The sequence below is a fragment of the Pinus tabuliformis genome, chromosome 2_2, assembly GCF_031772625.1.
Source record: "Pinus tabuliformis cultivar Carrire ecotype Pingquan chromosome 2_2, CPIR1, whole genome shotgun sequence".
Taxonomy (NCBI): domain Eukaryota; kingdom Viridiplantae; phylum Streptophyta; class Pinopsida; order Pinales; family Pinaceae; genus Pinus; species Pinus tabuliformis.
In genome coordinates, this window is record NC_142300.1 from 232,069,288 (window position 1) to 232,141,376 (window position 72,089).

Here is a 72,089-nt window from a genome sequence, read left to right on the forward strand (position 1 = left end):
TGGTAGAAGGTATGAGTAATAGCTCTTTGGATTTTTATTTATGTGAAAATTGTGTATATGGGAAGTAGAATCGGGTGAGTTTCCCCTCTGGTAGTAAGAGGGTGAAATAGATATTAGAACTTGTGCACAGTGATGTGATTGGACCTGTGAAGGTTCCATCACTGGGTAAGTATGTGTAGTATGTATCAATTATAGAAGACTTTTCAAGGAATACATGGATATATTTCATTAAGAAGAAATCTAAAGCCTTTGACAGGTTTAAAGAATTTAAGGCTTTCGTGGAAAATCAGATAGAGAAGAAGATAAAGGTGCTGAGGACAGATAATGGTGGAGGGTTTTGCAGCAAGGAATTTGAAGAATTTTGTAAGAAGTGTGGTATAGCACGACAGAAGACTACTCCATATACACCTCAGCAAAATGGAGTTGCAGAAAGAATGAATAAGACGTTGATGGAAAGGGCAAGAAGCATGCTCAACGGTGCCAGGTTAGGATAGGAATTTTGGGTAGAGGCAGTGGATACTGCATGTTACCTGGTAAATAGGTCACCTTCATCAGCGTTGGAGGATAAGACTCCACAAGAGGTATGGACTGGTAAGAAACCTTCTCTTTCACATCTGAGGGTATTTGGATGTGATGCATATGTACATGTTCCAAAGGAGAAAAGAACCAAGTTGGATAGTAAATTTGAAAAGTGCATCTTTATTGGGTATAAGGATGGTTTAAAGGGTTATAAGCTTTGGAACCCAATAACAAGGAAGGTTGTGTATAGCCGAGATGTGGTGTTCAGAGAGTTGAAAGATGTTATTAAACATGAAGTCCAACCAAAGGAACCTGAGAAGATAGAGCTTGAGCTAAAGGAGGAAGAATCAGACTCTACAGTAGAGGAGGAATCAAAATATGAAGAGCCACAAACTCTAGCTGTGAGAAAATCAGTTCGAGAAAGAAGGCAGCCAGAAAGGTATAGTGCATCTGCTTTCCATTCAAATTTTGATTTTTCTGTTACTAATGATGATCCTAGAACTGTGAAGGAAGCAGTGGATTTAGAGGATGGAAAACTTTGGAAAGAGGCCATGGTTGATGAAATGGCATCTTTGCATAAAAATGAGGCTTGGGATCTGGTGGAGTTGCTAGCTAGAAGGAAACCCATTGGCAGCAAATGGGTGTTCAAAAAGAAGACAAATGCAGAAAGAAAAGGGGAGAAATACAAAGCTTGGTTGGTAGCAAAAGGCTATTCCCAGGTGTCGGGAATTGATTTTGGTGATATTTTTTCTCGTGTTGCCAAGTCAACTTCTATTAGATTACTTTTATCTGTTGTTGTTGCTTTTGATTTTGAGGTTGAACAGATGGATGTGAAGACAAAATTTCTTCATGGGGATCTGAAAGAGGAGATCTACATGAAGCAACCTGGAGGTTTTGCAGTGAAGGGTAATAAAGAACTGGTATGTAAGTTAAAGAAGTCTCTATATGGGTTAAAACAGTCACCAAGGATGTGGTATCAGAAATTTGATACATTTATACAGGGACTTGGCTTCACCAGAAGCAAAGCAGATCACTATGTATATTTTAAATTAATTGGTGACCATGTTATTTATCTAGTCTTGTATGTGGATGATATGTTGTTGGTTGGAAATGACAAAGAAGTTATCCAGGATTTGAAGACCCAATTGTCCTCCAAATTTGACATGAAAGATCTTGGTGCTGCAAACTATATTTTGGGCATGGAAATTAAAAGAGATCGAGCAAAGAGGAATCTCTGGTTAAACCAGAGGAAGTATGCCAAGACAATATTGCAGAGGTTTAATATGCAGGATAGTAAACCATTGAAGGTTCCTATTCCTATAGGTGTGAGGTTATCTGTTGAACAGTGTCCCAAGACACAAGAAGAGGAAGAGGACATGTCCCGTGTTCCATATGCAAGTGCAGTCGGTAGCCTGTTGTATGCAATGGTTTGTACTAGACTAGACATTGCACATGCAGTGGGAGTATTGAGCACGTTTATGTCAAAACCAAGGAAGGAGCACTGGACAGTAGTGAAGCAGGTTTTCAGGTATTTACGTGGCACTAGTGATTATGGTTTGTGCTACCAAGGAAGGCCACGATTCAACAGAGTGTTGGATATTCATGGCTTTGTTGATGTAGACTAGGCTGGAGATATGGATCAAAGAAGATCTACAAGTGGGTATGTGTTTAACCTATTTGGAGGTGCAGTCAGTTGGATGAGTAACAAACAATATGTAGTGGCACTGTCAACTACAAAGGAAAAATGCATGGTAGCCACTCATGCAAGCAAGGAAGTAGTTTGGTTGTAGAGATTGTGTTCAAGTATGGGGTTAGTGCAGGAAGCTATAAGGATAGACTGTGATAGCCAAAGTGCAATTTTCTTGGCAAAGAACCCCGCATATCATTCAAGGACAAAGCACATTGATGTTCGGTATCACTTTGTGAGGGATATCATAGAAGACGAAATGGTGTTGTTGGTAAAGGTGGACACTTTGAAGAATATTGCAGATGCATTGACAAAATCTGTGAGCTCTGAGAAGTTCTCTTGGTGTAGAGAGATAGTGGGCATTTCAGAGCTAGAAAAATGACTAAGCTCTCTTGTGGACCCCTGTGGAAAGAAAACAACAAGTGGGAGAATGTTGGTTTGTGTTATATTCTTTCCACGTAGTTAATAGGGGGTTTGAGGGGCACCCGTAACCCCACTTTATGGGGTCCAGGGCAGCACCTTGGAAAATTTTGGTTCTGGACCCTATGTTAGGTTGGGCGAACCCACCTATGGTTTTGTGCATGATTTTCACACATGTTTTTTGGACGCGATGGTTTTTGTTCCATGGTATTAGATACTTCGGCATGTATAAATATGTATTGTAACATTGAAAGGAACATAATGAAAGTTCAAGCTAGTAGTCTCGGTTTTCGGATCCAGGGTAAAATCTCTGTATATGTGTGTTTTATGTGTTCTTCTCTCGCATTATTTATTTTCTGTGTTTTAGAATTCGTATGTAGAATTTGTATGCAGGTAATTTCTGTACGGGGTTAAAACCTACATTGACATGTACCCAAATATGAGAGACTAGCTGCTTTGACTAACATGAGATCAGGAATTGTTGAAGAAGAGTGTGGTGTTGCAACTTAGTGATTGTATGGAACCAGATTTCAATATAGTTGTGATGCCCATGGTTCACTTACTTATTTAAATCGTCCTGTATGACTTATTCATCCATGAAATTCATATCTTCTTCTTTTTTATGATTATTCTCTTGAACACATAGAGGATATGATAGTAATAATAATGGAACTTCCTTAATATTTGATTCTAATGTCTACTCTCCATCAAATGCAATCCATGATTCTTTGGTCCCCTCATTTCAATGTTGTCCTTCAGTGACATCAAGAGAATCTCTTTTTCGTGATATTCTTCCTATCATAATATGAATACCATTCAAGGCACGAGTATTTGTTTGGAAGTATTGTACATCAACATTGTAAGTGGGTTGAGCTACTTCATTATTTGGGTTTGGAAATAGTGGTATAGGTAGTTGAGTGGGAGTGGATCTTTGAGATGGATGTGGTTGTGGTGGAGCTGGATGGTAGGGATAACATGGAGTTGGTTATGGAGGATATTGAGGAAAATATTAATGATATGATGGATTTCTCCCATAAGGTCCTTGCCAACCCTGTTTCCAAGATTGGTTTTGGGGTTGAGAGGGCCAAGGTTGCCAAGGAAAGGTTGTGTTCCAATTACTTTGAGATGGATGTGCACAACGTTAATATTTTTAATTAGGTTTTTACATCATACCAAATTTGCTAGCTTTCCATCGTCTTCTTGGAGTGACATAACAAATCTTCTTTGGTATTTGATTCACTCAACTACCCTCTTGGTAAACTTCCTTCAACCTTGGTAATGATGGGAAATATTTAGTAGCATGTAATTCTACACAGATAACACAAATTTAAGCATCCTCTTTGTGCTCATTTTTCATTCTTAACACATCTATTTGTTCACATATATTGCTAAGAATTTATGTTTTAAAGTTATAAAGCAAATTTTTCAGTTCATCTTGACTTATCAATCTCGATGTTGATTTACTTACTCTTTCCCTTCCTCTTGATATGTGCTTGCATATTTCACAAATTTCTTCAAACGATAATCGGTCTACATCACCTCTACTAATGATATCAAGGAGATCAGTCCACTCATCCCTAATTGTTCTAAGTAAGAGGGTTTTTAGCCTATCAAATCCTAAATGATGTAATTTTTCCCTCTTAACATTATATTAGAATCTCTCTATTAGATCCTCAAGGATCTCATCTTGTTTTTGAGTCATTCTAAATATTTCTTCCTTAAGATAAAGATCTTTATATTTTTCTAGAAATATATTTTTCATATAATTCCACGATCTTATTAAATTAGTCCTTAAACTCATGAACCATTTAAGAGCTTTATCCTTCAATGTTTTTGGAAACAATCTCAATTTTTGAGTGTTTAATAAGTAACCATAAGATCTACAAAGTATTTCAAATTCAAAGAGAAAGTTTTCTGGATCCTCTAACCTCATACCATGGAAGTTGGGAAGGAAAGATGGAGGGATGTTCTTCATATGAATACTAATATCAATATCTTGAATGGGAAATCCAAGAGGATCTTCCTCATTTTCATCATCTCCATCCATTTCTTCTACCTTCTTTGCCACCTCTTCTTCTTCTACCTGCAAAAGTGGATGGTGATGTAGTTCTTATTGCACCACATGATCAAATGGGTGGGTTTGGTGTTGGAGAAGTATTTGTTTTTGTTTTCATAAGAATATTTGAAAATGAATGCTAATGCAATGCAATATTCCTATTTTTTTTTTTTTTGCAGAATGTAAAAGAAATGAATCAACTAGGGAAGAAAACAATGCATACTTTGCCACCTCCCCGACAACGGTACCGAAAAGTGATGAGCCCAAATATTGCAACAAGAATGTTGTAAATCCCAAGGATACCAACTTAAATTATCAGCCTAGGGTTTTTATAAACTTAAGAGGTGTCAGCACTATATGTGCAGCATGCAATGTGTCCTTCCTTCATTGATCTGATGTAATGGAGTGAATGTCATGAAATCAAAACCTAAACTAACTGCAAAAATGAAAATGTCTCTATTTGCAAGAAATGGAAATGATGCTTGCTAAAATATAAATACTAATCCTAATTGCATAAATGTAAAGTTTATACTACTTGCAAAAATGTAAACATTAACCTACTTTCAAAATGTAAATGTTGCATTGAAAGGAAACCTAGTCTACTGAATGGAAATAATAGTGCTTGAAATAGAAACCCTAGCTTAAGAAAGAAAGTAAACTAGTCTAACTTTCATAAAGGAAATAAAATTAAATCAATCACTAAATTCCAAATAGGTTAGATCCATTGATAGAGTTCAATAGATGTGGCAATCAAGAAAATCATTATTCTACTATCCAATTCATAAATTTTTCCAACAACCATAACTACAGAGGTGGATTGCAATGGAGAAGAGGCAAGGCTTAAGAGGTATTTGGTCATACTCAATCATCGTTTTGGACCCTACGAGTCATTATTGAAGGCTAGGAGTCAAAACTAAATCTTCAAGGATAATTATGGTCAACATTGGAGGGATTTTACATTGTGCTATAAGATGTTACAAGATTGCTACAAGATTTCTATAGGATGCTACAAGATTGCCCTGTTTTGCTATAACATTGTATCCATGAGCATTCTAAGGGTGTAAATTTTGATCCAAAGGAAGAAAATGGTAGTGGAAGGTATGATAATTTTGGTTGTTACCCTTTCCAGGCTTGGTACCCTTTAGGAGCCCATCTTGCACAAGGAACAATGCATACGATGGCCTTCAACAAACCAAAAATGTGCTCTCGATGAACAGTGTTTTGGAGGCATTGTTGAGGTATAAATAAGGATATGGTGGTATAATAAATGAAAATTATAAGCATGAAAATAAATAGTATCTCCTACACACCACAAAAAGATTATGAATTTTATACTTGAAAATACTAAATACCTAATGTTCCAGCTAATATGTCCTCTGAGTTATCTCACCAACGACCAAGAAAATAGAATGAAAGTGATATGGGGTAAGAAAATTTATTAATTAGGATGTCCTAAGAATCCAATCCAAGTGAAATAACTCAAAAATACCCTTTTTAACATGTGCTAAAAAATAGTAGAAAATTACTACTCCAAAAACTACATATTCAAGAATTGGTGTGATAGTTAACCTACCAAATGCCTAACCTAATCAAGTGAAAATGATATGGGGTAAATTTTTGTATTAAATTTCATGTTTTTAGGACTTAATCCAAGTGTAATCAACTCAAAATATCCTTGTTAACATGTGCTAAAAAAATAGCAGAAAATTAATACTATTTCACTACAAGAGCCTTCCAGAAATTCTAGATTTGTGAACTAGTAAACCAATCCAAGTACCTCAGTGATGAATATGAATTTTCAAATTTGTTATAAGGATAAATCATATTAACCTTAAAAACAACTCACTTCAATCATTTAACCAATATGACGTACAAAAAAAGAAGCATGAATAGTAAACACAAAAATAAGAAATGCAAGTGAAAAAGACATTTAAATGAAATAAAGAAATTGTACAGTAGGGACTTGAGGCTCCTGGGATGGCCAAGCCCAAGGATAATCATAGTACTATGGAGTAAACCAATCTTTAGAAGCTAAAAATGGCACCAAACTTCATAATCAGAGTCAATCCAAGTACATCCCTGCTAGAAATGAAAGTGGAGCTGCTAAATATCAAGTTCTCCACAAGAAGACCAAGAAATGCATGCCTCTAGAGGAAAATTAGAATTTCTACTTATTAAAATTGATGGGGAAGCATCCTCCTTGAAAGGAGGCATATTTCCCCTCCAAAATCCCTCGAAAAGTGGATCTGGTTCCCAACACTAGGAATCTTCATTAAATGACAAGTAACACATTCCTAGATTTTCTCAATTACTAGAGCTACAAAATTTTTCAATAATTTCATGATATATTGTTCATTTATTATCTGACCTTGGCCCATCTTGTTAGATGGAGCAGTTCCCTATATTATCTTATTTAGAATTTACTCAATATTCTACAAAAAAAAATATTAGGCACGTAATATGCAATTATCTCTAAACCTTCCTAAGAACATATTAAAGCTTAAAAAACATTATTAAGTGTAGAAATAGAAATTTAATATAGCCTTTATGTGCCTAATAAAGGTTAGATGAGCCTTAATTTGTGTCTTATTTGGAGGCCCATTAGTTATATAAATTAAATGGTTGGTAAAAGCCAATAAATATTAAAGCAATTACCTTATGATACATCTCATATTGCCAAAAATAAAAAATAAAAATCATAAACATTAAATAAGTTATAAATTTATTTTAAATTGTTATTATTATAAAAGCGATTAATATATGACTTAAACATATATATACATTTTATAAAAACATGTAAAAATATTATTAACCATAGATATTCCCCCTACCTTATCATAGGGACTCTTACCATGGCTTACTAAAACCACATGCTCAAAAAACCATAACACATATTCATATGATACATGTTCATGTGACATTTTTTAATTAATCAATTTAATTAAAAATACAAAAATGGCATAACCACTTTAGATAATACTCAAAAGTCCGTGACTATTACCAATATTCTAAAATATTCCATGGAGGTTAAATCCCTACCATATAGGGATTCCATAATATTTTAACAATATTCTTAGTAATAGTAACAGGTCAAAGGTTGAGATTTATCTCAAAGCTATTTATGTCATTTCTACCCTTTTAATTAAATTGATTAATTAAAAAAATTGCGTATGATCATGTGTCATGTCAACATGGGTTATGGTTTGTTTGGGCATGTGGTATTACTAAGCCATTGTATTCGCCCATGATATTTTTTTAAATATATATACTTTGTATTTCATTTCAAAAAATTGAATGATAAATGAGACACAGAGGCTTGGACACAACCATATAGACACCTTATCTACTAGTTAACCAAACTCAAAATGACGACACCAACATATTACCAACAACATCCCTAGCATATGCAATGAAGTTTAGACTCTAAAGCATAAACACCATGATTCCAAACATGACTATATCTAACATTAGTCAATGCTCGAGATGAAAATTAAAAAGGGGTCATGCATAAAAGATGGGGCACATTTGTGGAGAAATTTAAACATTATTAAGTGTAGAAATAGGATAAAAGTAGTTACACATTTTCAATTGTAAGTTTAAAACTCAAATTCATAAGATCACACTAGCTATGAACTTTTGCTAGTTCTCTTTGGAACCTTTTAAAAAATACAAATGTTTGAACAAAATTTCCTAATATCTTGAAATTTGTTTATCTATTTAAGGACTAGGATGGGTCTTTCCAAACAATATAAATAATAAATGACATGTAAGAGAAGAAATTGCAGTTAGGAGTCAATATCATCCAAAAAGACTCTAAAATTAAAAGGTTGAATGATTACTAACTAAGAGTAAAAAACTGAAGGTATAAAAAGACCAAAATAGACACTATACTTATGATGTTGAAAAATGACTCTTTCTCTTTCATTTTCTAGATGAAGTCTCTATTAATTTTCGAATTTTTTGAAGAAAACCTAACCACTCCAACTTTCTTTAAACTATTCAAATAAGTTAGCATTTAATGTTTTTTCAGTATAACACTTTATAGCCAAGTGGTGATGAATTCTCATAATGGTAACATGGTTATTTCTTATTAGACTTTGAAATTGGAGTGTTCTTCTTCAATTTCAATTACTTCAACACTTTGCTTATGTGTCACATTTTCTTACGCATAATTCTTGTTTTTTTTTTTTCTCGATAAAGACTAATTCTATTAAGTGGAAAATATAGTACAATCAAGAGAAGCATGAGATCCGCAGACCGGAAATGATGAATCCATCAACCTCGGTCTCGGTGAAAAGATATAAACTTAAGGTGATAGCAGATAGCAAGAAATGACAGACAAATCAAATGATCTTTACCCCATAGGGGTAGAAGCTACAACGCATTGTTTTTTCCCTTTCTTTTTGTTGACTCTTGTCCAGCCATCCTGGGGAGGATGAGCTAGGACAACTTGAAGGCTGGGAAATTCTGACGTCTGAAATTCCTTTTCAGATTCTGAGGAGGTCTCATGGCTGCGCTTCAGGGCAATTGTTGCGTCCGGGGGCAGGTCCTCAGTGACCATGGGGGGATCCATCAGCTGAGGCCCCTGCTCTGGTTCTGAAGCACTGTCTTCATCCTTCGAATCTGGGGAGCTGGGGCTCCCAGTCGGCAGAGGAGGGCGGGGAGTCCAGCGCTTGGGCTTGGATTTTGCATTATAACCCTTTTTCGATCTTGCTGTCAGCGATGGGCAGGAATTCTGCAGGTGTCCTGTAAGGCGACAGTGGCGGCACCGAAAGGCAGTGTTCTCGTAGTCTAGAGGCTGAGTCCAGACATAGTCCTTGATCTTGAGATTGATTTGCTCTGGCAATCCCTTGCTTAAATCAAGCTCTACACAAATTCTGGCATATGTCAAAAGACCTTGTATTTCCCTATTGTAATCCCCCATTAAGAAGCAACCCAAAGTGTTGCCTATTTGCCTGTAAACCTCTACGCGCCACAGGTGAATTGGGAGATTTGGAAGTCTGATCCAGACAGGGGCTTTTGTAATAACTGCAGATGCTGGATCGAAGTCTGGGAACCATGGAGTTAAGAAGAGGCCTGCCGAACCCATGAACCAAGGGCCTTCTTCTAATGCCTCTTTGTAGTCCTCGAGATTGTCGAACAACACTATAAAATATCCTTTTGCACAGAAGTAAATCTTGCATCGATGAGTCCAGTTTTCCTTGATCCAGTCATATAGATCCTTTGAGCATGGCCAGAGACCATTGAATCTACAGATGATGGCCCTTTCTGCAAATTGTTGGGTGTCATCTGCTAAATCAGAGTAAGAGATCTCAACAGAGGGGACCTCTTCCAATTTGTCAACCAGAAAGGGCTTGGGAGGAGCCTGCGCTGGCGGATCTGTCTTTTCAGGCTTGTTAGCATGGACTGCATCTTTATAAGAAAATGCCTTTGCTGAGGAGGATTCTCCGGCAGCTCCTCCCCTCAAACGAAGGGTTAAAATAATGCATGCGTCTTTTTCAATGCCGAAAGAAGAAATGGGATATAAATCCTCGAGTTGTTTACCTTCATAGAGAAGCCGTTGAGCTGCAGAGGGGATTCCCAGTTTGATGCTCAGTGCATGCTTGAGATTCTGCACTAGATCCGTCCGGTTGACCCATTGTAGCATTGTTTTGCCAGTAATGAGCTTGATTTGTATCTGGAATGATACAAAGAAGTTCGAATGCCTCTTTCCATTGCAGATCTGTGCATTGAGGCAGCATGCGTGATTGATTTGCGAATCTTGGATTTGCCCCAAATGCCTAGGTTGCATACTGCCCTTCGACGCAGGCTTGTCTTTCCCCTTTTCCAAGATCAATGGAGACGCTTCGTGGGAATCCGTTGGAGCGCCCTTGGCTGCTGCGTTGACAGACTGAGGAGGCCTCCATGGGATTTTAGTGGAAGCGGGGAACTGTTGCCGTTCATCTCCAGGGTGTTTTGCAAAGTGTCCCGCACGAGCAGTCTCATTTGCTGCCGCAGCATTCATCCAGTGTGCAGCCTGTGCTTCTGCCTTGAGGGATAAATTCCTTGTTCTATGCTCACTGTGCTCGATTCCTCTTGCTGTAGGCGCGTTCTGAGATGCCATGGCGTCCTGAAGAAGGCCATAGAAGCGCGTTGGGGAAGCAGGGGGTCGAGGCCCTGCTGCCCTAGATTTCACGGCAAAGAGATCTTCATACGCCTTCGTTTCTGCGGCGCCAGCGATCATAGTGTGGCCCTTTTGTGAACCTGCATAGGGGAGAAAGCTCATTGACCCTCGCCTGTTACTTTCGAACCCATCCACTACAAGAACGCTCAGAGACCTGACGGCAGCCGAGGGCATGGATGCGGCAGAGCTAGGGTTCATCGTCGTGTTGTTTACGCATAATTCTTGTTAGCGTAGTTGACTAACCACTTTTGCATATCTTCTTTTCAAAAGTTCATGGTTGCTTCAAAAGTTTCAGCCCACAACATATACACATTTCATCCAAACTTTTCATTCTATTGTTTTTAATATGGAATCAACTTAGTAGAAGGATATTAGCTCAATTGATTCGATGAAAAATTTGTTTCCCCATATACATAGGTTCATGTGTCTAGAGACATGTTATAACTGGCTCGTTTGTGACATTTAAGAAATATATGTATATGGTGTAATAGTGGTAGCCAATCTTTCAAAGTTATCGATTCTCTAGAAATTTTTGTTCTATTAAAAAATAATATGGCATCAACCACCATATGTGAGCCATTTAATTACTTTCCCACATAAAAAATTCTAAAAAATACATCAATCCTTCTTATAGAAGCACCATCATAATTATTAATAAATTGTTTGAGAAACTTAATTCTCGTTTTAACAAGCCTTTAGGTGTTTGATTTGTTTATCTGAGGAAATTTTGGTTCCGTTATCTGCATTTCATTAATATTGGTGACCCTAGAAATGAAAAAAATTATATCATTTTTAATGAAACACTCATAAGACTCCATATCTTTTTGTATAATTTCCATATAAGAAGTAAATTCATAAGCAATAGTAAGTAAACTCTCTGCTATTTCCCATGACTATAGGACTACAACTAACCTTTTGTTAATGTTTTCAGCCACAAATTTTCTTATCTTTTCTAGTAGACTTGATGATCCTTTCATTTTTGTACTTGGTACAGAAACTTTTTCAGCGAGCCTTCAATGTACTTAATGGTTCAAAAAAGAGGGGTCTACGATATAGAAAAACTCCCAACTCTTTTATTTATTTTTTAAGGTAATAATTTATCTTTTTTTCTCAGTCGCTAAATAATCTAAAGCATCCCATGTAGCTTGGTACAACTTTAAAACTCGGGAATCTCTAATTTATGAAATATTAATAATATAGTGCAAGTGTCCCACCAATTTCTTATTTTCTACATTAAGATTTCCTATTTGTAGATATTTTTAATGATTATCAATTTAAGCATTATGTAATGTTAATGAACATTCTCCAAAAATAGTAGGGTCCTAAGTAGTGAGTTCTTTAACAAGCATTGTGTTTTCGAGTATTTGTTTTTTAGCCCAAGTAGGGACTTTAATGATAACATCATATTTTGAGGACCAATGCATTCCTCTTGGAATTCCTAGCTTTTCCTTTTTCTTTCCTTTTTTTTCAAAGCAATAAAAATAGTATGATATTATTCAATCAAATTTCTTAGAGGGTTTTCAACTCCTCCACCATTATTATTGTTATGTAGGCCCTAATTATGTTTTGACCCTTTAGACTCCTATATATACCAAGGAGGTTTTTCCATTTGAATCATCCAATAATTGTTCATTTATGTGATGTAAAGGGAGGTTTCCCCCTCAAAGTGGCTTATTATCTAGTCGTTGAACTATATTTTCTTATGTTTCTGTGTTATTTTTTATATGGTTACATAACATTTGGCATCATTCCAAGGTATTTGAGACTCCCAAAGTTATTCCACCTATTCGTGATCATGATCATGCTATTCACTTGATTCTAGGAATTGTTCCTCCAAACATCAAACCTTCCATATATCCCTATGCCCAAAAGAGTGAAATTAAACATATGGTTGCAAAAATTCTAGAGGAAGGTATGATTCATCATAGCCAAGGTTCTCTCTTCTATAATAGTACTGGTGCACAAGAAGGATGGATCATGGCATATGTGTCCATATTACAAAGAGATCAATAAACTCATTGTTAAAGATAAATTTCCCATTCCTATCATTAATGAAATGTTGGATGAATTAACTGGATTAATTTACTTCACCAAGTTGGATCTTTGTTCTGGATATCATCACATTAGAATGAAGACAAGAGAAATTCCAAAAAAAAACATTCTAAACTCATGAAGGTCATTATGAATTTTTGGGTCATATTGTATCTCGTGAGTGTGTTAAGCTAGACCCTAGCAGAATTAGAGCCATCAAGGAATGGAAAATCCACACAACCGTAAAGAATCTTGGAGGATTTCTCAAGTTGACAAGGTATTATCATAAGTTTTTTAATAATTATGGTAAAATAACAGCACCTCTAACAACATTACTAAAGAAAGATGCATTTCTTTGGACTTTGGAAGCAACTAATACCTTTGAACATCTTAAAGAGGAAATTTGTCGAGCTCTGGTCTTAGTTACATCATACTTCACAAAATCGTTTATTGTGGAATGTGATACCTTAGAAAATTACATTGGTGATGTTTTAATGCAAGAAGGAAGAACCATTTATTTTGAAAGTCATCTAATGAAGGGAAAGTATTTACACAAACCTATTATGAGAAGGAAATGTTGGTAATACTACATGCCCTGAAGCAATGGTGCCCTTACCTAATGGGAAGACACTTCAAGGTAAAAAGAGATCATGATAGTATTAAATACTTCTTGGAACAATGATTATCTTTATAAGAGTAACAAAAATTGGTCACAAAGGTGTTGGTTTATGACTTTGAAATCGTCTACAAAATACAAAAGAAAAATGTTGTTGCAAATGTACTCTCAACAAGGAATGAGGATGTGGGATCATTTTTCTGTGCCATTTATATCATCCAACCTAATTGGATAATTGAATTAATGGATGGATGGAAGAATGCAAAAGAGGAGTGGACACTCATTCAAAGTTGCAACAAGGTTCCAGTACATTTGATACATTTACCTGGAAAAATGATTCATTATGGTACAAAGATTTCTTATATATATGTAAGAACTCCCAACTCAAACAAAATATTATTTTGGAGTTGTGCACCTATATGATAGGAGGACACTTAGGATTTTTAAAAACTTACCATGGGGTCAAGAAGGATTTTTTTTGGGATGTCCTTAAATCTGATATTCTCTATGGCAGAACGTTTGGTTTGTGGACAAAATAAACTTGAGACAATTAAGACCCCATGTATTTTACAAACATTATCCATTCCAAGTCATAATTGGGAGGAGGTCCCAATGAATTTTATCGCAGGTTTACCCAAGTACAAAGGAAAGAGTTTCATAATGGTGATTAATTGATATACTTACCAAGTATGCACACTTGTGTGTATTATTCCATCCTTTCAAAGCTAGTAAAATCACTATTTCATTTGTGGTAAAATTTAAAAAGCTACATGGAAACCCAAAGACTATTATAAGTGACAGAGATCCCATTTTCACTAGAAATTTTTGGATAGAATTATTTTCTTTTCTTGGAACTCAATTATCTCATAGCTCATCTTATCATCCTCAATCTGACGGGAAAACTAAGATAGTGAACAAATATTTGGAAGGATATATTCATTTCTTTGTATCTGATAAACAAAAAAAAATGGTTCAAGTGGTTCCCTCTGGCAGAATGGTGGTATAACACTTTCATATTTATAGTTCTAAGTGGTATACCTCCTTGTTTCAATAATTTTGCTTTCAGTTTTTTTTTCCAACACGAATGCATTCTCTAATGACTTAGGTTCCCAAAGGCAAACCTCATGTTAGATGTCATCCTTTAAATTCCATATGAATACATAAATCAGGTGCTCCTCTGGAATATCAGTTACCTTGATACTCAAACTTTAGAATTCCTCGATGTGCTCCCCATCTTAACCCTTTTGTTTGAGATTTATCAGTTGAGTAAAGAAAGTATTTCTCTTTGTATCCTCATAATGCGTTATCAGTTCCTTCATAAACAAAAATTCAAGTAACAAGTGATTTACGAGAATAAATCCATAGATACCACACAAACTAATTGGGTTCTAAATATAAATATACAACATGTACCTTTTGTGTGTGTTTCACATCATGTAGATCAAAGAACTGTTCCATTTGTAAAATCCATGTTACTGGATCCTTGCCATTAAACTTCCTCATATCAATATTTAGACTATGGTGGGTCTTCAACCCAAGTTTAGAGTCTCTAAAATCATGGTTCACATTCATTCTGTTCTCATCGTGAGTTCCATGGAAAATATTATCACCATTAGGAAACATTTCCTCTAGCAACTTTATGAAACCTTCTTTCAAACCTTCAATTTTTGTTTTTAAACCATCCTTCAAACCTTTTGTGTTTTCTTTTAAACTATTTATGTCCCGTTTTATTTTGGCTTCTAAACCATCCATCTTAACATTCAATACTCCCAATTCGTTTTTGGTTCCTCTTTATGAGAGAAAAAAATTTTCCCTCAATTTTGATATATCATGTTGCATTTCTTCTTCTTCATGGGTCATAGTAGAGATTTTTGGGAGCTTAATGTGTATAGAATTATTATTTTTTGGAGGAATTTTGGGATCAATTTATGATAAATATGCTTCAATATGCCCTTTGAATCACTTCAAACTAATTTTCTAAACAAAATTTATGCAAAATTAAAAATACACACCTTTTAAGAGCTTGAATTTGAGGTTGTTGATAAGGATGACATTGAAACTATTGCATATCTATGATTTTAGCCTTCTGAGGTCTGAAATTGTGTCATGTGGTATCCCTCTATGTCTTATTTCCAACCCCACTAGTTAAACCAATAAAATTAGATTCTTCCAGATAAAATTATGCCAAATATCCCACGATGTCCTGATTATGGACTAGTTTAGTAGAGAAATCTTGTACAACATGACACATATCACTATTTTAATCCTTCGGCCCTGAAAATCATACCCATGAAATTAATGTCTGTGAAATTTCAGTCAATTTTTATGAAATTCAATTCCAATTCTTGAAGAGAAAGTTGTGGCTATTTTCCTCAGAAAGCATGTTTGAGACTAAATTCTGGAGCATGCAGAAACCCTTGCGTCCTTGGAACATATCTCCAAAAATATAGTGAACCAAGGCCTAAAATTGTAACTAGATGTGCAACATTATTTCACCTTTGTGTGCTATCAATTTCCCAATCTAAAGCTTCAAAGAAAAAAATTATTGTGAAAATTCCAATATGACCTGTTTGAAGCAACAAAACCCTTGAATCAAGAGCTCTGATACCAAATGTTATGTATCCAAATCAAAAATAGCACAGAAACATAAGAAAATATAAATCAACGACTAGATAATAAGTCACTTTGAGGGTGAAACCTCCATTTACATCACATAAATGAAAAATTCTTGGATGATTCAAATGACAAGACCTCATTGGTATATATATTAGTCTAAAGGGTCAAAATATAATTAGGGCCTACATAACAATAATAATGTAAGGACACAACAATAATAATATGGGTACACTAATATTATGGGGACCTAACATATATTTCCTTATTTTTTTACTTCTAGAGATTAAAGAGCTCTTATGAAAAATACTAGGGTAAATATGGTCAATACTAGTTCTAGGTTGTCCATGTTTTTTTCTTTCATTTTTACTAATCAAAGTATCATTAGGGAGAGGGTTTTCCTCATGTTCTTTTTCTCATGAGTTTTGATTGTCTCCAACTCCTATCTAAAGCTTAAAGCACACCCAATAGAAATCATAAATGCAAAGATTATTCCATGTGGGTCAAAATATTTTCAAGAGTGTAGTTGTTTCATTTTGAATATGTCAGAATATGAAGAAATTTCATCTAAATGGACAATACATGTCACTATCAAATCTCCAATTTTGAAGGAAGTAGGGGTGAACTATTTTTTCTCCTTTGATTAATGGAATGTGTCCAATACTTGTATTATTGGCATATTTCAATAGCAAATAATTAATCAAAAACATAATATCAAAGGAGCATAGACTTTCCTTCAAATCCATAGAGTCTAATGCAAGAAAAAATTTCTTTCCATTCAAAAATTCCCTTTCCTAAAAGAAAGGCTTGATCCTTGTTAGAAAGCTTTCTCGTGTTAGGGAAAATGACCATTTTCTTGAACATTGTAACAAAGGAATTCTAAACTTGATAGAAGTGAAAGGGATCCTTTAACATCCATAATACAGAAGACCAAAATTGAACAAAATTCTTATCTATATTTACATTTTGAACAACGAGCAGGTCTTTAAATATATTTACATAGACCAAAGCATAAATTAGATAAGAGAATCTGAATAGCATTTTGAACTCTCAATACCATCCTAGTCAAATATGACTCATTCATTAATTTAATTGTAGAGAATTCAAACTTATATATGAACATGTTTAGTAAAATTATGACCAACAATTATTACTAATATCCATGCAAACTCTTTATAGGGGTCAACTAACATAGTTACCTAAATTTTACTAGCTTCCATCGAGGCAAGAGAAAGTTATTTAGAAAAATTTATAAAATTTTGATACATCTCCCTTGTCCTTTGATAAATTCATTTACCTTAGAGACTTTAAAAAGTATATGTGGAGTAGACAATCATAACATTTTTCTGATTAATACCCCTTGTCAAAATCTTCATCCTATTGATCCATCTTTTTAGAATTTTCAAAGTGTCACTTTTGAAGAAGAATAGTGGACTTCCCACCATACTATGAAGAAAATGATCACTCTATAGGTTTTATTGACATTTTCTACATCACATCTAATTGGAATAAGAATATTTATTACTTTGAGGGTGACGCAATTTAAGATACTAATATTCAAGGAAAATATAAATTTGATGAACTTGGATTTAATTAATAATTTAACTTAGAATATTTTTCTGATCTAGGTATTGAAGAATACAGAATAAGTTTCCCCACTCTTATATAAAGGATAAATGGTGAGGACATTGTCCTGAATATTGAATATCCCATTTAATTATGTTCCTGAAGTTGTACTCTTGATGTATAAGTGTCCTCATCTTAATTTCTTGTCCCTGACTTACTCATGTTCAATCCATTTCAATTATAACAACATTGGAAGTCAACATATTGCATTAATTCCCAATTGCAACTTCCTTCTAAGTTTCCTAACCATGATTGTGAAATCATCCATTCCAACAATTATATCAGCTTAATTCACCTTTGGATGGATGAAATTTGTACAAACTATCACCACTCTTGGTCTAATGTAGGCCTTATACTTTATGATCATAATCTTACCTTGGCCCCAAACTCAATAATGACCAAAATTCTCCCTCAAATCCACATAGTTTTCAATTTGGTTTATAACAAACATAAGGAAACATCTTATATTGTTGATGAATTTGTTAAGTGGTTGTATTGGATTTTTTACTTCGGCTAGTAGCCACATCTTTAGTTAGTACATTTGGAAAGAATAAGCTCCTTTGAGCATGTAGCGTATTATTTATCCGTTTTCGTTTCTTGATGCTATTATGCTTTTGTTTAGTTTTGTTTTATTTGTTAGTATAGTTGTGCATATATATGTGTGTGTGTGTGATTTCATTTTGTTTCAGCATGATACTAATTGTAATTTTCCAAGGAACTAGGATTTCTTTGGTTTCACATGCCTCCCTAAGCTAGATGTTCCTTGCCAACAATTCTTCCTCATCCATCTAGATTACCCAATGTGTGAGATCAACCATGATAAATAAAATGATTTCCTAACTTTTATATGGTAGGTGCAATCATACTCCCATGAAAATCATTGATAATGTACACATATGAATTGGATCGTGTTGTAACTTTAGGTGGTTGTTAACAATGACATTTACTAAAGTAGGACTTACCAACATTTCATAATGTATAATTTCTTGGTTTATATTATTTTAATATGATTGGACATATTTTTGTTTAGAAGTGTGTCATATCCCATGGTCATGGTGTACTACTAGCCAACTTATGAAGGTAGTGTTTTATATCAACTTCATAGATAACACTTTCCACACTATTCCTTTCACCTCCATTCCATCCATAAAAAATGGATTTGTCCCACTCCCTGATTAGATCTTCAAGATCATCATTCAAAAGGAATATGTGAGAATTAATATTGAAAGATAAAAAGCCTATTAAAATAAAAAATAAATAGCCATATATTCCATGGATATTAAATCTCCACCATCCACCTAATAGTTTTTGATTTTTCACCTAAAATTCTAGAAGGCCTATTCTAAAATAGACGTTCCTAGAGAATTCAGAGGATAAATTATATATTTTTGTAAATAGATATTTCTTTGAGAACTCATGAGCCACGAGGGTTAGCTCAATTAGTCAAGTCCCCATAGTTAAGCCTCTCATGTATTGAGAGATCACAGTTTCAAATTATTTTGACACTCTCCAGGTTAGGCTCTATGTTTGATCTAGCAAGAAGTGATCCCTTTAGGTGGATCTTCCTAGAACAATATTACATGGACTTAGCAAGTTACAAATATTTGGGGACTGTGAGCTACATAGGAAAAACAAATTGGTTTGAAATCCCATGGTATGAAGGTCCATGATTTTTTATTTTTTAGTAGAACATTGTATTGACTTGTAATTTTAAGGCTCCTCTTCTCTCATAAAAGAGGATTCCCTAGCCTAATTTTATTCATTGTTGTAATGCACCCACTTTTAAGGGAATTTCTAAAAAACTCCATTATAAATTAATTTATGGTAGAGAATTCTAAAGATGAATTATTATTTTTTGTAAACAACTAGTGGTTTGAGAGCCCATGGTATGAAGATCAGTGGTTTTTTACTAGCACATTGTATTGTATATTGGTTTTGAGGCTCCTCTTCTTGCATAAAATAGACCATTTTTACTCATTAGAGAAGATAATCTAGTCTACTATTCATGTTTGGTATTTTATTTCCATTGTTCAAATCCTTCATAGTTTTTAATGGAGATTGAATCGTTAATATTGTCTTGAAGTAGTATATATGTTTGGAAAATTTTAGAGGTTCCCAAAGGGTGAGATATATTTTTTCATATCTTTTGGAATCTCTAAATCAAAATTAAATAAAAACATAATTATATTTAAGAGGAATGTCTATTAGCATAATGATCACATTGAGGGGCGGGTGAATCAATGTAGCGACCAGTTATACCAAATTAAACAATTTTCCAATTTTTTCATAACAAAAAACATGACAGAGAATCAATAAAAATCATTATCACATAAACACATGAAAACACCACATGTACATGCAAACCCTGGCGAGAGAAAACCATATATATGTCTATATGTATTTTATTACATCAGTTTGCAGGAACCAACCTGCTAGAGGCACCAACCCCCAAAATAGATTTGTAGCGATCAACCTAGTAGAGGCACCATCCCCCAAAATATATTTGTAGGCACCAACCTACTAGAGGTACCAACCCACAAAATAGATTCGTAGGCACCAACCTATTGTATGCTACAACATGATTACGACACCAACCTAGAAAATATGAAGGAATTAACTTCCAATATGATCCAACTTGATTGAGGAACCGAAGTTTATGGAGGCACCCACCTCCTCCTTCAACTGTAGTGGATCATTTTTCACAATCTTTCAAAATGGACCCTCAAGCATTAAGAACAATACCCTATCTCAAATATGTTCATATCAATGTAATCACGATATATTCATTAATCTGCAACCATGACATCTTCTTCAATTCTTGTTCAAACCATTAATACAAGTTCATAAGCGCCATAACACAAAAAAAAAGAGAAACATGGCTTCTTGACCTGAAAAAATGTCCTCATGACTCTTCACGTCACATTGTTAAATCACAAAAATATTCTGGCCATTTTTCCTTTCTCGTAAATTAATTTTGACTTCAAAAACAACCCAAAAACATAATAAAATTAAATATTCAACAAAATGTAATTTTCAGGGTGCATTCAACAGAATGTCGATGTAATGGTTCTATAGAATGCATTTTCACGGGCTTGACAAAATGCACCTTCCATCATGCTAATGTCGCAATATATATATATATATATATATATATATATATATATATATATATATATATATATATATATATATATATATATATATATATATATATATATATTTGGTAAGTCCAAAAGGACTCGACCTCATGACATCCACGGCACAAACCAAATCAAACAACCAATCCACCTATGTAATGTGTCATGACAAACGATCATTTGATACCTATTTTTCTTGCAGTCACACACACACACACTCACACACCAAAATTGATGCTCTTCGGAGGTATTCAACCAAAAACCACACACAAATGAAAACCAATGATACTTTTCAACCACAAAACTAAGCCCTCCACAGGGTTTGATCCTAAAACCATACACAAATGATGGAACCAACAATACTCCACCAGCCACAGAGCGATGACATGCTAATAACACTAAAAGAATCAGTATTCATGCTTAATTGTGTGTTGTATATTTGTTGGACTAGACTAAAACTTGGAACCAATACACTGTTGTAGTGGTTACAACCACCCTCCAAAATTTTTCCTTTGCTTCATTTTGGAGCCTCCCTTCCAACCTTCACAGTAGCTTGCCTTGCTTCGTTAAGTTCACAAGATTCGGTGTCTTTATTACATAAAGGTAGCTTGTCAGTCACAGCTTGATCCATTCCCCTCACAGGTTTTTCACCAGGAATTGGTCCAGCTGCAGGCTGAGCAGCTCCCCCTTGAAAATAGTGCATTTGTGGAGGGAAACAAGCCTTCCCTCCAGAAATTGTGCAATCCTCTCTGGCAGCTTGTTAGGCTCCAGGATTGCAAAATCTTGTCTGCCAACACTCCCAGTAGGATTTGCACAAATTTCCCAAGCAAGGCTACTCATCCAAAAATTTTCACAAATCTAGGCAGTAGTCAGCTTCTTTGCCTAGAAATTGTGCAAATCTCCTAGGCAGTCAACCCAGCTCCCAGCCAAAAATGTGCATTTCCTTCAAGCAATCGAATAGCCACTTGCATGTGCAGCTGCGTTGACCGGCTCCCTCCAAGACCAAGCAAAACAGACTTGCATGCATAGGTTGCTTCTCCCAAGGCAACATGAAAAGGCATCCCTTGTCTCAGGGATCTATGTTTAGTAGTTAGAGGTTACATGCAAGGAGTAATTCAAAAACCTCCCACCAAGTGTCACTTCCCCTAGATTTGTGGCATGTGCGTCACAACCTTGATGTTATCAAAAATCATCAGTCGTACATTTTAGAGCTCATTCCTCACATCAACCTTGTAGCTCTGACATCCCACATCACATCTAGGAATGGTCGGTACATTCAGCTCAGCTGTTTTGGGGTAAGCCGGCTTCCCATGCCTTGTGCTGCATTTCTATTGTTTTTTGTGTTTTCTCTTGTGTGAGTACTGTTTTCTTGATTTCTTTGAATGCATGTTGTCATTTACATGTATTCCAGCTTGTCCTAGATCTGTTTTAGTTTTAGTTTCTATCTCACTCTTGTCACATGCATGAAACTGTTGCACGGACGTTCACCCAACTAGCGATCTCCCTCACCCACATGCATGTTATTCTATTTGCTAAATATTCCATTCATGTTTTTCATGCACTGTCAATCACTTCTGCTATCACTTAGTGTCGCCATGCATTTACTGTCTTATTTTCTCTTAGACTCTGCCTTCACCAATACTGCATTGCACAATCTAGGGAAGGAAGGCTTACCTTCCTCTCCATATTTGCGCATTTCTAGAGGACAATGGCTTCTTGGCCCAAGAAATTGTGCAAATCTGTCCCTGGGCTAACAGTCCTTCTCGGCTGGAATTGTTCCTTGTGCAATCCCAGTATTCAGCAGCCATACTAGACTGTGCATTGCACAGTTCTAGTAGTCAGTCACTCTCCTAGCAGCCCAGACTGTTCCTTGTGCAGTCTTGGCAGTCGGTCTCCCAATCTCCCTGCAAAAATTGCGCAACCTACATGATCATTCACCTAGTTATGTTTCAAGTCAGTTCTCATGTTCATTTTGGTTTTCAACTAACATATTGCTTGCCATGAGTGTTTCCATGTCTCCAAGTATCGCAGGTGTTCATCTGCCTCTCGGCAATAAACATACAATGGTTTCTAGGAGAGCAAAGATGAAGACACCATTCAGAGCACACTTGGGGATGGAGTCAATCAAGTGTCTATGAACTTTCCTACCCACGAATACATCAAGTTGTTCGTAGACAAGGAAATCAAGATATGACAGTAGCAGCATCACAACGAGTAGCATCATGAACAACAGCTGAAGACAACATACGAAATGCAATGAATGCAAAAGGAAGGTTGTAGACAACACGGAGGCGGAACAACATTGAAAGCTCAAGTAGATACATTCATGATGAAAGAAACTTTGGAGATTCTAGCTATGAGGTGACAGCATGACATGAATATCTTGCAAAGATAGAGAATGGAACAAAGAAGGAGTTGCATTTGCTGAAGCAGCAACTCAAGTAAGAACATGAAGCTGCACAGATAGACGAATGAGTTGCAACACGATCAGAAATAGGAGTGGGCACGTCGTGCACTCACGAATGAAACTACATCCGTACAAGTTAAATATCCATCCTGGTAGCTAACACGGAATAGACATGGTGAGCAGTGTTAGTGATCGCATGTAAGGGATTCAGCAGCATGCATGTCATTGTTCACATGCATGCAATCCAACCCATTCAACACACTCACCGAGGCGAAGACAAGAATCAAGTCCAATTGGATCTGAACATGTACTGCGGAAAGTTGATGTGCATCACCACCAACACAGACTTGAAGATCAGCATGCACACTATGCATCAGTTTGTTTCCAATTTAGCCACACCCAAGAAAACCATGCACATGTTAGCAAGAAAGTTGGATGAAGGGGCTAAACCAATGCACCGGTTGCAACAGAGGCAGGAGTATTCTTCAGCAAGATGTCACCATGAGGTGCATACACACCATCATGGATGACCAAGCTTGGCATAAGCTCACCAGCTTCACCATCACAAGCATATCAAAGAGTTGGTCTCACCACAGTGGACCGAGTGTTAGTGATGTCTTGGAAGGCTTGCTCAAGCCATGTTGTCTCCATGAGTACATGTGCATTATAATGTTGAGTCATGTCAAGAGTAATTCAAGTATCAACAGTTGGATGTAATAGTCATAGATTAGGTGAAGAGTCATGAGGGTAGTTGAATTGTCACAAAGGGGAATGTCAAGGGTTATGATGAGCACTAGTATTGCAGGAAGAATGTTGCAACTCCTAGGGCTACCAGCTTTACTTTATCAACCAAGGTTCGTACAAAATTTGAGGTGACCACTAGGGTTTCTCAAGCTAGAATTCTATGGTTTTAGAAGAAGCTCGATTACGAATGAGGGAAACAGGAATCTACTCTAAGAGAAAGGTTATCTACTGCAATAAGGAAAAAAGCTAAAATCCAATGCTAAAATCACATCATTTTCTAACTAACTGCTAAGAGACTATGCTTCAGAAATAATGCTAGGTTAACATTTACGAAATTCTATTGCCTTAAGCATGTAAGTTCAAAACATCAAACATGCTACTATTGTGCTTGTAAATGACTTAAGATAAATTTGTTTTCCCTTTTGTCTTTTTTATTGAAAAGTGTGAAATCTAATCTCTTTTGGTGATGTGGCAGGTGGCTTAGGAATGATGGTGGATGGTTGGAAGGTTTGGGAGACCCTTAGGTGAGATTGTCTGGCTTCCTAGAGGATTTTCCCTCTATTCGGCCTCAAAACAAGCCACTACAGGAAAACTTACAAGATATCCTAAAAACCTAAAAGATTCCTTGTATTTCTACAGGATATAGTCGAGAGAAAAAGGATGAGTGTTGAAGGTGATGGAAGGCTTAGGGAAGGTGGTTGGTGGATGGAATGAAGTAATAAAATGCTTAGGATCACTCAAAACTCAAAACCAAGGTTGGGAGATTGTTGGATTTGCTCAACATGCTTGGAGAAGTTTCCTTGTAAAATGATGAAATTGGTGAGGGTCTTAGTGAAAGTAAGGAATCATCATGGATGGATGAATTTTGAAGGAGGCTATTGGCTATGAGATATATCTTTACTTTTGAAACACCTGCACTACATCAAACATTGATATTTGCCCAAAAATCATGTAAACAAGGAGAATTTCAATAAGCTAGGAAAACAGAGTTTAATGAGCTAGTTGTCTACTTCATGAATGAGGAAAAACTACAAAATAAGATGGAATCATTGATGAGATCTACTATAGGACTAAATATGGAAGAAATGATAACTAGATCCTACTTTTTCAAACTCATCAAAAGCTGGCTTGAGTACAAAAAACTCTAAATTCTATGAGAAAGTAGAATTCTATATTTTTGGGGCTGCATAGGAGTCCTTTCCTCAAATCATGATCCCTGAAGGAAGAAGTGAGGCCAAGACACCTATTGATAGATTTTTGATGTTCCTTTATCTCTTCTAAACTACTACTGAAGTAAAGCACAAATGGAAGCAAACTAATCAAATCTACACCACTTGCAATGAAATACTTCTAAGGACAATCTAACCATGAACCTATGAAATCAATATAAGCATATAGATACAAGAAGAGGAGCCTTTGCTGCTAGGGTTGGAACCTAACCAAAGAGCTTTAGCACTATGTGTTAACCTAGTATTGGATCAAGAAAAATCTCATTCTCATTATCAAAATAGAAAATTACATAGCAACATCTTCCACAAGTCTTGAGCTCGAAAATAGCTAGTTTTTTTACAGCAAAAAATCGAATCCTAATGATGCTCTAGGCCTATTTATTTATACAACTGAAGTGTCCAATGACATCCTTAAATCTAGGGAGGCTTGGCTCCCAAAATTGAGATAAACTAACTCTTTGACTGTCACTTTCTCGGCTACCTATTCATATTCATGACTTGTCTTCTTGTACTCTGATCTAGTGTGATTGATGGAGGAATATTCGAATGAGGGAGGAGTAAATGAGGAGGATTTACCTCCTACAATCTCTCTTCCTTGTCCCATTCGAGTTTTAGCCTTTAATCTTGCCAAAATCCCTGATTTTCTCTCACAAAGCTGCATTCAATGCACAATAGTCGACTAGGCATAATATCTCACTTTGACTCATCTCATTAAACAAAATATAATCAAAACATGTAATAAATTATGAGAAGAGTTGATTTTACTAAGCCAGGAGGTGAATTAAGGTCCATATAGTTACCCAATGATTAGGCTCATCATCACCCCCCTACTGAAAGTGTTGCTCATCCTCTAAGCAATCAATCAATATCCATATCTTTCATAGCCTTATCGGCCTCCCTGACATCCCATGCTTCTGCTGTGGTTTCCTCTTCTTGAGCACATAATCTTGCCTTTGTTTCTATCTCCTCCCATTTTTTCTTTCTTCCTCTTCCTTCCTTCCTTCTAACATCCCTAAGAGTAGTGGTGGACTAAGTCTCAAGCCAAACCAATTGACTTTGAGCCTTTGGATGGTTTGCTTGCACATGGGTGTCATGTTCAATGCTGCTCTCATTCTTTGAGGAGAATGGTACTCTCTGATTTTCAAATTGTATGGAAAAGTATTCCATCTCCTTTGGAAATCTTGCATGCTATTATCCCCTAACAGCCTGAACATATCTTGTAATTGCATTCTCTTCGGAAGAAAGATACCTAAGTGTAATTTGAGGATCATTTTCAATTAAATTATGTGTGTTGATGACAACCATTGCATTTGATTTCTCAACTCTTATCATGAGAGGCTCTATTTGTTCCCTTGCTAATATCTTCTTCATTTCTGAAGCCCTTTTTTCCTCATGGTTCATCCATGATGCCAAAGCCATCAACTGTAAATCCCCTAGTTTTGCATTAGGGTCCCATACATTCAGATCCGTCAAGGCCATGTTATGCAAGTATAACTCAGACATATTATCCCTATCCTCCAATTTGCTTTGATCACAAAGATCAATGAAATTTCTATAATCCTGGAATGGCATAGTGCCTCTCTATGCTAGGGCCTTGATTTGGAACTGCAACCACTGCTCCTTAAGGTATAATGCACAGGACTTAGCTGGCATCCTACACTGGATTTCCTCTAGGGATAGTCTGGCCATGGTTTCCAATTGATTCTCTCTTTCTTGCAGCTTTCCTTTCGACCATGCATTTTCTACCTCCAACTGAGCTTTCATTATGGCCTCTCTGTCCCTCAGGATACTTAGTTCTCTACCCATTTCTTTGATAGTTTCCTCCATGTGATCTATGTCCTCCAATCCCTTGGACTTGACAATCTACATCCATCTATGTGTTCTTGCTCTTTCTTTCTCAAGCTCAAAGAATAATGGGATGGCAATTTTTTGTGGAATGACCCTACCCCCTTCAATAAATCTTTAGTAGGAATCAAGGTTAGGTTGAGGACTAGGTTCCCTTATCTCTGGATCCTCCTTCTTTTTTTCTTGCTGCATACTCCCTTCCTTATCCAATTTTTGAGTTTTATATAGGTCTAGTAGAGTTTCCTGTAGGATTACCTCACTTCCTGTAGGTCTTGCTATGTATCATGTAGGATGTATTTTCCCTTTGATGAGGCAGATCTAGTCACAGGCATTCTCACATAAGTGATATGAAACTTAGGGAGGTTTGTCCCGAGGATCCTTCTCCTTGAGTTTTTATAAGAGGAGCCATCTTCTCCTACTATTTAGGAGAGTCTTCAATAACAATGGGAACCTTGGTGGGATTTTGAGGTTTTCCCTACCTTATTCTTGTACTTTTTCTTGTTCTAAAGTACAAAGGAGTTTGTCTCTATCTTTTGCCTTTTTGTTTGATAGGGGTGCTAAGGGAAGTGAGGGAAATTGTTGCCTCTTTCTCAGTGGGTTCTAGAGACACCCTAGGTGACTCCTCCTTGTATTCTACCTTCTCTTTTCCATTGCCTTTTCATATTTGTCTTTCACCTCTTCTTCTCCCTCTAGTTCCTCACCTTGTTCATCAATTTCCTCTTTGGCATCTTCTTATGTTTCTTCACCACTTTCCTTCTCTTTCTCTTCCTATTCTTCCTCATCTATTTCCTCTTCATCCCTCTTTGCTTCTCCTTCATCTATTTCAGTTTCTTCTTCATCCCTTTCACTAGCAGTAGGGCTCTTGTCATATTCGAGGGCTTTTATATCCTCCTCTGTCTACATGTCTCTAAAAATTTCCCATTTGATAGGAATTCTAAGGTTTTGGAGGGAATGTTCTATGATGATTATAATTAACCCATGATGGGATAGCTATTAGTAGTTTCCTTCTTACACCATCATGCTCATATCTATCAGTGATTGAAGAAGGAAGTATGGTATGTTGAGTTTGTGGTGAGGAGGTGTATCTTCTTCAAACCTCAATTCTTCAAGAAGCCTAAAGTGGTATCCATATACCACACTGTACCTACCTTCACATGATATATATTTTATAAGGTGGTAGCTTATTTCATTCCAGGGGTATGGTAGGCTTGCTCTTCTTACTCCATTTTTGTCTTCCATGGCCTCCTCTCCCTATAAAAGGAATTTCTTCTTTGCAATTTCGTTATTACCCTTATCTTCCTTTCTTGAAGGCATTCCTAAGGGGAGTGTGGTAATTCTACTTATGAGTTCAAGGGTGAGCTCGAAGGAGAGGCCTCTCACCACAACAATGGAATGGGTCCTAGTCAGTGGAATGAGGGAGAGAGAAAAATCTATGGCTACTTCATCATACCCCCTCAATTTCTCAAAGAAACCCATCCAATTATGCCTTGTGAATATTTCTAGCACAGGAGGGTGTTAGTGAATCCTCATGATGTTGATGGGCTCTGTTACATAGTAATTTGTCACTGCCTTCATCCCAGTCTTCCTACTGTGTCATGAGTCCAAAATCATTTATGCTCATGCTCTCTGATGTTGCCAAATGACCCACTTTGCCAAATTTTCTGCCTCATCATGTCTGTTGGCCAAATAAATGCGTTGATGAGTGCTCCAAAACAGTCTAGAAGTGCTGCCATCGCGGAAGTACACGTGATTCCCGCGATGGCTGAATTTCATGTGTCAGCGCAACTATTGATTGTAGTTTCCCACGATGACATGAGTAGATACATTATTCAAAAGCGATGTCAGCACGGAAAACCAATTATGTGCCCACGATGATCCAGTTTGGGCGAGTTTGTTCTAACAGTCGGCCTTACAGATGACTCCAGACCTGGTTGTTGGCCTTGTTTATGCCGCCCTCCTTTCTCTAGCATGGATGTTCCGTCATTTGTGCTACCTTCCTTGGAGATAAGCTCATCCTCCCACCATTCATGGAGACTCCTTCTCCTATTTAAACTCTCACCATTGCTATGGGCTGATAGTTTGGAATCCTTAGTCTTTGGAGTGTTGCTGATAGTATTGTGAGTTTGCTAGATAGCTAGTGTGAGTGTGACAAGTGTGGGTTTGTTGATAGCTTGAGGAAGGTTGTGAAGTTCCTTTGATCTTGTGTAAAACTTGTGAGTGAGAGAGACTTGTGCATTGGGAGATCCACTCTCAAGAGTGAATGCTTGAGGAACATGGTGGCTGGACCCTCCTGAGAAGGCTTGTGACATCAAGACCTTGGTTGTAAGCTTACTCTATTTCATATTTAATGCAATCAATGATGTTTTCCTATGTCTTGTATGCAATATACTAGATAGCTCATGACTTCTTGACTTTATGAGTAACTAGATCATTTGTTGTATCTGGTTACGTGCTTTGTTGTATTTCCTTTGCTTTGTTTTAGGTTGATTACTCATTAGGAGAAGGAAGCAGAAGCTGGTGTAGCGCAACGGAACTCCATCAACCGCCGGTTGAGGTAAGCCTCCAACTTGAACTATTTAAGGAAAGCTATTGTTGATTTGTCCTTGTTTGTGACTAGACCCACTCTAGGGCTAGAGGGGTTGCCTCTGTCTGCAGAGGGAACACTTTCCTGCATCACAAATTGGCGACTCCGCTAGGGAGCTTGCCTATGTTCTTTTCTTGTTTACTCTTGCCTTGTTTTTTGTTTTACTCTCTTTTGGAGTTTGGGAACTAGTTATCTGTTTTCTGAGTTTCCTGGCCTGATCTAGGAAATGTCCTTATTTGCTTAAAAATTGATTGTTTTTTATTTGGGACTTTTTGGTTCGCCTGTTGGTGTTTTTGAACATCATCGCGTCTTTTAATTTAATAGTTGCACTGGCATCGCGTCACCCTTTCTGTAATTTCCTGTCCATCGCGTTATTACACCTAAAAGTCGTGATGGTTCTGTAAATCGGACCATCGTGGAAAAGGCGTGTACTTCCGTGCTATCATCACTTTGTTGCTACGTGTTGTTCTTTATCAGCGCTTTATTGTCAGTATATTGCCCGTGCTGATTGCTGTAGAATTGAATTTTTTCAATTCTGCCTCCTGAATCCGTCAGTCTTGCTAGTCCCTTGCTGTTCTCACTTGGTTGATGATTTGTTTTTCACTGTTTAAAGGTTGGGGCACTCTCTTGTGAGCTTTGTTGAACGAATCTTGTCTTTTTTCTTTGTGACCTAGTTTTATTGTTTCAAGTTCTCTGGATCAGTTTCTCTTGGTTACTTGTTTACAAAGATTGTTGCTTGCTGTTGGTTTGATTAATCCTTCCCCTTTGCTTGCTTGCGGTTATTGTTTAGTGATTTTTATTGGACCCATCTTGGCATTGTTTTGATTTCTCTTCACTACCCAGACATAGATTACAATTGTTTGGATCAACCGTTTTTCCACATTTGTTTGTTGCTTATTGGTTTCTTTAGATTAGAGACATCAAATCAAAAAGATTGGATTTCATTTAGCATGCGAAAGTGAAAGTAAATTTGCATTTCAAGTTGCATAATTAAAAGGGGATGATTAGATCTCTCATTAGTAGTATTCGTGCACTTTAAGAATTGATGTCTGCTTCATTAAGTGACTGTTTTTTGCCTTGGTTTTCTTGGTTTGGGAATGATCTCTCTACCCTCCCATAGGTAGGTGTTCATCGAAGAAAAAGGATATTTCATTCTTTCTAGCTGCATCCTAGGTTTTGTTATATAAATACGGTAAGGCCTGAATACTGAAACATAATCCAAGATCAACTTTAAAATGAATTGAATAAATCTAACAACGCATTGGAACATAACACACACATTTAGAGGTCTAGGCTGGAGACGTGCTTCGACATCATTAAACCTAGTCATTTTTGTTTCCAGTCAAGGTTGGGTGATTCCTCCTTTTGTGACTCAATAGTGGTCTAGCACGGATTTGTGCTCCCACGTACCGTCGAGTATATGGGGAGACCCCACTAGGTTATCATCCTTTATCCATAGGAAGCTGTGTCTACCGCCTTACAAGCCATAATGCACCGAACACAGCATTCAGGAAGATTGACTGCCATACGGAAATTCCTTGGTTTTCATATGACTGCGAAGGTGTATATGCAGTTTTACGGATTTGTCTGGTAAACCTTTTTCCTAGTTCTCCAGAGTAGTCACTTTCGTTCCTTTTTGGACTCCCTAAAAGAAAAGGTCCATCTGAGCACTTGTCACTTCAGGCTTATTAAATATTCGAAGGCAACTAGAGTCATCTTTTGTCCTTTTCTCGACTCTTTATAGATGAAAAGGTCAAGTTTTGTTCCTGTGTCTTAAAATTTATTCGGCCACGATTCACATTTACCCGGTTAGATCTTGTTTGCGTTAGCTTGAGTAGGGTCCTTTCTCGTTAGTTTACCTAAGATCTTTTGAAGTTGTCATCCTGGCGAAATCACCGATCCTGTCCCCTGTTCCAAGTGACCAAGGGTCTCCTTCTTCTATTGCTCCCGAGGTACCAGTAGTGAGTGATACTCTCCCTGTTATTCCGAGTATCCAACCGATTAACTCTCCCGCTCCAAAGGACGAGACTTACGAACTTCACTGGAACCCTATTTGGGAGCCTTCTGAAGAAGATATCCCTCCTACTCCTCCTGGTGTTGTGGTCCCAATGTCTTCTTCTGATATGGAAGACACATCCCCCGTCGCAGGTGAAGAATCCGTTGCGACAAGCGGTGAAATTCCCACCTCAATGGAAACTCCACCCTTTCGTATCACCCCTCTTGGTGTTATGTTTCCTTTACGCTATAAGGTGTTAAGGGATGTTATGTCTTCTAGGACTCCCCCTACGAGTTCTATGTGGTCACACACCATCACTCCGACCTCAGAGTCCTTTATTACTCAAATTCACAATGTGCCTGTCACTTCCGTCCCGACTATTCCAACTGTTTGTCTGGCTTCTTCAACCCCCATTGTCGATGTCGTTACTGCATCCTTAGTTGTGACCGCTGTTGCTGGACCTTCTTCAGGGTCAGCTTATAGTGGCCCATCAGCATCCGTACCCGGAGTTGTTGACCCTACACTAGGTGCCCCACCTTCTTCTGGTTCTATTCCAGCAGGGGGGCATACGATGAATATTTGCATGCTCTTCAGAATGCGGACCCTCAAAATCTATTTCATTATTATGATTCTCGAGGAGCTCATATCTATTATCGTGGACCTCTGCAACCTCAGCCCATGATTGAGGTCACAGTCCTATTATCAGTTGCTTGGACCCCCACTCATTATGGCAGTGGCCAAGTATCGCCTGCACCTCTTCAAGGACCACCTAATCAAGGCCAACCATCTTACGTGCAAACCTCTCATGGGCAGCAGTATTACGGGGAGTCTTATCCAGGGCAACTTGGAGGCCCACAAGGACAACCCTTTCAGGGACAACCTTCGGCCTCTGGTGGTCCATCTTTTACCTATTTTGTGCAACCTTCTAGTAATCCAGGACAACCTTACATGCAACAAGGTCAACCTATTGTTTAGCAAGGTTATCCTTTTAGGCAAGTCGGTCAACCTTATGTTCAGCAAGGCCAACCTACCATCCAGTATGGTCAAACATCTGGATAGGTTAGTCAGCCTAAAATCCAATCAGGTCAACCAATTGTCTAGTCCACTCAGCCACCCAGTCTATCAGGACAACCCTCAATTGTGCAAGGACAGCCCAACACCCAACAAGCTCAATCTTCTGGGCAGATGGGCCCATCTCAATCTCAACTGGGTCAACCTTCTAGCCAGATGGCCCAGCCTCAGTACTCTCAAGGACATCCTTCTAGGTCTACTCAACCGGGCACTCAAATGATTGTTTCTTCTCAAGCTCAAACCGGTTTTCAGCCCCAGGCTGGGCCCCAGACCCAATCCGGTCTTCAAATGTAGGTTGGATTTCAATCCCAACCGGCCTATCAAACATAGCCTGCCTCTCAGGCTTAGTTTGGAACCAAGCCGCCTTATGGTTTCTAGCAATCCCAAGGACAAACTCAATTTGCCCCGTATCAAAATTATCAACAACTACAGGTGAGTCCTTATCAAAATTACCAACAACCTTATGTTGCTCCTGCAGGCAAAGTTGGTAATCAATGGAATGCTGGGGGGAAAATCTAGGGACAACCATCCTATAAACCCTATGGACAAAATCCCTGCGGACAAAACCCTATAGGGCCAAATCTGTCTGGACAAAATCAATGGGGGCAACCGCATGCTAGATGGAACTCTGGTACTCCTTCCTACCCACAGCCCCAGATGTCCTTTAACCCTCAATTACCCTTTTTAGCGACGTTGGAATTACCGGATGTGTCCAAATTGACCAATGATCCCATTCTCCATAATCCATATTAGCCATCGGTTCCAGCTAAGATTCCCGGTGATTGTCCCAAATTCGATGGTAAAGCTGGAGAAGATCCCCAAGCTCACATCATGACTGATCATCTATGGTGTTCATCGAATTCGTGGCTTGATGATTCAATCTGGCTCCGCCTTTTTCAAAGGACTCTCACTGGCTCTACTGCTAAATGGTATATTGAGTTATCTCGCGGATCTTTTCAGGATTTCAACTCGTTGGCTATGGCATTTTTAACTCATTTTCAGTTGTTGATTTGATATGAAATGGGCACACGCCTCCTGACATCCTTAAAACAGACAACGAAAATGCATATCTCTGATCATATCCATGAATGGAGACAGTGTCGTCGTTTGATTAAGTTTTGGATTCCCGATCAGCTTCTCACCGACTGGTTCACGACTTCATTCGTCGGTCTGATAGCATAGGATATTGCTATGGGGGCATGTGTAACTGAAGAGTAAGCTATTGCGCGCGCTCAGTACCTTGACATGGTTTACTCCCAGTCTGGTATGTTATATGATTATTTTCCTGATGCCCCGAGACCAGGAACTTCCAAAGCCCCGCCAACACCATCCATTGACGATATCATTGGTTCCGTTAATCTGCCCTCAAAGAAACCTTCCGCAAACCCTCAGAAGAAAAATTTGAATGCTCCGAATGAAAATACTTCTCAGGCTGTATCCAATTCTAGTAATACTTCTGACATTAACACCGTCCAGTCCACCATGACGGACAAAGCCTCGAAAGGAAAGAAGAAGGGAAAAGGAAAGAATAAAGCATATCAACCTAAGTAGGATTCCCCTAAACCTCCACCCGAGGAAGGCACCAAACGCAATCCCAAGTACCCTTTTCTTCTATGTGATGAGGATTACTATACCAAAGACTGCCCAAGGTGGTCTGAAGTTAGTCGTTTGTTGAAAGGTGCCCCCGGGACTCCTGCTATGCTCAAAGAACCTTTTCCCTCACATTAAACGCAAATGGTGGCTGATCCATCTCAACCCTCTTCTTCTTTTGGTTCTCAAGTATTTATGGCTGGGACAATTCCCATCCACATCAGTACTCGGGCAAAAGAGTATCCATCACCCATTGGGAAAGAGCCTAAGGTCCCCTCTAGTGATCCTCTGTCCAGCTCTGGTCCGCTCCATATCGAGAGACCTAGCACTGAGACTCCCGTCCGACCCCCTCCAAAAGGTGTACACCAGAAATCTTCTTACAACCCTAATGCTCGTGCTGCCTAGCACTACAGCATCATTGAGGACCTAGCCCAAGCTCCATCAACTATGTCCACCTTAGAAGTACTCCAGAGCTGCCCCTCTCAGAGGAAGTCCTTGCTATCGGCCATCAGTGGCATAGACCTAGCTGACCCGGATCTGATTACTTTTGACCTTGAAAGCCATATACCAAGACTACCTCACCAAATTGCCTTCCTCATACAGGTCATTATCAATTCCAAAATGATTCATTGTACAGTCATTGTTGAAGGTGCTTCAACCTGCATCATGTCTGTTGCCCATTGGAAGGCTATTGGTTCTCCGACGCTGAGCCAGTCTCCTATGACCTTGGAAGCCTTTGATGGGAGAGAATCTCGCCCTTATGGTATACTCCAACGTTTGCCCATTTCTTTATAAGGGAAGACAGTCGAAGTGGAAGTTGAAGTTGTTGATGCTAATATTACCTACAACCTCCTTCTGGGACGTAGCTGGACATATGCCATGCCAGCCATGGCTTCATCTTTATTTCGTGTCATTCATTTTCCTCATCAGGGGAAGATTGTCACCATAGACCAACTATCCTTCTTCGCCTCCTCTTTCAAAGGCAACGTGCCTTTTGTGGAGCATACCTCCAAGCCATATGATAGTGTGGGAGCTAGACTTTTTAAAGATCCTACTCTGATGGGGGTTTTTTCAGCCCCACCTCCTAACGTCGCTCCTATCAATATGATTTCCGTTCGCTCTGATCCGTGGGTTATTTCCCCCGCTGATCAAGTAGAATCTTGGGGCGATGAGATGCCGTTGAGTCCTGCCAAGCTCAACTATGTCGAAATTATTTCTGCATCAGCTCCCCCTTTTGAACCTGCTCTTTCAAGCAGAGCTCCCGACTCGTACACTCATTCCCCTTGGCTTGGAGATGACGCTTCTTCGGATCCTTTAAAGGAAATATTTCCTTCTGATGAAGCCATTATCGAGACCATGTCTCTCAAGGAACCTCCTTGGTCTGATCATCACCATTGTTCCTCGTTTCTCCCTGCCCATCAGGAAATGCTTACCTATCTTGAGTGGTTTTCTCCTTGTCTCCCATCTCAACCCCTTCAGACACCCATTCAAGTTTATCAAGTGTCTTCTGAAGGAAATATGGGAAACATCATGCAGACCCAGCCCATTGACATCTCTGTGAAACCAGGGATTGTCGAGCATATCCATGTCGGAGTCACTTGTACTCCGGAGGAAATTTAGCTCTATACTGATCTTTTTCGCGAATTTCGTGATGTCTTTGCTTGGTCCTACGAAGAAATGCCCGGCATTGATCCTAGCATAGTGGTGCATGAGATACCTATGTATCTGGGTGCTAAGCCTATTCGCCAACATCTACGCCCTGTGCACCCTCGAAAGGCTGTAGCCATTAAAGCGGAAGTTGAAAAGCTTCTTAAGGCTGATTTTATTTACCCCATCCCACTCACAGATTGGGTCTCCAATATTGTCCCTGTGAATAAAAAATAGGGTACCATTCGAGTCTGTGTTGGTTACCATGATATTAACCGGGCCTGTCCCAAAGATAACTTCCCCACACCCTTCATTGATCAGCTCATTGATGAGTGTGCAGGAAGCGAAATGTATTCATTCATGGACGGTTTTTCTGGGTATAACTAAATCAATATTGCACCCGCCGATCAGCACAAGACTACCTTTATCTATCCATGGGGCACTTTCACTTAAAAAAAGCTCCCTTTCGGTTTGAAGAACGCTGGTGCTACCTTCCAACGTGCAATGTCCTATGCATTCCATGACATTTGTCACATTTTATAACCGTACCTGGATGATCTACCAGCTCATTCAGTAAAATTCCAGGACCATCCCACTCATCTTCGCGAAATCTTTCTCTACTGTTGACATTACTGCATCAGGCTTAATCCTCATAAGTGTGTCTTCTGCATTGACTTAGGCAGACTGTTCGGGTTTATCATCTCCCAAGAGGGCATCCGTTTCGATCCCCTTAAAGTCGAGGCTATTCTGAATCTTCCTCCCCCTGCTTCTTTGCAGCAATTGCAGAGCTTGCAGGCAAAGCGAATTTTTTAAGACGATTCATTTCGAACTATGCGGAAGTGGTTAAAGGTTTCACGAGGTTATTGAAGCGAGATACCCCGTTTCATTGGGATGTCGCTACTCAAGAGTCCTTTGAGTGTCTCAAGGGTCTCCTTTTTTCTGCTCCATTATTGCATCCTCCAAATTATCATCGTGACTATACTCTGTATTTGGCCGCTGCCGATACCACTATTGGCATGGTTCTCGTTCAAGATGATGATGATGACACTGAGCATGTCGTATATTATCTCAGCCGCAATCTTTTAGATACGGAAACTTGATACGCTTACATCGAGAAGTTGGCATTGCCCACCGTTTGTGCGGTCCAACGTTTCTGCCATTATATCTTGTTGTGTACTACGACCGTGGTTTCTGATTGCAACCCGATGACGTACATTTTGTCTCGTCAGTCACTGGAGGGAAAGTACTCGAAGTGGATTGTCACCCTCCAAGAGTTCGACTTGGAATTTACCACCGCCAAGTCTATGAAATCCCTTGTATTTGCTTAGTTACTTTGCTCTTTGCCATCTCCTACCACGCCCTCTCGGTTAGAGGACCATATCCCGGACGAAACTCTGTTTCTAATTAGCACCCTCGATCCCTGGTACGGGGATATCATTGTATACCTGCAGACGTCCTCTTTTCATTCCAATGTGTCTTAGCATGCTTGGCGACAGATTCGTCATCAGTCTCAACCCTATCATATCATTGGGGACACCCTGTACCATCTCGGCGCTGACTCCATTCTCTGCTGATGCCTAACTTTCGAGGAAGCTGAGTGAGTTTTGAATGACTGCCATTCTGGCGTCTGTGGTGGTCACATGTTTGGATATGCTACTGCTCAAAAGATCCTCCGCACCGGTTATTTCTGGCCCTCCATTTTTAAGGATTGCATTCTTGTTGTCTGCTCCTGTCACAAGTGCCAGATATACCAGCGGAAGATGCGTGCGCCTCCTGCTCCATTGCACTCTGTTGTTACCATCGGCCCTTTTGCAAAATGGGGCATTGATTATATGACCTGTAACCCTCGCTCGGCCGGGGGGCATGGGTATATTATCGTTGTTGTCGATTACTTCACAAAATGGGCTGAGGCGATGCCGACATTAACTAAAGACGGTCACACAGCGGCGCAATTTTTGTTTAACCATGTTATTTCACGGTTCGGAGTCCCTCAGGCCATTGTCACTGATCACGGGAAGCATTTCCGTAATCACATGATGACCGAGCTAACAACCCATCTAGGCTTACGACATGATAGTTCGACTCCATACTATCCTCAGGCCAATGGCCAAGTTGAAGCCATCAACAAGGTTCTAGTTACGATGCTTCAACGTACCATTGGCATGCATAAGTCTAATTGGCACTTGATGTTGTTCTTCGCCTTATGGGCCTACCGAACCTCTATGAAGGATGCCACCGGTTTCACTCCATTTCAATTAGTTTACGAATTGGAGGCTACCCTTCCAATCGAGTGCGAGATCCCTTCATTGAAGTTGGCCGTCGAATTACTTCACAACACTACTTCGGTAGAAGAATGCCTTCTTTACCTAGAACGACTGGACGAGACCCGTCAGCTAGCCTCTCTAGCTATCGAAGCACAGAAGAAGAGAGTGAAAACTCACTTCGATCATACTATCCATCCTCATTCTTTTGTTGAGGGAGATTTAGTCCTACTTTATGATCAAGCAAATGATAAGTTGGGGGCAGGAAAACTCGAGCCCATGTGGCTTGGGCCTTATATTGAAAAGAAAGTTTTGCAAAAAGGGGCCTGCGAGCTAATTGATTACGAAGGGAATCCTCTCAATAAGCCCCGAAATGGGTTGTACTTGAAAAAGTACTATGTGTGAATTCCATGCACTTTGGTTTGTACATACGTGTATTATTAGCAAGTGTGTTGTGTGTGTGTTTTCATGTTTTTTTGCTTGATGTGAAGGCAGGATTGCCATTTATTGTGTCTTTTGCTTCTTGTGCAGATGTCTGGTGCACCTTACGTTGGTTTCGCTGATGGTGCCTGCTGCAGTACCCGCAACTTGTCCTCTGCGGCGTGGGTGATCTATGATCCTCACGGTGAGTTGATAGATCTTCAAGGTGTATGTTTAGGTTGTACCACAAACAATGTCGCTGAATATAGCGCTGTGATTGAGTTACTGGCCAAGGCAATTAATCTCGGTATTCATGCATTGGTTGTGAACCTGGACTCTCAACTTGTTGTCCACCAGCTCAATGGGCGATATTCTGTTAGAGACCATTGCATTTTAAGGTTGTATTTATGTGTTAAATTGTTAGAGAGGAATTTTGATTTCATTACATATCAGCATATTCCACAACGATTGAACACGTTAACTGATGCATTGGCTAATCATGTATTAGATAGACATTTGTGTAACATGTAATCAAAACATCATACAAGAAAGCATATAAAGCACAATAATAGACCATAGGAATATATATATATATATATATATATATATATATATATATATATATATATATATATATATATATATATATATATATATATATCATGTGGCGCACTGAGGTGCTCAAAAATAAGTGTACATGTTCAAATAGAGTTAGTGTTCTCCGTACATATAAGACACATGTCTCTCAAAAATAACCAGCAGGAAATAAAAACCTAGGTGTCTACTGCGGTGGGTTGTGCTCCCTATAGTGCATCGCCGCCTGTGCCACCCGCCTCAACGGGTGGTGCATCCTGGGTTCCACACCCACTGTGTGGATCCGGGACACTCTGGGGGCCTCTTCGATCCCTGTATAATCTGGAATCCTTGCAAGTAGGCCCTCAAGGTTCTAGATGACTGTCTCCATCGTATCATCTTCCGAAGGAGCTAGAGCTAGTGCTGCAATGACCTGCGCGTCCCTCCACACCTCTAGAACCAGTCCAAGGGGTCTCACTGGTCCTACATTTGCATACCATAGCGTTCGTCATTAAGACATGTACATGAAAAAATCAGAAAAACATCATAAAAATCAAAATCAAAAAATGAGACCAAGTATCTTACCACTGTCATCCCACTGCTATCCAGTAGGCAGTTTCATGTCAAGATCTCCGTGGAAGTCCATGACGGCATATGGCCAATCCTCCACGAAGATCATCTGTCACTCCAGCCACTCTCATAAAAATGTCCCCCATGCCACTGGTTGTCCACCACCTCCTCGTGGCATGACGTGAGCCCATCATGTGGCCCTCGTCTCACGTGGCCTAGGTAAGTCCAAATCCATGTCTTGCAACTGCAGTGCCGACACCCGCTCCAGCATGAGTGGGACTAAGATGGATCCATAACCAAACTGCTTTGTCTCTCCGCGACGGCAGTTGGTGAGTTGCCTCTTCATGTTTGCCGTCACCGTCTCTGCCCAGTTAAACATGGTGGGATTGAGACACTCGAGAGCCAGTCGGAGTTGAGTCTTCGAAGCCTCATGTTGGGCTAAGGAGCCCACTTCCTGTGTCACCATGAAAAGCATAGCACGAAGGATTACGTTGTCCACTGTTGGGATTTCCACCTTCCCACTCCTTGTGTTGTGTGCCCGTGGGAACACTTGAGCCATTAGCATATCTAACGAATCACCCCTAGGTCACTGCCCTCCAAGATGGACCTCTCACCTCTACGAGATAGCCCGATCAAAAAATAGATGTCTGTAGAGTCAAACTCGATATCCTCGCCTCGGATGATAAATTTCCCATCTATGGGATTCCAGGCCCTGATCAGTAGCTCCAGCAAGTTAGGTTGTGACTGCAAGAGCGAAGTTAGGAAGAATTTGAGCAATCCGCATGCCTGGAATGCGTTTCGGCATCCCGCATCGGCAAAAGCTTCTATATCATTGTTATCATGCATGCGTTCTTACCAGACGAATTCCATTATACCCTGCAGGACGAGGAAAATTGGATTAGTACTTCGTTTAAAAAATTCAACGTGTAATTTGCATTAAATCATGAGTTTGTGTCGTCATCGCGTCTGTTTTAAAAGCAGACGTGATGACGAGAAGTGTCTAGTTCATTTTTTCTGTGGTCTTCGCGGAAATACATCTCTTTTGCGATGATCGGGGCGCACCCAGTGTAAAAAATATTTCGGCCATCGTGGACCCGATAGAGTAAACCCGCGATGACCGAGAGGCAAAACACGATTTGAAAATACACCTAAAATAACACTTGGAATGATCAAAACGCATGAAAAAAGCATCAAAATGAAGCGCAAGGCAATGTGTGTCTACCTGGAACGAGTTTCAGGACGAAAGATGCACGGACGGGGCCGAATTTTGCTCGCCAACTTCAGTGCTCCAAGTTGCTCCACGGTGAATTGAATAGTGCTATGGTAAAAATGAATGGGTTAATTCCTTTTTATAGTGATTTTTGCAAATTTAAAAGTTACATTTTATAAATGTGGGTTTTTTCTCATAGTTTTACCATATGCAGAGTCAAAATATGTTTTTTACTATGTTTTTATGAATATTGTTCATTTTATCTCAAGCGGGTTTACGTGTGACGTGTTTTTGTGCAGAGCTTTAGGTGGTGGAATTATGACGGTTTAATGTACACTTGGTCCCAGAAAGTCATCTTTAAGCTCTTTTCCGACTTAAAAAATGAAAAGATGTCCGAGTTTTCCCCTCGACTTGTTAAAAGAAACGAGAGGCAGTCGCCTTTAAGCTCTTTTTTTGACCATTTAAACACAAAAAAGATCACTGGGCTTTTGTCGTTTCAGGCTCGTTATTAGTTGCGAAACGACGTGCTTCTGACCACTTTTTTACTTTTTTGGGTCGAAGTTACTACTTACGAAAATTACTCCTCGATCGTAATGGTCGAGTGGTTCTTTCGAGTATTGTTTTATACTTTATCAGGCTCGAGAGACACAACTCTACGAAAAAGGACCCCCCTAGAGTTTTCTTTTCCGTGTCTTTTTCAAACTCTTTGAACATGAAAAAGACTCTAAGTTTTTCCTATGTCAGACTCGTTAAACCCTGACGACATTGGACTCGTCACCATGACGAGACTCGAGCTTCTCCTTCCTAGGGCTCATTAAACTATTACTATGTTGGACTTAACAACATGTTTATCATTGATTGTCTATGGCAGATAGTCACTCTTGAACATTGACACTTTTGCTTTTTGTTGGGTTGGGACATCCATACATCGTCATTTGGCCTTCCGCGGGTTAGGTTATCATTCTAGCCTCATTCCCTTCAATTCATGTCGTCTCCTTCGAGCCTCTGATCCATTGATGCCTGAATGCTACCACACCCCCCTACAGAGTCGTGTCGTCGACGTGTTCAAGAGTATAATCCTTCTGCATTTTACACCCTTGTCTTCTACTCTGATTCTCTCTTTCGCCATCTACCTCTTGTTTCTTATCTCGTGTCATTGATGGGGGAAACATTATGGCCCTCCTGCGACGGGTCGTCTCCTGTCAACATCAGCTCATTATCCAAGAGATTGACCTAGAGATCCCTTTTGGTACCTTAGAGCTTGCATGCCTCAATGGCAAGTTCTTCGTACCTGACGGTCGACTTTCATCATTGGTCGTCGATTAGGTGATTCCACGAGTGTTTGACTTCAACTCGTTTTTCACCCTCCGTGGATTGTGCTGGACAGTACCTTGAGAGCTATTGACATTATTGGTGGTTTCTCTCGTGCTTTTTAACGGTTTTCATCATTGACGGTAATCAAGCGATTTTCTATCATGCTCGACCTCAGCACATCTATTCGCATGTTAGGATTTGTACTATGATTGGATGGGTTCAAGACCTTGAACTCAGATTACACATGTTCGGGCTACGTGGATTGGTTTTATGATCACATGACTCATTGATGGATGGCTGCGACCATACCTTTTTCATAATCATGGTCTCATTAGCTGAATGGTTGCGTCCATACCACAGACCTATTCCGTATGCCTTTTGGATGGTTGCGCCCATGCCTAGACTACATGTAATTCATTATCAGATATATCAATTCTACTTGCGTGTAGGTTCTTCCAGATGGTGTTCCAACTCAGTCAGTTTCGTAAAGCATTTCACCCCTCCCTCTCTCTCGGGCTTCATACTTTAGGGGGAATCTGTTACACAGTAATTTGTCACTACCTTCATCCGAGTCTTCCTACTGTGTCATGAGTCCAAAATCATTCATGCTCATGCTCTCTGATGTTGCCAAATGACCCACTTTGGCAAAGTTTAACACACTGATGAGCACTCCGAAACAATCCAGAAGTGCTGCCATTGCAAAGGTACACGTGATTCCCACAATGGTTGAATTTCATGTGCCAGCACAACTATTGATTGTAGTTTCCCACAATGACATGACTAGATACGTTATTCAAAAGCGATGTCAGCGCGACAGACCAGTTATGTGCCTGCGATGATCCAGTTTGGGCGAGTTTGTTCTAACAGTCAGCCTTCCAGATGACTCTAGACCTGGCTGTTGGCCTTTTTTATGTCGCCCTCCTTTCTCTGGCATGGTTGTTCCGTCATTTGTGCTACCTTCCTGGGAGATAAGCTCATCCTCCCACCATTCATGGAGACTCCTTCTCCTATTTAAACTCTCACCATTACTATGGGCTGCTAGTTTGGAATCCTTAGTCTTTGGAGTGTTGCTGATAGTATTGTGAGTTTACTAGATAGCTGGTATGAGTGTGACAAGTGTGGGTTTGTTGATAGCTTGAGGAAGGTTGTGAAGTGCCTTTTATCTTATGTAAAACTTGTGAGTGAGAGATACTTGTGCATTGGGAGATCCACTGTCAAGAGTGAATGCTTGAGGAACATGTTGGCTGGACCCTCCTTAGAAGGCTTGTGACGTCAAGACCTTGGTTGTAAGCTCTATATTTCATATTTAATGCAATCAATGATGTTTTCCTATGTCTTGTATTCAATGTACTAGATAGCTCATGACTTCTTGAATTTGTGAGTAAATAGATCATTCGTTGTATCCGATTACGTGCTTTGTTGCATTTCCTTTGCTTTGTTTTAGGTTTATTACTCATCAGGAGAAGGAAGCAGAAGCTGGAGCAGTGCAACGGAACTCCATCGACCACCAGTTGAGGTAGGTCTCCAACTTGAACTATTTAAGGAAAGGTATTGTTGATTTGTCCTTGTTTGTGACTAGACCCACTCTAGGGCTAGAGGGGTTGCCTCTGTCCATAGAGGGAACACTTTCCTACATCACATGCTCCCTTCTATTAAACTCGCCTATCATTTTGTCTGATGGATGGAGGAGTAGATATGTCTGATACAAAAGTTTAATGAAGGAGGAAATTGAACTGAAAGTTATGTTCATACAATTCCCTTTTGCTGCAATCAATTTCAACAAGCTAGAGGATTTTGTGTTCCTTTCACTTGGAAAAATAGGAGGAAATTTAGAGTTTACCTCCTTACAATGCTTGATATAGCCAACCCCTGTTTTTCTCCCTCTGAAATTGCTCACTACCAATCCTGTAGACTGCCTAACTGTATCTTGTAGGATTCCTATGGGTTCCTGTAGGATTCCCTGTAGGATCTTGTAGGTGGTCCTACACAATACAAAAATGAAATTTACCTCTCCTGTAGATTGCTTGAGGGCTGAGAGCAAATTTTTTAATGTGAGCCTCGAGAATGTGAATGCATCTATGCATGGGGATCAACGTTTGTTTCCTCTTATGGTTGATTTGAGTGAGGTGGTGTGCTGGCAGCCAAGGTACGAATATCTATTTTTTGACTATTGGTACCACTACCATATCATCATTCTCCTCACCTCGTAATCAAATCCCACTTCAATCATCCATATCTTAACTACTTTCGACCTCATCCTCCTTTTCTTTGACTTGACTATTGCCACGTGTGTGAAGATTAACTATTTTGTCCTCGCTGACTGAACGAAGGTGGCCAAGTTAACTGGCCACCTTTTGCTTATAAACCAACTCGTTCACAATATTTGCATCTTTTGATCGCATTATGCAAATGAGAGAGTGGAAGAAAGATACTTACCTGAGGTAATGATACCTTGCTGTAGTTTTTTGAAGAAATAAGGTTTTTGTTGTGTGTTGGCTGCATGTGATTTCTCCTCTCTCTTTTTTTATATTGTCCTTTGATGATTTTCCTTGATGTGCAAGTACCTGGTGTTGATGATGATGATGTTGTTGTTGCTACTAGGCCCTGGAGGAGGTTCTTTTGCCTTTGGATCTCCATGCTTGAAACTTTCTGCAACCTATGGTTTATGTTTTGTGGGATAGGTTGCTACAGGATTTCCTATAGGATGTCATGTAGTTGCTTCTCCCTCAAAAATTTTAATCATATTCTACTGCTGACATCTGAGGATGATTAGCATGGGCATAGAGGAGGTTTAAGGGTTTGTGAATGATGAAAAATAACCTTTAGGTGTTGTCCCCTTGCTCTCTGTATTCATCTTTTTTTTCTCTGTGTTTTTTTTTGGAAAATGGTAACATTTTGGAAATTGATTTTTTTTATGAATGCAGGGGGCGATCATGGTGGAGAGAGCTATGGTAATGAGATGGTGATGTAGGAATTTATTTCTTTGACATGGGCAGGCCATTTCCTTGCTCTAAGTCACTTCCTTTATGATTCCCAAGCCACTACAAGGAATCTTGTAGGTTTAGAGGGAATCATGTAGAAAACACAGAACCCTTGCAAACTTTGGCAAAAGAGTGAAGAAAATGAAACGAATGGTGGAATGATGAAGGATAATTAATGGACAAATAAATATATGAGCTGAATAGGTCCCTTTTGATTCTCCATTGTTTCTCTTATCATCCTCCTACTGACCTGCAAACAATATTTTCATAATTTTTCTTTTCTCTTTATATATATATATATATATATATATATATATATATATATATATATAGATATATATATTTTAAAACAACTAGTCTGCCTCCAAGAGGTTTTCATCCTAGTTGCTTTCCCTAGGCACCTAAAGAGAGTTTTTCACGGAGATATTTTTTTCTCTCTCTCTCTCTTTTTGTTTGGACACCATTGAACTGCCTCAACAAGTTTTCAACTCAACAGTGGGACTCAAGTGCCTCATGGAGGTTTTCACCTGAGTCTCCTTATTTTTATTTTTTTTTCTTTTTCTTAGTGAATTCATGAGGTAGGAGATGAGACTTGATCCACCACCATCATTATTTTGTTGATACCATCAATGAACTCTTGCTTTGACAAAATCCTTTTTTAAACTTTTAATCTGTGCCCATTAACAAGTAAAGGAATTGCCTCTGCATCTATGGTTCTGATATGCACTGAACCATTATCGTGACATTTCTCTATGACAGAAGGCCCTAACCATATAGTCCTTAACTTTCCCTTAAATTATTTATATCTGGAATCATATAACAAATCCCAATCACCTTCTTGAAATTGCTTGTCCTTGATGTTCTTGTCATGCTATATCTTCCTCTGAATTTGAGTTACCTCTGTGTGTAGGAGGGCCTGCATTCTGAACTCAGCTAACCCATTCAACTAGAGAAATCTCTCTTTTTGTGCACTGTTGAGATCTAGATCTAGTTAGGCTGCCATCATCAATGTGTTGTACTCAAATTCAATGGACATTAGGGCCTTTCTCCCATAGACAAACTCATAGGGTGTGAATCTAGTTGTGGTCTTCTAGGTGGTATTGTAGGCCCAAGTGGCCTCAATTAGTCTATCTTCTCAATATTTTTTGCTACTGCTAACCACTTTGGTTAGGATGCCCTCCAACATTGTGTTAGTCACGTCCACATGTCCATTAGCTTGTGGGTGATAGGGAGTGGAGGTCCTATGCCTGATCTTGTGCTGGCTTAACAATTCTTCAATCATGTCGGATGTAAATTGGCTTCCTTGATCAGTGACCAGTTCTCTAGGGTACCCAAACTTGTAAAAGACATTTTCCCTTAAGAACTCAGCCACCTTCTCCTCTGTTGCTGCCTTGATTTCCTTGGTTTTGTTGGGTTGTGTTATATTCTTTCCACGACTAACCTACGTAGTGAAACGGGGGGTTAGAGGGGGGCGGTAGCCCCCTTCGTTGCGCCGATTGCGCAGCGGGGGGGTCACAGGGGGGGCGGCAGCCCCCCCTGTCCGGGGGTTTGAGGGGGGCGGGTAGCCCCCCTCTACGGGGTCCTGGGCAGCGCCCCGGGAAAAATTTTTTTGGACCCTATATTAGGTTGGGCGAACCTACCTATGGTTTTGTGCATGATTTTCGCACATGGTATTGGACGCGATGTTTTTTCGGTCCATGTTATTGGATGCTTCGGCATGTATAAATATGTATTGTAACATTGAAAGGAAAATAATGAAAAATCAAGCTGGTAGTCCCGGTTTTGGGATCCAGGGAAAAATCTCTGTGCATATGTGTTTTATGGGTTATGCTCTCGCAATGTTTATTTTCTTTGTTTAAGAATTCGTATGCAGGTAATTTCTGTACAGGGTTAAAACCTACAGGTTTCAGCCCACTTAGTCATATAGTCAATGCACACAATGATGTACTACTTTTTCTTGGAAGGAGGGTCAATAGGTCCAATGAAATCCATGCCCCACATGTCAAATGGCTCAAAATTCAACTAAGGTTGCAGAGGCATTTCATCCTTTGGAGTAGGCTTTCCCATCCTTTAGCACCGATCACACTGACTAGTATATCTTTTCACATCCTGATGAAGAGTGGGCCAATAATAACTAGCTTGTAACACCTTGAATGTTGTCCTCTTTGCTGCAAAGTGACCTCCACAAGGCCCATCATGATAGGTTAGAAGGATGTCAAAGACTTCCTCCTCCCTGATACATCTTCTTAGAATTTGAACTGGGCTTAGTTTGAAGAGGTTGCCCCCAATCCAAGTGAATGGGGCGCTCTTCCTCACAATCTTGCTTTCCTCTTTGGAGGACAAATTTGGTGGGAACTATGTAGATACAAAATAGTTTTCTATGTTAGCAAACCATGGAGAGAGCACTGAAATGGAAAATATGTGGTAACTAATCATCAACCATTCCTTCCTCACCTATAGGTAAAGTTAATATGGACAAAAAGTCTGCAAAAACATTTTCCTTGCAAGGCTTATCAACAATGGTTAGATCAAACTGATGTAATAAAAGTAACCATCTAATAATCTAACCATTCACATCAGGTTTATTCATTAAATATTTGATTGCAACATGGTCAGTATTTACAAATGTTTGATAACCTGTAATGTAATGCCTAAATTTGTTCAATGAATGCACAACAGCCAGGAGCTCATTTTTGGTCACTGTATAGTTTAGTTCGGCCTTTGACAAATTCTTACTGATAAAGTAAATGGCATAAGGCAATTTTTCATCTATCTGGCTTAGAGATGCTCCTATGGCTTTGTGTGAGGCATCAACATGTATATGAAAAGAAAGGGCCCAATTTAGGCCTCGGAGAATCGATGCAGTGGTTAACTTTTCCTTCAGGGTGTCCAGGGCCTCTTGACAACTTTTTGACCATACAAACTCAGAGTCTTTGACCAGCAACCAAAATAAAGGAAAAGCTAACTTGCTAAAGTATTTTATAAACCTTAGATAGTATCTAGCTAACCCTAGGAAAATTCTAACATCTCTCTTCTTTTACATAGGTGGGACCCTTTGGATGACAACTATTTTGTTTAGGTGCACCTGCAGTCCTTGCTGGGATATTGAATGGCCTAGCATAGTCCCCGCAGTCATTAAGAAATCACATTTTTCGGGACTACGAGATAGGTTCATTTCAATGCATTTGTTCAGCACCTTACCTAAGGTGGACAAAGCCTCCTGGAAATCACATCCATAAGGTGTAAAATCATCTATATAAATCTCTACTACATCATGGAGTAACTCAGCAAAGATACTTAGGACTACTCTTTGGAAAGTGGTAGGAGCATTGCATAGGCCAAAAGGAAGGACCCTATTAGGAAAAAGTACCCCAAGGACAAGTGAAGGTGGTTTTATCCTGGTCTTTTGGGTTGATCTGGATTTGATTGTACCCGTTGAATCCATATAGGAAAGAGAAAAACGTTTTCCCTTCCAGGCCATCTAACACTTGGTCGATGAAAGGTAGAGGGAAACGGTCCTTCTTTGTGGCTTTGTTTAATTCTCTATAATTGACAAAAATCCTCCACTTACCATTTTTCCTTGGAACCAACACCAAAGGAGAGACCCACTCACTGTCGGAGATAGGGTAAATGAATCCTACATCTAGCAACTTTTGCAGTTCTTCTTTGACTATATCTTTGAGAGCTGGATTCATCCTCCTTTGGGTTTGTCGGACTGGTTTTCAACCTTCTTTGATATAAATTTGGTGAGTACACACTGAGGGGTACACTCCCTTCATTTCCTTGTAACTCCAAGCAAAGGCATAAAGGTGTTCCTTTAGCATATTGAACAACTTTTCTTCTTGGTGAACAGAAAGAGATGGGTTGATTTTCAAAGTTCTCTTAGGGCCGAATTCTATGGTTTTGACATGGATAGGATTGGAATCGGCTAAGCATAGATCAATCTGATGGTTGTTCTAGGTTTCCTTTACTACTTCTTTTAAGGACAATGTACTGGGAGTTGGACTTTGGAGTATGTGTTTAATTAAATTATCTTCATCTGGTTGTCCCCCTCCCATGGTTGTTTCTAAGGTATAGAGTTGTGTAGAATAAACTTCATCTTCTTCCTCCTCTTCCAACCATAAAGGTAAGTTATGTTCTAGAGATGGTTGAGTAGGAGGATATAGGACTAACTGCTTGGACATATTCCCATTCTTGATAGTCATATTTCCAGCCCAGTAGCTAACGTAGGCATTGGACCATTGGTAGTGGCTAGCCAAGGCCTCCCAAGGATGAGAGGGTAACTAGTAAGCTTGGCCTTAGGTTGGAGAACTAGGAAATCTTCAGGGTATTCCCAAGAGTCAATGGAGGCCATCACATACTCCATAATCCCCTCAAGGATGACTGTGGAGCAGTCTGCAAGTTGCATGATTGTTGTGGTCTTTCTCAATGAACCCTAGAGGTTGAGATTGAACATGGTATCGTTGATCATCACATTAATGCTAGCCCCAAGATCAATCAAAATGTGTGGTACAATGGTGCCATTGATGTGCACATCTACTACAAGGCTTCCAAGGTCCAAATACTTTGGACAGATTACCTTCCCCAGCATTAAGTCAGAAAGTTGTCCAATGAAATTAATGGTAGGGGCATCTCTTCTTTGCCTCCCTGGATGCTTGAAGAACTTCTCCTTGATCAACTTGTTGTAAATAGGCACATCTTTTATAGCTTGGAGAAGTGGAATTTTGACACACAGATTTTTCAATTCTCCCAGAATTTCAGTCTCTTCTAGGGTACGCTGGAGTGGTTGGGTTAATCTGTCAGGAAAGGGTGGTGGATTTAATTTAGGCATGATTTCCTCTCTTTCTTCCTCAACCTCCTTAGGTGGAGGTAGAGGTTGGTTGTCTAGGATTACTCTCCCAGATCTCAAGTTGATTTGTTGAATTTCCACAGCATAACCTAGACAGGATGTCTTTGCACTGTATAATGGATGTGCCTGTCTATTGTTCAGGTTTGGATTTCGTTGGGTAGGCATCTAGGGTTGTTTAGGTGGAGCAGAGTGTAAAAGTTGTGTTTGAGTAGGTGGTGAAGGAAATAAATTTGTGGCATTGTTGTATGGGGGCCTCCACCCCTGGGGCAGTATATTCCATTGATGTTGTGGCAGAGCATATGGTTGAAATGATTGGTTGGTTGGCTAGGAATGATACTAAGGTACAAAGGACCAACGAGGAGGTTTAGACCAGGAAGGATGAGCAGGGGGGCCCCAAGAGGGAATGGATGTGGTCTGGTTTCAGTTGTAATATGCATGGGATGACCCTTGCATGCCCTGCTAGTATGGCCTAGGCCCATGGGTTCTCCTTTGATTTATGTAGCAGAGTTGTTCAGTCACCTCTTCAACTCCTTGATATACAGCTTTTAGTACAGGTAGGGAAGGGCACTTGTCTGTGGAGTGGTTTTCTTCATAGAATGAGTAGATTTCAATTGAATTCAATGGGCATTCATTCCTAGGGTGCCTCCTGGTGCATCTAGGGTAGAAAATGGTAAGGCTCTCTTTACTTCCTCCTGTTTCCTCTTAATGTGCATAGTGTCCATCTATAGGGCAAGGGTTTGTAGCATCTCACTCTTGAAATCCTCCAGCATGTTTCCAATTTCACCCTTGATGGATGCATTGGAAGAGGATGGACTGACCATTAGTTGACTACCCCTACCCTTTTTCCTAGCTTCCCTAGAATGGTTTCTAAAGACAATCTTGATACCCTCATAGGGTAACTGGTAGATTTCCCCTCCTGCTAACACGTTTAGGGTATCCAAAAGATCTTCCCTTACTCCTCTAAGTAGGACTAGCTTCAGTGACTTAGGTTCAACTCTGCACCTGGCCCTTTTGTAGCTAAGATGGAATCTTTCTTCATAATCTTATAGGGATTCATCATGCCCTAAGGTCATCTTAAAAATTTCCTCTTTAGTGTCTTTAGACCTATAGTAGTCCCGATACTTGTTGTTAAATTCTTGTTGCATCTGAGCCCAAGTTGTGATTCTATCGCTGGGTAATCACATGAACCAGCAAAAATATGCATCCTTGAGAATGGATGGGAATATTTTCAACTTCTTCTCATCATTGGTGTAGTCATACTTTTGGCGTATGACAACGAATTCAAATAAGAAAGTGTTTGGATCTTCTGAGGTCAGACCTAGAAATGAGGAAGGGTAGAGGGGCTTATATTCTTCATCTTAGTATCCCCATTGGTTTCCCTGATGGGGAAGGCACCCTCAACTCTTTCTCTATTCCCTCTATCATTTCTATTTTTAGCCATTGGATCAGTAGGAATGGGTTCTTCTTCTTCTTCTTCCCCTATAGGTTCTTCAAATATTTCTGGTATCTCACCTAAGGGTTCCTCCAATTCATAGCCATTGAAGAAGAGGGAAGGTTGGCTGTTTGAAGCAGTGGGGGTGTTTGGAAAAAATTTCCCTAAGTTATCCTTATTCCTACGAGGCATGAAAAATGTTTTTTTTTTGTTTTGAGTTTTTTTTTGTCAATCTTTGAAAGTGATTGCAAAATTGAAATTGTAGGCTGAATGAAAATTGACTGACTGAATGAAAACTAACTACTTGAATGAAATCTTACTTGCAGAATGGAAAGGAAAGCAAAGAATGAAAAATGGAAAAGAAAACAACTAAATTACTCTTGCAGAAATGAAACTGATAAAAAAATACCAGAAACAAGAAATGGAAGAAGGAAAGCATTAATCACATATTACGCAAACACCTCCCCAGCAACGACGCAAAGAAGTGATAAGCACCAGTATTGTAGCAAGAATGTTGCAACTCCTAGGGCTACCAGCTTTACTTTATCAACACGGGGTTTGTACAAACTTGGGGGTGACAGTGTTGTATACACAAGTAAAATTGATGGTTCTTCCCTTTGTCATTGTTCAACTGATGAGAGACCACTAGGGTATTTCAACCCAGACTTCTATGGATTTAGAAGAAGCTTGATTACTAATGAGGTAAAGAGGAATCTACTCTAAGAGAAAGCTTGTCTACATCAATAACGAAAAAGACTGGAATCCAATGCTAAAATCACACCATTTTCTAACTAACTGCTAAGAGACTATGCTTCAGAAAGAATGCTAGGTTAACATGTATGAAATTCTATTGTCTTAAGAATATAAGTTCAAAACATCAAACATGTTACTACTATGCATGTAAATGAATTAAGATAAAAAAAAATTCCCTTTTGTCTTTTTTATGGAAAGGTGTGAAAGCTAATCTCTTTTGGTGATGTGGCGGGTGGCTTAGGAATGCTGGAGGGTGGTTGGAAGGTTTGGTAGACCCTTAGGTTACCTTGTCTGGCTTCCTAGAGGATTTTCCTTCAATTTGGCCTCAAAACAGGTCACTATAAGAAAACCTACAGGATGTCCTAAGAACCTATAGGATTCCCTATATTTCCATAGGATACAACCAAGAGGAAAATGATGGGTGTTGAAGGTGATGGAAGGCTTAGGGAAGGTGGTTGGTGGATCGAATGAAGCAAGAAAATGCCTAGGATCACTCAGAACTCAAAACCAAGGTTGGGAGATGGTTCGATTTGCTCAACATGCTTGGAGAAGTTTCCTTGTAAAAGGATGAAATTGGTGAGGGTCTTAGTGAAAGCAAGGAACGATCATGGATGGATGAAGTTTGAAGGAGGTTGTTGGCTATGAGATCTCTCTTTACTTCTATAACACCTGCACTTCATCAAACATTGATATTTTCCCAAAAATCATGTAAACAAGGATAATTTCAATAAGCTACAAAAACAAAGTTTAATGAGCTAGTTGTCTACTTCATGCATGAGGAAAACTTGCAGAATAAGATGGAATCATTGATAAGATATACTTTAGGACTAAATATGGAAGAAATGATAATTAGATCCTACTTTTTCAAACTCATCAATGCTGGCTTATGTACAGAAAACTATAAATTCTATGAAAAAGTAGAAGTCTGTCTTTTCGGGGCTGCATAGGATTCCTTTCCTCAAATCATGATCCCTAAAGGAAGAAGTGAAGCCAAAACACCTATTGAAAGCTTTTTGATGTTCCTTTATCGCTTCTAAACTACTGTTGAAGTAAAACACAAATGGAGGCAAACTAATAAACAAACTAATAAAATCTACAGCATTTGCAATGAAATACTTCTAAGGACAATTTAACCATGAATCTCTAAAATCAATCTAAGCATACAGATACAAGAGAGGAGCCTTTGCTGCTAGGGTTGGGCCCTAACCCAAGAGCTTTAGCCCTCTGAGTTAACTCAGTGCGGGATCAAGAAAAAGCTCATTCTCATTATCAAAACAGAAAATTACATAGCAATATCTTCCACAAGTCTTGGGCTAAAAAATAACTAGTGTTTTTACAGAAAAATAGAATCCTAAAGAGGATCTAGGCCTCTTTATTTATACAAATGAAGTCTCTAATGATTTCCTTAAATATAGGGAGGCTCGGCTCCCAAACTCGAGATAAACTAACTCTTTTACTATCACTTGCTCGACTTCCTTTTCATATTCATGACTTGCCTACTTGTACTCCGAGCTAGTGTGATTGATGGAGGAATATTCGAATGAGGGAGGAGTAAATGAGGAGGATTTACCTCCTACAATATCTCTTCCTTGTCCCATTCAATTTTTATCCTTTAATCTTTCCAAAATCCATGATTTTCTCTCACAAACCTGCATTCAATGCACATTAGTCCACATGGTATAATATCTCACTTTGACTCATCTCATTAAACAAAATATAATCAAAACATGTAATAAACTATGAGAGGAGTTGATTTGACTAAGCTAGGAGGTGAGTTAAGGTCCATATAGTTACCCAATGATTAGGGTCATCAAATTACCCCACCCTTTGCTATAAATAGTCCCTCATAACTCATTGTATAGGCTTTTGGTGAGCCAAGTTTCTACTAAGATTATCCTGAAGAATGCTTGGATAGTATTGTAATGTGTCTTGGCTTCTCCACTGCACAGAGCTAGTACATCTATTTGGAGGAGTAAGCGGATGTGGCTGTAACATTTCGCTCATGGGGCTAGCAGGTTTACATGGATGTATTGTATGATTGGAACTTACACTTCTATATAATAAGAGGCAACACATTTTCATGCATATGTTGTTATTGTAGTTGGACTGCTCAGATTGTCTTAATGATATATGTTGTTTAACCTACGCATTTGTGTATGAATTGATTCACATGTAACTATATGGATCTTGTTGCAAATGTGTTGTATATACTGTTAATGTAGTCACCATCCGTGTCGACTGCTCTACCGAACACTAGATGGACCTTTCACATGATCCTTGTTGTAACAACCATTACACTTGTTCGGATTGATCCGTGAGTGTTGTACATGTTATCTTACCTTGTACGTTGTGACTACTGCATCTGAGTGGACTGCTCCACTGAATCTATGTATGTCCTTTTGTGTTGTGTGTTACTGGCCGAGTTGGGATAGATCCCTTTCAACCTGGAACTCACCTTCATCCTTTTCTCCCCCTTATGTGTTAGAACCTCTCATACACCTTCCTTGACTCACTGCAGCAGTCACACCCTTGTTATTGACAGAGTTATCTTACTTGCCTCTGTGCAACATCGTGGTCAAGACATTACCTTACAACCCATTGTTGGGACTCCTACACCAAACAGTCTGAGGTCTAATTGGGAATTCTTACCGGGGATATCCCCTTGACATGTTGGCGGGTCCAGCACTGTCAACATTTTTGGTGCAAGAAGGAGGGCATGATGACAAGCTTTGTCCTCTCATCCATTTTTGAACCTTTTTATCTTTCATGGAGTCTTGCACTCTTCTTCCCTCGAGGTGTTTTCCGAATTGTGAAGATGTCTCCATCTTAGGGAAGATTTTCGATCTCTTGTCCACTCACACGTATGATGGTGAAGGCGAAGTGGCTTGGCCTGGGCACTTACATAAATTTATTTCCATGACTCATGAGGAATATGAGTTTTTTGATGAACGGGCCAGTTTGGTGCTTTCATACACACTTCGCGAATCTCCATTCCGTTGGGTGCTCAGCCTACCAGCTGACACCATGCACTCATTTGATAACTTATGTGATCTTATTGAAGACACGTTCTATCATTTTGATCCATACCATCTTTACCAGAAACTGTTACAGCAACAGATGGCTCTACATAAATCCGTTATTGATTTTTCTAGCACTTCCATGACTTGCAGTTTCAAGCTCCGAGGAGCCAAATGAAATTTTCTTATCTTTGGGACCGATTCGAGTACTACCTTAAGAAATCTGCCCATACCAAGAGAAAGTTTGAGATCAAGCCTTGCTTAACATTCTTTGTTGATGAATCTGTGTAATCTCATGTGGAAGTGGGCACTATCTCAACTGACTGTCCTCCTTCCTCTTATTCAACAACTCCATCACTACCCAGTGATGTTGAGGATCATGCTCACACACCTGTTCATCCTTCACACCCTCCCAACATCACTTCACTCAATTTTAATGTAGATTTGGTTGTGAGTCCTTTGAGTCCTCATATGCATTATTTTCTATGACCTCCATATTTGCACCTGGGTGTTCCTCCAAATGATGTTGTCTTCTGTTCATCCATTCTGGACTCTTCACTTATTGTGAACAAGGAACAACCCACTGACGAAGTTGGTGTTTCACAACCAACATGCATTGTAATTCATGAAGAGTATGAGTGGTAGCTTGAGAATAACACTCAGTGAATGATGACTGCCTTCCATCTGAGCCCCCTTCATTGTTTCCTAACATCGTTGGTGAACCTGCCATCCATGATTTCACATGTGTGTCTTCATCCACGAATTCACCCATTGTTGATCTTTCGCAAGACACATTGTATGTTAGTCCATCATCCAACAATGGAGAGGACCAATCATTCATTGGAAATCCACTTGATCTTTCATCTGCTTTTTCTAGAAATGAAAAGGGTGAACATCCTTCCTCCTCATCAACCCCTCTGTGTGATTCATCAAACCATGAGGATTCTAACCAACATCCTGATTTTTCTAATCTTTGTTTTCATGATCTCTTCACCTCATCATCTGATCACGATGTTGATTCACTCATTGTTAATCCATCTAAGTCATTGGTCTACAAAGGTCCATCTGTCAATGAAGTCGAAACCCCACAGACCATCAAGGCACTTTAGCCTGAGCTGATGGTTATGTCAGACCCTCGCTATCCTAAGGTTGGTTTCGCTTCTGATCAGGAGATTGTTCAAACTCTCAAGGCTCCTCATCACTCATCTGTATGCACTCAAGATAAATATAACACTCAAATTTTACTTCCTCTACTCAAACTACACAATCCCATTGCTCATGCATTAGAGGATTCTTACAGTGCAATCACTCGTGCGCGATGCAAGTTATCTTTGTTTCTTTTGTTTTCTTGCATGTCATAGTCAAGAGTGTGCTTATGCTTCAAAGTTGCACGTAGTGTCACACAGCACCATGATAAGTCCGCAAACTTCCCATCATGCACATGCACTCACTTATGTCCCGTGGGCACTTTGAATCATGAAGTGTGGTTGTCTTCATTGTTATATCTTTCTTTCTTATTGGTTCACACAACTGGGTTGCTCTCGGACCAAGCCTTCACCAACATGGTGTTATGTGGAATTTTGCATCTACAGATAAATACAATTTCCCTAGGTGGGTAGCTACACCTAGAATAATAGATTTAAATAGTTTAACCTTTTTCTATAGAAGATAAACAAGACAAGGGACAAACTTGTTATCTTTTGCTTCCCTTTGTCTCCTTTGAATATCTCTTGTCGAACTGAATCCACTCGATAAGTACCTGAAATCATAAACAGAGGACAAAAACCAATCAAAGCAAGAGATCTATCTACTATAAGAAAATGGGAATCGAAATCATTTACACATATAATCGTCATACATAAAGACAAGAATATGGGAAAAGGTGTAAACAACTTTATTAAGTAGAAGGAAGAGTTACAACCAAGAAGTCTGATCCCATGTCACTCATCCAGCTTGAGTTCCATCCTTCATCACACCAAAAGCACAACACTCCAGTAGCATAACAATACTTGATTACAATTTCAAACCTCACACCAACAATATCTCCCTACAAATTCTCAAAGTCCAGCCCCTAATCACTATGATGAGTGCTCAATTTATAGCGAAATGGAGGTGGTTTTGTCATAAATTTTGCATTGAATGGCTTTCCAATTCAGAAGTTAGTTTCCATCAAGGAAGGGATGAGAGGATAGGAGGTTATTTGATTCATTCTCTATCCAATTTAGAGCTCATAAGAGAGGATAAGAGGTGGGAATCTTCAAGAATGGTCTAGAATGAAATAATATTCCCAGAACCCTATGAAGATTTCACTCAATCTTGCCCAACATAGGTCAAAGTGGGCCTAGGAGCTTTGTAGAGCGGGCTTGAATGGGCCTAAGTGCTCTATAACGCACTTAACCCTAACCAAGATTGTGTTGGTCCCTCAGTGAGTCATTTTAGGATGTCTTCAGGCCAAGAAACTCTCAGGAATGATGGCATTCAATGTGATGACTTGTCTAGGGCATGTAGCAACTGAAATAAGGTTTGATGAGCCCTAAAAGTACTGATCTGAATGATGGGAGTGATGTTCCCAAATAGACCTATAACAAATGGGTCTCCCAATGCACCGGTGGCTACATTGGAAGTATCACTTCATGTGATCAGGCCCATGTACCATTAGTGTAGGAGTAGGAGTAGTGTTTGATTTCATTTGTTTGCTTGCATGCTTGTTTGCTTACATGCTTTTTTTTCTTGTTTGTTTGCTTTCTTGTTTGTTTACTTTCTTCACTTTCATTTTTTCTTCTGCTATTTCTTTGCTATGTTGATTGTTGGTTCGTTCGTTTGTTTCATTCATAGGTTAGTTTTGCATGAATCCATGTATGACTCTTGAAGCGAACTGGGTAAAGTACAAGAGGGCTTATACAGCTATCACTACTTGGTTATCTATCATCTTTCCTCTGTAAGATGAACTTGTTACCTTTATTCCATGATATGTTGAAGGAAAATACGTAATGTTCGAAGTGAACCTTTGTGTAAACACAACGCTTCCATGCTAACTAGTGTCACCTTCCCTAGTCGATTGTTTTTGGGTTAACCCTTGTCAGCTCAGTCAAGTAGAGTAAGGTAAGGGGGAAATCCTTAATAGGCATGTTAGAGATACAATAAACTACTTATCTACTATAACAACCTCTTCTGCTCTCAATAATTCAAGATCCCTCTTCCACCTATTAAATGAATAAGTGCTATGCACAATGAAAAATGAAAAAAATGAAAAGTCAAAAACTCAAAATGAAAAATGAATAAGGTGAAAGAATAGAAAGGCTTCCCACGTAGGGAGGTGATGCAAGTAACTCCACCGGGGTAGTGACCAGGCTCGCTGGCAATGGAACCATGCTTGTGTTCCTATGTGACTCCATCGGGGTACTATCTAGGCCTGCTAGTAGTGGAGCAACATTAGAGATGAAACTAAGACTCTGATGACTATACTGCTTGTGCACCTATATAACCCTCAACCCCGATCAAAACAATTGTGTTGCCTTACCTTGGAATGTGAATCAATCAACCAAGGGTTTGGCAGATGTTACATATTACAATAAAGTTAGTGTGAAACCAAGATGAGCTGAAAACTGAACAATACGTCCAGAGGTGTTAGACTTTCCTTTCACCAATAAGGTCCATTCAAAGAGCTGGAGTTCTACCAGTGTGTCGCCAAGTGTTGTAGCAGCTACAACCACCCTCCAAAATTTTTCCTTTACCTCGTTTTGGAGCCTCCCTTCCAACCTTCACAGCGGCTTGCCTTGCTTCATCAAGTTCACAAGCTCCAATGTCTTTATTGCACAAAGGAATCATGTCGGTTATAGCTTGATCCATTCCCTTCACAAGCTATTCACCTAGACTTGGTCCAACAGTAAGCTAAGAAGCTTCCCCTTGAAAATTGTGTATTTCTAGAGGGAAACCAGCCTTCCCTCTAGAAATTGTGCAATCCTCTCTGGAAGCCTGCTGGGCTCCAGGATTGCACAATCGTCCCTGCCAACACTCCCAACAAGATTTGCACAAATTTCCCTAGCAAGGTTACTCAGCCCAAAATTTGCACAATATGGGCAGCAATCAACTGCTTTGCCCAGAAATTACGCAAATATCCTAGGAGTCAACCCATCTCCCAGCCAAAAATGTGCATTTCCTTTAAGGAATCGAACAACCTCTTGCATGTGCAGTTGAGTTGACCGGTTCCCTCCAAGACCGAGCAAAATATACTTGCATCCATAGGCTGCTTCTACCAAGGCAGCATGCAAAGGCATCCATTGTCTCAGGGATCTATGTTTAGCAGTTGGAGGTTACATGCAAGGAGTAATTCAAAAACCTCCCACCAAGTGTCGCTTCCCCTAGATTTGTGGCATGCACGTCACAACCTCGATGTTATCAAAAATCATCAATTGGATGTTGTAGAGATCATTCCTCACATCAACCTTGTAGCTCTGACATCCCACATCAAATGTAGGAGAGGTCGACACATTCATCTCAGTTGTTTTGGGGTAAGCCCGCTTACCATGCCTTGTGCTGCATTTCTGTCTCTTTTTGTTTTTTTGCATGTGTGAGTATTTTTTTATTTATTTCTTTGAATTCTTTTTATCGTTTATATGTATTCCAACTTGTCCTAGCTCTATTTTAGTTTTCATAGCTATCTCACTATTGGCGCATGCATGAAACTGTTGCACAGATGTTCGTCCAACTGGTGAATTGCCTAACCCACATGCATGTTTGATATGTTTCCTGAATCTTTCATTCATGTTTTACATGCAATATTAATCACTTCTACTATCACTTAGTTTCGCCATGCATTTATTGTCTTAGTTCCTTTCAGTTGCCCTTCGGTGAGTCGGGCCAACCTTGGCCCGGACTCTGCCTTCACCAACACTGCATTACACAATATGGGGAAGGAAGGCTCACCTTCCTCTCCAAATTTTCACATTCATACCTAGCACTAGCCTCCAGAACTATTTTGCGCCTTTTTGGAGGACAGTGGCTACTTGGCCCAAGAAATTACACAAATTTGTCCCTGGGCCAACAATCCTTCCAAGCTGGAGTTGTGCATTGCGCAATCCCAACAATTAGTAGCCAGAATGGACTATGCATTGCATAGTTCTAGCAGCCAGTTAGTCTCCCAACAGCCTTAACTATGCCTTGTGAAGTCTTGGAAGTCGATCTCCCAACCTCCTGGCTGAAATTGTGCAACCTTCATGATCATTCACCCAAGTATGTTGCATGTTAGTTCTCATGTTCATTTTGGTTTTCGACTAACATCTTGCTTGCCATGAGTGTTTCCATGTCTCTAGGTATCACAGGTGTTCATCTACCTCTTAGCAGTATAGTTACAATGGTTTCCAGGAGAGCAAAGATGAAGACACCATTCAAAGCACACTTGGGGATGCAGTCGATCAAGTGTCTATGGACTTACCTACCCATGAATACATCAAGTTGTTCATAGACAAGGAAATCAAGATATGATAGCAAAAGCATCACAGCGAGCAACATCATGAACAACAACTGAAGACATCATATCAAATGCAATGAATGCAAGAGGAGGGTTGTTGACAACACAGAGGTGGAACAAGGTTGCAAGTTCAAGTAGATCCATTGATGATGAAAGAAACTTTAGAGACTCTGGCTATGAGCTAACGGTGTGACATGAAGATTCTGCGATGGTAGAGAATGTAACAAAGAAGGAGTTACATGTGCTGAAGTAACAACTCTAGGAAGAACATGAAGCTACATAGATAGATGAATGAGTTACAGCAGGATCAAAAACAACAGTGGGCAAATCGTGCACTCACAGATGAAACTGCACCGGTACAATTTAAAGATCCATCCCACAAGCTAACACAGAGCAAACATGGTGAGCAGTGTTGGTGATCGCATGGAAGGGACTTAGCAGCATGCATGTCATTGTGTGTACGCATGCAATCCAACCCATTCAACACACTAGCCAAGGTGAAGACAAGAAGCAAGTCCAATTGGAGCTAAACATGTACTTGAACAAGTTGATGCTCATGACCACCAGCACACACTTGAATATCAACACAGACGCTATGCATTAGTGTGTTTCTAGTTTAGCTGCACCCAAGAAGACCATGTGCATCTTAGCAGACGATTTGGATGAAGGGACTGAACCAATGCACCAGTTGCAACGGAGGTAAGATTTCGCTTTAGCAAGATGTCACTGTGAGGTGCATACACACCTTCATGGACAACCAAGCTTGGCATAAACTCACCAACTTCACCATCACAAGCATGTCAAAGAGAGGGTCTCACCATAGCGGACCGAGTGCCAGTGATGTCTTGTAAGGCTTTATCAAGCCATGTTTTCTAACATGAGTACATGTGCATTGTAATGTTGAGTCATGTCAAGTGTAAGTCAAATGTCAACAGTTGGATGTAATAGTCATGGAGTAGGTGAAGAGTCATGAGGGTAGTTGAACTGTCACAAAGGGGAATGTCAAGGGTTACCCCATCCTTTGCTATAAATAGCCCCTCATAACTCATTTTATAGGCTTTTGGTTAGCCAAGCTTCTACTAAGACTATCTTGAAGAAATCCTGGATAGTATTGTAACACGCCTTGGCTTATCCACTGCACGGAGTTGGTACATCTACTTGGAGGAGCAGGTGGATGTGACTGTAACATTTTACTGATGGGGCTAGCAAGTTTACATAGATGTATTATATGATTGGAAATTACACTTTTATATAAGAGCCAACACATTTTCATGCATATTTTGCTATTGTAGTTGGACTGCTCCAGTTGCCTTAATGATATATGTTGTTTAACTTATGTATTTGTGTATGAACTAATTCACATGCAATTATACGGATCTTGTTGCAAATGTGTTGTATATGTTGTTAATGTGTTCACCATCTGTGTTGACTGATTTGTTGGACACCAGACAGACCTTACACATGAACCTTGTTGTAACAACCGTTGCACTCATTCAGACTGATCCTTGAGTGTTGTACATGTTATCTTACCTTGTATGTTGTGATTACTGCATCCGAGTGGATTGCCCCACTGGAAGCTTTGTATGTCCTTTTGTGTTGTGTGCTCCTAGCTGAGTTGGGACTGATCCCTTTCAACCTGGAACTCACCTTCACTCTTTTATCCCCCTTATGTGTTAGAACCTCTCATACACCTTCCTTGACTCACTGCAGTAGTCATACCCTTCCTACTGAAAGAGTTATCTTACTTGCCTCTGTGCGACATTACAGTTAAGGCATTACCTTACGACCCACTACTGGGACTCCTATACCAAACGGTCTAAGGTCTAATTGGGACTTCTTATTGGGGAGATCCCCTTGACATGCTGGCGGGTCTAGCACCATCAACATACACCAATGAGCCTTCAAGATTCACCATATAATATTGAAGCAATATGTCAATGTGTGTTTGGGTTTCACTGGAACCAATACACCAATGTTCCTTCGGTCTCCACCATATAAATAAAATCAATACATCATTGTTCCTTCAGTCCTCAACCAAAAACAATAAACCAATGCACCTTTAGGCTTCAAATGGAACCAATACACTAATATGCCTTCAAGCACCACTATACTAAATAGAATTGACACGTCAATGTGTTTCTAGGATTCAACCTGAACTAATGTGGCAATGTGCCTTCGGTCTTCACTATATAAAATAGAACCAATATATTAATGTTCCTTTGGTCTTCAACTGGAACAAATACACCATGTTTTTCTTAGATCAAATAGAGCCTTCATGCCTCCCATGAACTCAAATTCCTTTAGGCTTCAACATATAAAAATAGAAACAATATGTCAGTGTTCCTTTGGGCTTTAATTGGAACCAATATTCCATGTCTATCTCGGATCAGACCGAACCTTCGGGCTTCCTATTCACTCAAACACCTTTGGGATTCAACATACAAAAACAAAACCAATGCATCAATGTTCCTTCGAGCTTCAACCACCACTGCAAGCTAAACAGATTGATTGATGGTTCAATTCACACACTTTGGCACCACATTGACACACACACATATATATATGTGTGTGGGTACCCCTTGAATAGGTTAAAGATGACATAAATTTGAAACTTAGGTCGACCCAAGTTTTAAATTCAATGTTTGTGTAGAACCTTCCATGTGACCAAACTATGTGACCTAGTCCTCGGGGTCCATAGCCAAACCTATGTTGACGTCAACATGACATCACCAATTCCATGTGGCACTCTTTGAGTGGTTCCATGTGTCACCAAAATTTCACTTAATTAACCAACCAAAATCACCAACTTAGTATGCAATGTGGCACCTTGATGTGTTGCAATGTCATTATCATACCGCCACATCATCTACTATCCAAGTTATATGGCTATGTCATTTTTCATATGCCACTTGTCATCTTATTTAGGGTTTCATGTGACAATTGCCACATGTCACTTTGTGATTGGTACACCTACATGTTTACATTTCATGTCCATGTGGCAAGATGGGATTGAACTCTATTAAATTTCATCCAAGTATACACACAATCCACCACTTTTCAAGCCATAGTTCATTCCTAACCAACAGATCCACCCAAAGTTACATAGATGTTAATATGTTAAACTTTATGCAAGATGGGTGCCAACCACCATCGATTTCCCATCGAAATAGTGATTTAATTCAGAACTTGCTTAGCCTTTAATGATTTTGGGGTTTGTCCCCTTTTCACCATCTTCCTCTAATGTGGATTTTCAAATTGACATATCTTCTCATCACGAAGGATTTTGGACAAGTGTGATATATCATTGGAAAGGTCTCAAAAGGAATATCCAACCATATCATCTATAAATTAATTTTTGCATCATAAATTCAACAAAATATCAATATCATTAAATCCACTTTATCATCATCGATGTCACCTTTCAAAGCATTGAACTATCATGATAACATTATACCCAACGATCTCCTTCCTTTGGCACACCCTTGGACATAAACGACACTAGTTGTCATCAATGACAACACTATGTCCAATAATTTCCCAATTTTTCATTGATGGAAATAAACTAAACTCCCCTTGTAAATCTATGAGTAACTCCCCCTGTTAAGTTTTTAGCCCAAAGTCTACTTTTTTCTTTATATTCTTAATAAAATGTACTCCTTTTATCAACCTGCTAGTCTTAAATCCTCTTTCTCTTTCATTGTTTCCCTTCTCTCCCCCTTTGAAATCAATGGCAAAGGGACTTGTTGAATATGGTTGCTTATCTGGTGACTACTCATTAATGCTCCATAATTTTTCCTATTTCCTCTTGTGCATGTGTTATTCTTGTGAATGAATTCTCCCCTTGTGAATAAATTATCTTCCTATGAAATTGTTGCGTAATTTAATTGACCTTAAATTACTTCATTAATTGTCAACCAAGATTCGTGTACTTATGAAGTGTATGTGCACCATATTTTCTAGCAATTCTATCTTTGGATTAAATTTATTAATTAGGGATTGATACTATACAAGATTAAAGATTTTTCATGCACATGTTCTTTCCATTAAAGCTACATCAAAACCAAATGCCAAACTGTATTAAAAATTAATCTATAACTTGAAATCTCAATTTATTCTAATTGCAGAATTGAAAGTCTATTTCTAATTGCATAAAGGAAATATTAATGCTAATTGCAAAAAAGAGATCCTAATACTAATTTGCAGAATTGAAAGTTTAATACTACTTTGCAAAAGGAAATCTTAACACTATTTGCAGAAAAGGAAACTTAACTCAGAAAAGGAAATTCTAACTCTAAATTACAGAAAGAAACACTAATGCTAATTGCTTGCAAAAGGAAAGTAATTTGAATGAATTGTAGCTTCAAGTGATTACTAATGTGCACTAATAGCTCTGAAAAATCATCTACTCATCATCCACGAAATTTAACTGAGTCATAAAACTAAATTGCTTGAATAAAATACATTCTAGAAATAAATATTTTTGTATTTTCTTTTTATGAGCGCTCTAGAAATAAAACAACAGGTGATTAGAAAATAACTGAAATGTAACTATTCATATTGATAGAGAGAGATAAAAAAAACTATATGAAATTTCTAATTAGATGCAAACTATGTATGAGAAATTTCAATGTAAATAGAAACAACTATTCTTAACCCTCTCTAGGGGGCCTCCCATGAGTGTAAGTTCATCACTGATCAAATGATTGCTCAACCACACATCGAAAAAGAGGAACAAAGTATTATATTAATCCACACAAGTTTCTTAAACAAAGCTTGCAAATGCTGAAATAAATAATGACTAACTATGTTTTTGGTCTTGCCTCACGACTTTTATACAATTCTTTATCAAACTGATCTAAGAATCCTATGTTGATAGGCAATTAAACTAGTATTCCATCTAAGAAGTAAACTTAAATTAAAAGTCTATCTCCTCATGATTTTCTACTGGAAGAGAAAATCATGAGGGATTCTTCTCGAACATGTCTTCTCGATCGAACAAATCATCTCCACACTCACTTGATCTCACCATGATCTCCTGCCAAATTTTGCTTGACTGCTGAAATGTCATAGCTAGAGTTTGACTTTTGATTTGAATTTTAGATCTTTCAATCTTTATATGTTTCCAGATCATGATGGTAGGTGGACATCCATGTGCATAAAATTGTCATCTATAGGTACCTTCCATTCCTTCATCGGTGCATTGAAACCTCTCTAACCATTGGAGATGGCTACAAAATTTGATATTAGCTGCGGAATGAGCAAGAATCTGTAGTTGTAGATATGTTTTAATTATATTTCACAAAGAAACAATAGATTCTAAAAAATGGATGATTAAACCTTTTATATGCTTGAGTAAGTCTATGATGACCTTGATTAGGCTAAAACTACAACAACATAGTCACAAAAAGGTAAAGGAGAGGAAAAAAGTGTATTCAAAAAGAGAACAATTTTGAAATTCAACATTCTTCCACACCAAAGGTCTCATATCCTCATGCATCAAAAATTCAAAATTGGTTCCTTCTTCTTCTTCAGTGTATAACCTTAGAAGCTTGTGAAAGCATGTCCATACTAGTGCTTTCCTTTCTCTCTTTTATGTTGAAGATTTCCCTTGGTTTCTTCATCATGATTTTACTCTACAATACCCTGATTCTATTTTTTAAGAATCTATTGTTTTCTTTGAGGTTCTTATTTTTCTTGTACCAATAGCATAGATGAAAAAGTATATTATCATTTTGGGTCCTTAATATTTCATTTTGTATCTTTTTTTCTTCTCGTTTGATCCAAGTAGATATTGGTGGGCACCTGCCTATTACACTTGGACCCCCACCATTGTTTCTTTCAGTTTTTCAATTTCCTTATTTGTAGCACAATTTACTATTTTTGGCAGTTTTTTGGATCGTGAACTTCTGGAGCCATTTTGAGGCCCTAAAAGACATTTTTTTGGAAAACTGGGACCAACATGGGTCTTTGCTTAATGTTGTTCATTCAAAAGTTGTAGTCCTTGGATAGATATTTCTAACCAGGTATTGTGCATGTCAAATGGAGATTGTATGCCAAAGTTACGACCCTGAGAAGTTGATATACCAATTTACCCAAATAGGGCCCATAGTTTGGTGCTTCATCTCCTAGGGTTAGGTTTTTGGATGTTTAGGGTTTTGCATCATTTCTCAATAATAAATAGGCCTTTGAGCCTCATTGTAATGCAGTTGAGAGGCATGTAGACGCCACATCTCTTCTCAGAGATAAGCTACCATCGCCCGAGATAGTCTTATTTCCATTCTGTTTATAAGCATATTTCAATATTTGATATTAATGAAATGAAGTGCTATTTCTACTGCATCTTTGTATTTATGGTTATATATGTAATTTGTTGCAATCCTATTTAAATTTGGATTAGTGGTATCAAAGCAATTTGCTCTTTCTCTGTTTTTCTTTGCATGTCCCCAACAAGGTCGGGATATAGGGGCTTAGGGCTCGATCTTGTTGAACCTTTACAAGATCATCCTCGCAAACCCCGATGACTACCATGGGGGAATAAAAGAAAGACTAGGGGGCAAGAGATCCTATCAAAATATTGCTTGAGGAGGCCCTTCAGAAATAAAGGAACGCGATGATGGATAACTTTTCCCATATCCTTCAATGCTTGCCCACCGGTAGTGCATACGCATCCAACGACCACTCTAGAGGCTCCACTCCTTCTAAGGTACAAGTAAACTTTGACATTCCCATATTTTAGGGCAAAATAGATGTAGACGTTGTACATAAATGATTAAATCTGCTATAATGATATTTTGTGTTCATGATTTTTCCAGCCGAGAAAAGATTACTTTTCCTCTTCTCAAATCCACCCCCCACGTCAAGGATTCATGGGAAACCTAATGTGAGCAGAAGGATGAAAGTACGACCTCACTATTTTCAGTTGCACCCACTTGGAATTCATTATAGGATGCCATCAAGGATTAGTACTACCTTGTCGGGAGCTATGAGGATAAGTACATAAAGTGGACAATGCTATGGCAGGGAAGGGACCAAGATGTGTGAGAGTTTACCAATGATTTCCATACCCTTCGCATGAAGTTGGGTATCAAGGATTCTTAAACATTTGGTACTCAAGTACTATGGCTGCCTACATAGGTACATCCAGGATAAGATGGAGCTCCTGGACATTTCCTAGCTTGGCACGACATACCAATATGTCGTCAAGATTGCGCAGAAGTTTAAACTGAAGAAGTGAGACTTTGGATCTGCAAATCTGAAGCAAGGGAAACATGCCCCAAAACTGTAGAAAAATGGACAAAGCCAAGGCGGGGTGGCCCAAGACAACCCGCCAAATCCACAAGCAAAGAACAACATTGTGAATCTGAAGAAGGACATGGGAAAGTGGTGTGAGTTCTGTAAGAGCTCCACTCACAACACAAGTGAGTTTTGGGCCAAGCAGTAATTGGTGGTCGAGATGAAGGCTTCGGAATCAGATGCATGTTCCGACTCTGATTCAGAACCCAACAAGGGGAATGAAAAAGGGAAGCATATTATCAATGTGGAGCCCAATGCCACCATTGCCACCACGAAGATCCAAAAGGAGAAACCTGAAGATCTAGAGGAGGAGGAGTGCCTCTTCCACTTCCAGATGTGGGCAAAGGGTTCCCCGCTATAGTTCATTGTCGACATCGAGAGCTAAAAGAACCTCATTTTGGAAAAATTCGTGAAGTAGCTGGGCTTAGCGACCACACCACACCCACAACCGTACACCATCGAGTGGCTTCACCAAGGACGTGAACTTCGCATGAGCCAGCAGTGCCACCTTCCGTATAGCATCAAGCCCTTAATGGATGAGGTATTATGTGACGTTTCTCCCCTTGATATTTTTGATGTATTATTAGGCCAACCATACTTGTAGAAGTGACATGTTGTGTATGAGTCAACACCTCGCACTGTTATTGTTACTTTGGGAAATAAGTTGTACAGGATACTGGAGGTAGCACCGCCTACCAGCATCTCTTTGGTTACTGAAAAACAATGCAATAATCTCATTTCCAAAACTGGGAAATTTGTTTTCCTGATGATACGCCCTCATGGAAAGAAGAATACGGTGGCCACGACCTCTAGATAGGGCCCCTCTGCATGAAAACAACAGATGGACAAGGTCGTGGAGGAGTACGAGGACATCTTCACCTCCCCCGCAAGGGTGCCTCTAGACTATCAGTTCAACCACTCCATCGATCTGACCCTAGATGTGACGTTTCCCAATGGACCAATCTATTGTCAATCCATTCTAGCGAACGAGGAAATCAAGAGGAATATTCAAGAGTTGTTGCAGAAAGGTCACATCTGGCCAAGTTCATCGCCGTGTGGGAGCTCAGTCGTGTTGGTATAGAAAAGGGATGGGACTTGGAGACTCTATATTGACTATCGGGTGTTGAACAATATCACTGTATAGGTACCCAGTGACCAACTCAAGGGGGGGGGGGGGGGGAATATTTCAGCAAGATCAACTTGAAGTCTTGATATCACCAGGTACCAATCGAACCCTCTGATGTATGGAAGACTGCCTTCAAAGCCAAGGAGAGCCTTTTTGAATGGTTGGTTATGCCTTTCGGATTGGCGAATGCTCCTGCAACCTTCATGAGGTTGATGGATGAAATCTTGCGGCCATTCACCAACTCATTTGTAGTGGTATACTCGAACGACATCATGATCTTCAACCAGAGTTGGGAAGAGCACCTCCACCACATTCGACAGGTTGTCCAAACACTGCAACAACACAAGCTATGTGCCAATTTGGAGAAATCCACTTTTGGCATGACAGAGGTTCAGTATCTGGGATACATTATTGATGAATGTGCAGTGCATGTGGATCCATCCAAGATCCAAGTCATTTGGGATTGGCTAGCCCCAACCACTCTCACAAAGCTCTGTAGCTTTCTGGGTCTTGCCAATTTCTACCGCATGTTCATGTTGTGATTCTCTCATATCGCACAGTCACGAAGGGAGGAGCAAAAGAAAATTTATTTTGGTCTGAATCTTAACTGAAGGCATTCACAGAGTTGAAACATCACCTCTTCTCTACACCAGTGCTCACTTTACCAAACTTGCAACAACCATTTGAGATCGAGACATATGCCTTTGACTATGCTATTAGGGCAGTCCTTACTCAATTGGGGCATCCACTGGCATATCACATTCAAACACTTTTAGTCACAATTCGAAAGTATCCCACTTATGAAAAATAGATGTATTCCATTGTGCAGTCCTATCGACAATGGAAGAATTACATTTTGGGGAAGGAAATGATCATCCACATAGACCACCGACCCCTACATTTCATACAAATGCAAGGGAAGCTACAAAATGATCGCCATCAAAAGTGGTCCACATACCTACAACAGTTCCATTTGAATATCAAGTATGAAGTGCAGTACCAATAATGTTGAATACTACCTCAACTGACAACTGATCATGGCATTAACCATCGTGCTCAACTCTTGTGGGCACAAGACTTCTGATTAGATAATTCTCTACAAAAACGACCCAAAATTCAGCCGCACATACCAGACACTCTTGGAGGGTTAGAAAATTCTAGATTTTGACCTCTGGGATGCCCTACTATGCCACCTGGGAACCTTTTTGTTCCTTCAAGTGACAAAGCCAAGATGATTTGGGAAGCCCACTACAGTTGAGCTGCTAGGCATTACAGGGTCAAGAAAATGGTGGCAGTACTACAGAATTATTTCTATTGGTTGAATCTTCAACAGGATGTCAGGAAGTACATCAGATCCCGCACTGCCTGCGCCATTGCCAAACCGACCATCAAGAAGCAAGGTCTCTATACTCCACTGCCTACCCCTATTTGACCTTGGGAATCCATCTCCATGGATTACATGTCAGGCCTTCCTTCTACTAATCATGGAAACAATTGTGTTTTTGTGGTCGTTGACAGATTCTTGAAGATGGCCATTGTGGTGGCCTAAAAGAAGAATATCATAGCAAAATCCAATACTAAACTCTTCTTTGAATGCAAGTGGGTACACTTTGGGATCCCACAGCCTATCATATTAGATCGAGACAGTAGGTTCCTAAGTACATTTTGGTCTAGTTTGTGGTTGATGCTGGACACCAATCTCACTAAGTCCACAGCTTCCCATCCCCAAACTGATGGCCAAATAGAGGTCATCAACAGGATGATCGTACACATTTTGTGCATGTACAACTCAAAGAATCCATGCACATGGGATGAGAGCCTCCCCTATGTCCATCACAGCTATAATTGGGCTCTCCATAGCTTGACTGGCCACAACCCTTTTCAAGTGGGCTTGGGATTCCAACCACTATGTCCCATTAATGTGGCCATACCATTTGCAGCTACTCAGGAAGATTTGGCTCATGTCCAGTCGAAAGACGATAAGGCAAACAAATTCATTGAGAAAATCCAAGATATCTTCTAGTAAGTCAATGACATTCTAGAGAAATGAAATTCCAAGCACAAGCAGCGACATGATCAACATCGAGTGCCACACAAGTTTTAGGTGGGCGACAAAGTCCGGTTGCATTTGTAGAAGGAATGTCTTACCGGAGCCTATCGAAAACTTAGACCACTTTGATATGGCCCTTACACCATTACCAAGGTTGTGGAAAATAATGCATTTGACCTCAGCATTCCCCCATTCCTTGGCCTGCACCCAGTGTTCAATGTGGACCACCTTCGACCATACTTCCCACCATTGTTGGACATCAGACATTGTAGAACAACTCACACCTACAAAGTTAAATCCAGATTACATAGAACAATCCACAACTAATTGGGTCATGGACATGCAAATGAAGAACACTTGACAACAAAGGATCCAACTATATCGAGTTGTCAAAGCAGGCCAACTCCTTCATCAAGGCAAGTGGCTCACCAGGGAACAAGTTCAGTAGAAGTTTCCTCATCTCATGGAGGAACTCAAAGCAATGGGGACCATTGCTTCCTAAGGGGGGAGGAATGATCCAGGTGGATATTGGTGGGCACCTGCCTATTCCACTTAGACACCCACCATTGTTTCTTTTAGTTTTTCAGTTTCCTTATTTGTAGCACAATTTACTCTTTTTGGCATTTTTTTGGGTCCTGAAGTTCTAGAGCCGTTTTAAGGCCCTAAACGATATTTTTTGGGAAAAATAGGACCAACGTGGGTATTTTATTGATCTTTGTCATTCAAAATTTGTAGTGCTCAGATAGATATTTCTAACAAGGTATTGTGCCCATGAAATGGAGATCGTAT